Below are 72,089 nucleotides of genomic sequence, written 5' to 3'. Positions count from 1 at the left end.
AATATCAACGCCGCAAAACAAAAATATTGAATTTCATAGAGCGAGCGTTTGTATCTACGGAGTACCATGAACTCTTCTGGATTTCATGACTTGACAGCTGGGATGTATAGGTGAGGATTTTAGAATACGAAATTCTTACATATGTGTAACAAGTTCTAAATCGTAAAGGCTCAGGAAGCAATCGTTCGATCATCAGCATTCATTAAAATTGCTTTTACTGTTCTCTGGACCGTGAATGGAGCTCTTGTTTTCATTATCAAATAGAATGTTTTCATTTTGAACGAAAAATAAAGCTGCAGATTTTCAGAGAAGACCTTTACGAGTTAATAACGCTTAATCTTGATAACCTAGCCTTGAAGACTTGCATTTTGTGTGAGTGCTGAGTGATTCCAAGCAACAGCACCAAAATTTGGTAAATTTTTTAATTCATTTTTTTCTATTGAGCTGAAACTTTGCACAGTTTTCCAGTTCCATCTAAATCGTCATTTTCCGATATCAAATCTTCAAGTTGAGTCACGACTAACTTTTCAAAAGGGTGTATGTGAAAATGGTTCAAAAATATTCAAAAAGCTGCACAGCAAAAACGGTTCGTTCGATTGTTAGACAACTAAAGAAACAAAGTTAGACAACTAAATAAAGATTCCAAAAAAAATACACACAGTAAATAAATTTTTTTTTTCGCATTAAAAAACATAATTTTTGACACAAAAATTCAAATATCTCAAAACCCTATCGGAATACCAACGTAATTTTTTGAGGGAAAACGGTCCATTATATTAGCTATCTACCATAAAAATTTGGTGATGGTAAACCAATAAACAAAAAAGTTATGACATTTCAAACATGTCACAATTTTCACATTTAGTAGAAAAAAAAAAATTTTTTTTTCGGTGTAAATTATTACGGGAACCGCAGTTTGTTGCTGATTTTATTGTTAAGGGCCTTGCGTGAATTAAACAAGTCGTTTTCATGTATTCATTAGTATTATGTATATTATATGTATAAATATTATGTATATGTATAAATATTATATGAATATGTATATATGTATAAATTAAAATGAATTAACAGATTACACGAAAATATTTTTTTTACCAGGATATTTTTTTTTAGAGTATGATCGATGAGTTTCTAAATGTTATATATAAACTTTAAAAGTTTTGGATTTGGGTATGCGTTATGAGATCATGAAAACATTTTATTAATACTTATTTATTTATTTATTGTTATTCAATTTTTTTACAATATCGAACACTTTTGCATCATTATCAGTACAGTTCGAGTATAGTTTTGCTTTAATTTTATTTTCTGACAATGGAATGAAACAGTGAAAGTTTTGGGTTCCTTGGATCGTTTTCGCGTTATTATATTGCTCGCTGAGCTATGATGCCGTTAATTCGTACTCTTCAGTAGTAGTAAAACAAAATGATAATTTTGTTAAATCTCCTTCTTTTCTGCGATTCGCCCAATCAAATAGTTCTTTTGCAGTTTTAATTGGATGCTCACGTTCTTTGGCTAAACTTGCTCTTGTGGCCATGCGCTTTATGGTTCCTCCAATAGCATCACAAGGACCTTTGCCATGTGACGTAGCAAAGAAATGCCATTCTGCATCAATTCCGTACTTTGATTTAAATTGACATAGGCTCGAAAAATTCTTACGGTTTTTGAAATATATCTTTCTGATTTCTTTATCCTTATCAACGCGTAAAAGTTAATCATTTTGGCAATGAACAAATTTACAGATACTGAGTCGTGTCTTAAATCTTCGGAAATTACAATAAAACTAAAATGTTCAATTTGCGCACTTCCATTGAAATAAATAACGAACGGATGAATTGTAGCTTGTTGTACGTTCCAGTGATGGGACTGCACTTCATCTTGCAATACAAAGCTATAGTTTTCAGAAAAATCACAAATGACTAAAAATTCACCATCTTGTAATGTATTTTTCGTATTTTTTAAAAAGCGGGATTGCTCTGTTTTAATAATGTCGTGAGGAATTAAACTTTCTAATTTCAAGCAAAAAAATGACACAAACTCATCTACAGGTTTTACAATAGTTTCTAGGTCACACCTATCCGTGGTCACCCATTGCTCAAATGATAACTGATCAATACAATTTTCTTCAAACTCAGCGAATAAAGTATTTTCCAATGATGAAGAATCTGGACAATCCGAACAAGATCGTAGATAGCAATTTGATGTTGTATTTTCACACAAAAGACTACCAGTTAACATTTTAATATCCTTTGATAAATTGATTCTTTTCAAACTATGTAAGATTAGGTTAATATTTTCGTGTGTTGTGCACACACAAACATTATGTGTTCCTGAATTGGATAGAAGCTTGCATTGCCTTGGACGAAGGCGTGCAAATGAGGAAAAACTTACCTTAATATTTTCGTTAATTTCCTTGAAGCGTGTATACGCTTCTTTCAAAGTAGTCATCATTAATCGTTTTTGGATTGCTTGACGCTTTCCATCTTTTTTTACAGATACAAAATCTTTTTGGCCAGGCATAGCTCTACTTACTTCATCGTCTTCAAAATATTGAATTATTTTTTCTTTTGTCTCATCTGTTAATGAAGTACTTGACCTAGCATTTTTGGTTGCAAGACAGTTATTTTTGAATTGTTTTGCCTCTTTTGCTGTATTTCTATTGGTTTTGAACTCATCAATGGCGTCTTGAATAGACCACGAGCTTGGCTGCATCGACAAAATCAATAATTTTTCTTTCCTTGTCGTGGCTAGATTCGAGAACCTTTCCTTCATATTCATAATTACCTCATCGTAGTCTGTATTTTCCACATCCTCAGGTCCTAATTTGAAGAGGTTTCTTCGTACAGCTTCTTTGATTTCACGGTATTTTTTCTCGAGATAATTGACGTAACCCATCTTCGTCCATTTAATCGGAGTCACTTTTATTCCAGCTATCCCTTCGTTGAAGCGTTCGATGTTGACCTTCTGGATGCACTCATCTTCTGATTGATTTGTTGAAACAGATGTCGCTGATGGTACCGTGGCAAGACTATCTGCACTTGGTACTTCTGGTAACTCCTCAGTTGTTGTCGGTGCATCTAGTAATTCCTCAGTTGTTGTTGTTTTCGAACTTCCTGCAACCTGATCCACCGATGATGTACAGATTGCCCGTTTGTCAACGTTTAAACGGCAGGACGTACAAATGCGTAAATTTGTATTCAATGTGGACATTGGATCATAACCAGCCGCTTTCAGTTTATCTATGGTGCTTTCGGTGAGATTTCGTAGCTCTTTCGAACACTTTTTTTCTGCAAACGGCCTGCAACAGTTGAGAAAGCGACTACTCATGTTGCTCGTTAGATTTTAATAAACAAAATCACTTTTAAGTTTTTACTGACTAGTTTGGTGTCGTTTGCTTGACTGAAGAAAAATTTTACAATTAAATCTTTTATAACCATAGTGGTAGTATATTTTTAGCTTTTTCGTGAGTATGTTCATGGTATGTACCTATCATGTTTTTGATGTTGTTGAAGTTACTCGCTTTCTCCCAAATATGATTAACAAAGTCTATTCTCTACCAAGGCGGGTCTATACCCAGGTGTATTCAGATTTTAACTTGTGGAGAAAACCAGCGCCGAGAAAACCGACCTGCTTTACGTATACTAGATCACCTGGGTATAGACCCGCCTTGTTCTCTACGAGGTAAACTTTTTGCAGGTAAACTAGTCGTATACCTGTATAGAAAACTTTTTCTGTAGCTTTTGTCTTCAATATTAGATTTCTTATAGGTTTCTTTTATCAAAAGGTTTCAACACTATTGAGAGAATTTTTCTTCAGTTACGTACAATAAAAAATATGACACTATCAAGACTTTAGATCACAACACTGGATCGCGTCTAACTTTCTAATAGATGCTATAATAGTTATAAATAATTAAATAAAATATCATGAAAACAACTTGTTAACCTCATGTGGTACCCTTAACAAAAAATTCAGCAACAAACTGCGGTCCTAAAAAAATTAACAATGAAAAAAATTTTTTTTTTCACTAAGTGTCAAATTTGTGAAATATTTGAAATGTCATAACTTTTTTGTTTATTGGCTTACCATCACCAAATTTTTATGGTAGATAGCTAATATAATGGACCGTTTTCCCTCAAAAAATTACGTTGGTATTCCGATAGGGTTTTGAGATATATTGAGTTTTTGTGACAAAAATGATGTTTTTTTAATGCAAAAAAAAATTTTTTTTTACTGTTTGTATTTTTTTTGGAATCTTTATTTAGTTGTCTAACTTTGTTTCTTTAGTTGTCTAACAATCGAACGAACCGTTTTTGCTGTGCAGCTTTTTGAATATTTTTGAACCATTTTCACATACACCCTTTTGAAAAGTTAGTCGTGACTCAACTTGAAGATTTGATATCGGAAAATGACGATTTAGATGGAACTGAAAAACTGTGCAAAGTTTCAGATATTTTTGAAATGGTCGATCAGAATCGACTTGCATGCCTCCGTGGAATCCCTCTGCTTATTTTTCTTCAAATTTCTCCCAGATGGCCTCGAACCAGTCAACCACACAGCCATGTATATTTTTAAGTGCGTTAGATTCCAAAAATGCGCTCATCCATACTAAGTGCATTTCCTGCCAGCAGCAAGATAAAAATCTCGATCATCAATGAAAGAAATTGCATACTCAAAAATAGCTTGAGAAACCACCAGCCGACGAGCAGATTTAGATCCTAGCGACACTGATAGACCATTGCTACGCAAATATGATACTTTTGTTTGGTCTTTTCTTCTGTAGTCATTCATAGTCAGTCCAGTCAGGTAAACGAAGGAAAAAAAAAGTCGGCATCGGGATGAGAAATGAGCCGTGAATGAGTTTGCTGATTAATTCTTGGATAGCTTAAAATTTTGCACCGCGTCATGCGTTGGAGTAGAGTGGAGATTTTCCTAAGCTGATAATTGTCGACTGGTTACCAGAAGGTCTATATGGATGAGCAGCAAAATGGTCAGTGAAAGAGGATACTTTTTCTGATCTTTGGACGTTTCAGATGAGCAGTGACATAAAAATGCGCAAATAATTAGATAATTACAGTTAAGCTGCCGTATTTTGAAGTTGTTAGCAAAATTGCACAATCATAGCTACTCAGAACCCAGCTTCCTTGAAGTCGAAGTCGAAACGGATGTTGAAATTTTAACAAGATTTTTGTTTGAGTATACCGTTTTTTTTTAACTTCAGACTCATATTTCGAACCTTCTGTTTTGTGTGGAGATTTTCCATGGTGGAATTGGCTCCGAAATGCCTTATTGCGCTTGAGCTTATGTAAAATCTGTTAAAATGAAGAAAAAAAAACATGTATTAGGTATAATTGCAGTTCGTGATTCACAACGTTGAATACAGTTAATGGTAATGTAAAGCCTTATTAAGGCTAAGTAGCCCGTCATGAGTTTAGGAAGCCTTGTTGATTTTGCAGCTTGCAATTTCAATGTGATAAAACTCAGTCATCTTAAGTAATATTGACTCAGAAAAGTATCACTAATTGCGCTTACATGCAGAAAGTATGCTGATACTTTTTCAGCTATATCACTGTAACAGCGAGTGAGTTTCTTCAATTCAGCCACAATCATCGATGCCCAGTACAAATTTCAATGACGGCCTACTTCGCCTTAATCTATTTGAAATGTATGTTTTTGATGCGTCGCAGAAATGGCGTAAATCAAAACTTTATTGGTCTTCCAAAATACCTTTCAACCAATTTTTTATCATATTATATTCATGCATTGCTAATCACAAACCGCAATTTTACATAACAAAAGTTTTCATAAGCGTAAGTGCTTTAAAGCATTACAGAGTCAGTTGCATCATGTAGCTTATTTAGTTCTTGTAGCCAATTATTCTACAACTCTTGAGTATAAGTTGTGTAACAAAGCGCAAGTATAATTAAAAAAGAATATCGAAATTTTAGTTTTCGATTGTGAGCAACTAATTATCAAAATTTTTTTTTCGGTATGTTGATTCGAATTGTCCGTACGCTTTGAATCCCAAACATCGACCCTAATTGTCTTAAATATTATTATTTCGTCAAAAATCGGGGCATGGTCCGAAACCACCGTTCAAAAAGACGAGTGTCCGGCAGTCGATGCACCACGGTACAAAAACAAAATTCCGGAATTCAAGCAGCAGAGATATCAATAACATATTAAGATTTACAACATCACTGCCATAGAACTTTTCTTCTATTTGTCAGCTCGGCTGTCATGAGCCAACTTAAATCCATCCAAGCCGATTGTCCAGATTCCTTCCAATTGAGACAGTTTGTCTCACAAACGACGTGTTTCGAAGCTAACTTTATGATCTTTTTGTTCGTCACCTCTAGGATGGTCTTACCAAAATCAGACTTTCACGGGCTATCTCTATGGAACCCAAAAGACATCCAACTAAGCGTTGAGTGTGGTTACCATGGAGATAAATCTCCCAGATTTTCGAGACATGCAATCGAGGCTCACTTCGTGATGGGAAAAAAGGTGAAGAATTTATGTTTGATAATCTGTCATCTCAACAAACTACAAATAGATATAAACAACAATGTGCGAAGTAAATGCCTCATCGCATCAACGTTGGCCGGTATATGGGGATTACCCCGCGGTGTTATGGCGACACAGAGGCTGGATGGTTTCTTTGGCATGACCGATTGTCTCATCCGGACGGAGCCCACTAGAGCTCATGCCATGCCGCAATCGTGCCATGGAAACTCGATCAAACAAAGCGTCCTCGCTTAAAGCAGAGGTGAATTTGGTGACCAGAAACGTCTACGCTAGGGATGATCAATAAATTACAGTGTGTTGCATTTGAAAGCGTCCCAGTTCAAATTTTTGAACGAGATATCAAGTAGGCTTGAACATTGATTCAACAATTTGAACCCGTAGGAGCTGAAAATTGAACGCACAATGAACATTTGATATGATGGCAGGTGAGCAACATAGTTCAATGCGAAAGATTTACGAAAGTTATTATGGAACGTTTTGCGTTCAGTATATTTTGAGTGAGGTGAATTGAATACATATCGATACAGTTCGTGTTTTAAGCTTCATTGTGCATTTTAAATTGAACAGGCCGTTCATGAGCAGTGTCAGAATTTTGCACGAGATTTCAATGTTTACTGCGTTCTTATGCAAAACTGGAACGCGTTCTTTTCATTTTTAGCTCGCGTTCGGTTTGAAATGCTTCACTGGTTGCAACGACTCCTAAGATGAAATGCATGAAATTGCTGCAATGATTCCTAGAAATATATCTAAAACACCACTGCGCAAAAGTTTGGGTTCACCCCTAAAAAACGTAGAAAAGTGTTTTGTCTATTTCGACATGTCCAGTCGAAACTCTCTATGGCGCATTTTTCAAAAAACACAGTGAAAAATCATGAGCTAAATTTTGTAAAATGATTCCAAAGATTATTTTTTCGTTTTTTTTCTATTTCAATACCTACATAGTCATTTTTACAGCCATTCCATGAAAAAACTAGTGGGTAACCGAATTACGTGGAAATTTGCTATGTTGTTCCTTATCCGAAATTAAGATACACGTGTTTTTGGAATTTTTGATTAGGGTGACCATTTCCGAAATAGGGTGACCAGGAAAATCGCGATTTTGCCTAATTTTTATTTTTAAAAATATTATAACTTTTGAACCGTTCGACCAATTTTCAATCTTATTGGACGAAATGAAAGCTAAACATTTTGACTTCTCAAAAATATAAAATTCCACAAAAATTGTTTTATTTTACATGAAAAAAAAAATCAATAATTTCTGTTTTTTCGTGTTTTGAAGGCCTCGGAACCAAAGGGGCTATTGCTGTTCTCATTTTTTCTTGAAAGTTCGGTTAATTTTACGTTCACTGTCAAATTTTCAGCGACGTATGTTTTTTAGTATTTGAGATATATCTTTTGAAAATAAAAAATCAGTCATTTTTCATCGGCACATACTGTAGGTCTCAGCGCATTATTTTTTTTATTTTTAAAAAAATCATAACTTTTGAACAGCTCAACCGATTTACAATCTTTTTTTATGAAATGAAAGCTTAAGATTTCAACATTTCAGAAAAAAAATATGAATCTTTGAAAAAATATATTTTTTCATTTATAAATGAAAATTTATAAAAAAAAACTAGAAACTTTTAATTTTTTTCTTATAAAAAAAACATTTTTTTAAGGTTTAAATTTATTGCGCTGATACCGAGTCTGATTAATTACGTAAGACAATTTTCGGGGTTTTTCAACCCCTCCCCCCTCCCCCCATGGTAAGATTTTTTGTATGAAAATTAAAAATAAATTGTATGGCACGTAATAAATCTCAAACCCTCCCTCCCCCCATAAACCCTTACATAATTAATGGACAGCCCCACAGTGTGTTTTCAAAAAAATATATCTCAAAAATCGTGATTTTTCTGGTCACGCTATTCCGGAAATGGTCACCCTAATCAAAAAATCCAAAAACACGTGTATCTTTATTTCAGATAAGGAACAAAATAGCAAATTTTCATGGAATTCGGTGACCCACTAGATCGGTTTTTCATGGAATGGCTGTATAATAATATCCATGTGGATTGTTCGGAGCTCTGCTAAACCGCACCAAGTGCCATTTTTTCCCAAATTGATTTTTTTACACCCGAGCAGTGCTGGAAAAGTTCGCATCACGAAGCAGCTCACGAGTGTATACCAACGCATAACAAACATCACAGACTCGGGATCTGGCTAGGTGTGAGTAAGCCCGCACCCGTCTGCTCGGGAGAACATGTCAAAAGAAGTAGCAACAAGCTCGCGAGCGTTTACTCGCGAGTAACCGAGCAAGGTGTGATTTATTATGGTTTTGACAGACAAATTAATTGTATAACCACCATATCGATAGTAAACTACTAGTTTGTAGTCAAAAGCCCTTGAAAACCATAAATCTCGGAGGGTAAGCAGCTTTTTTCCCAAAAGCACAATATGACTCTGAGCAGCTCCGAACACGTTCGCGAATCACTTTTTGCTTCAGTTACTCGGGAGTCGACAGATGCGAGTAAGCCAGCGCTCTGACGCTCGGGAGCGTTTGGTTTTGTTTTTGTTCCAGTTCAGATGAAGCGTTCGCCACTTTCCATCACTGCACCCGAGCACTCAAATAATCATAACCTTGGTACCATCGTTGGGGGTGAGAATGGGTCAAAAAAGGATATGTACGAATTATTGATTGAGTATCTATTGCAATTTAACTCCATAATACAACTGTCCAGAAAATTGAAGAAAAATATTTATTCACTACGGCACTACAAGTAAATGAAAAATGACCCAATCTCACCCCATAGAGGGGGTGACAATGGGTCACTGTAATTGAAATAACTTGTTTTTAAGAATATAATTGCAAAACCATTCACAGCTGGAAAATATTGATGAAATACGATGCAAACAAGATGAAAAGACATCTAAGATGCTTCACAAGTTTTGTAAACCCACTTAAAAGTACAATTATACCAAAAAATTGAAGAGCTATGAGAAAAAAAACGTAAGCCCAGCATTTATCGTCAAGTTTACATATATTTTCTTTTTTTAACCTTCAAATTGTCTTCAAAGTCTCATCCTAATTGCTATGAAGCCTATTCAGTTCACCCAACTGGAACAGTGATTATTTTAAACCTTCGCAAATAGTTAAATTTTGGTGCGACATTCCACGATCAATACATTTAGGGCAGTTGGTGACGTTTTTAGCGATCCATCTCACTTGTACTACCGTGAGATGTTCCTATAATTTTCATTTTACACTAATGAATAATTTAATATGAATAAAAAATCCATTTGATAACATTTTGTTGCTGCGCACAAGAAACAGTTGCTGGTTTGAGAAGTTGTCAAAATATGTTGCATTTCTATTCAATGCATGGAATCCTCAAGTAGACTTGTTTGATGTTTAAGCGGTGCTGTATTTAGAAAAAAAAAATTCATCTTAATGTTGAAAAAGTACACGCGACACCGTAAAATGACAAAAATGTAGGTTTGTAATTTCGTTCACAATCGTTCTTGCATGACCCAATCTCACCCCTATTTTTAATGTTGAAGACACCGTACCGAAAAAAAAGAAATTTTTGTGGAAAAATCAAATAGATTCCGGATAATACGAGTGAAAGTGTATTGAAAAGGCTTTGAATCTTCTACTAATGTAACAATAGAGGTTAAAGTACATGCGAGATGCTTTGCACAGGAGAAATTTACTGTTGTATTTTTTTTCTAGTTTCAACATACAAGTTTGTTGATATATTAAACAAAAACAACTATTTCTAAAAATATATATTTTGATTAGATATGTGTAATAATATGATCTCTAACACACTAACAGGTGGACTTGGTGCGCTTTAGTTGTTCAGAAAATGATATTATCGCCATCAAACCTCGTCAGACAAAGTGCACATTACTTGATTCAAGTTTATCACCATTCCTACAAGAAGTAAAGATGACCTAGTGGTAGCTCACTACATTACCACTCAGAAGGCACGAGTTTGAATCCCGATGAAACTTTTTTTTCTGTTGTTCTATTCGATGGTAATTGAAATTAAACACACTTTTTAATTCTGTGGCTATTTTAATGTTGCAGTAAAACATCAGCAGGTACAGCTAAAATGATCGTCATTCCTGGTGAACACTTCACGCATTGAACTTTGAACTTGATCAACAAAAGTACGCCAAATGGGAGCAACTTGGTTTGCTTTGGCAGAGCGAATTCATGGTTTTCTTCGATCTTTAGAATCTATGTATGAACACGTAACGACCTTGATTCAATATTTACATACGAATCCTTCACAATCGTAGTACATAAATACTTGTGAGATGGATTCCAACATGCATGGTGATGATAAACATCATTTGTCTCCGATTTTGCTTGTGTTAGCTAAGCTAGCTTAGCTTAGACTGACTACACATATCAATGGTTGCTATTCCGTGATTGACCGAAGTCAGTGAAAATGCACAAAGAATCAACTAGAAGTTCGGCTGGGATTGGCCATAATCTTCTTCAGTGTGCATAATTCAGTGCCTCTATTTATACAGGGTCAATAACGGCGCCGGCCACGTCCTTGCAGTCAGGTGGGATAGGGGGAAGGAATGTTAGTATGTAACCTTTGCTATTTGGAGACCGTGTTTGCCTCTGCATCTCCACAAAGGTTACTGGGAGGGATGTTTGTTAATGGGAAGGATCGTTGGGTCACAGGATTCACTTTGATAAGCGATTAGACCATAATAAATAATTATTTGTGAGATATAAACATGCTTATATGTAAATATAATATTTTCATTTGATATGAACAATATCTATGTAGAGAAAAATTATGCCGACACTTGAGGTGACGAACCTTTCAAAGTTTGTTGAATAAAGTGAACCTTTCGGAAGTCTACACTTGAAGTGTCGAACCATTCAAAGTTTTATTTTTGATTACAAAAATAAAGGTAAAAAGAAGAAGGTGTATTGAATAAAAAAAATTTAGACATAAATAATTTATGAATCAGAGTTTATGTCGACACTCACAGTGACGAACCATTCATATTTTTTTGAAACATCATATTTACATCTCACCGTTGTAACGATTAACGGTTCAGTCATACATATTTTATAGAATAGGAACAGTAGCATGAAACGAGCTCACCAATTGATCCGTCATCATTGAGCAGCAACAATCCTCTTTCAGCTTCAGTCGTTTGCTCGGCTATATAAAAGCACTCAGAGAAAATAGGCGCGCGACCCGTGATGGAAAACAACTGACGACTACTCGGGCTTTCTTGAAGCACTGCCCAGGAGCAAGCGTCAATGTTGGAAGATCATAAAGAACTAATCGAAAGCGGCACTTTTTCACTTTACTCGATCGACGCGCGACATGCTTGATCCTGCCATCATCGCCGGCCCCCGCAGGAGCAAGCGTCAAGGTCGGAAGATCAAACACAACTAAGCAATCGCGGTTTTTTTTTCACTTTTACTTGACCGACGCGCGACATGTTTGATCCTGCCTCCATCGCCGGCCCCCGCAGGAGCAAGCGTCAAGGTCGGAAGATCAAACACAACTGAGCGATCGCGGTTTTTTTTCACTTTCACTCGACCGACGCACGACATGTTTTATCCTGCCCTCATCGCCGGCCCCCGCAGGAGCAAGCGTCAAGGTCGGAAGATCAAACACCTTGTCTCCGATTTTGCTTGTGTTCTTCAAAACTATGAAACACATTCAACCACACCGAACCAAGAACCATATTTTTCAATTTTTGATCAGCAGCACAGTGCGTTGCTCCATAGATAAAAATCAATTTTCAAGTTATTTTATCCGGCATTTATAAGTATCCACAAGTGTTCATAGATAGCATCCCTTAATTAAACAAGTATTTATAAGCTATACAAAGCACTTAAACAACTACAACAAGCGTCGAAAGAGACAGATGTCTGAGTAGCAGAAAAACTAAATTTTGTCGCATGTTTTCAGCATTCCTTTCAACTCGCGCGGAGAGTGTTGAAACCAATCTATTCAATCAAAATCTAAAAGAAAACATTGCTGAAGGTAGGTAAAGTAAATTTGATATAATAAAAAAATACCAATTTTAACTTTGAATATGAGAAATCGACACGTTGTCTATGAAATTTAACTTATGAAATTCTAACATGTAATTTTGAATATCGATTCAAAAAAAGTTCCACCGAGTTCCACCCCAAATCACGCACAGACATGTTTCTTAGAGTGTTCTCTATGAGGTGTGAAAGATACAGCTGCAACTCCCTACAACTCTTCGAGATAGTTAGTTGACTATTTTTAAGTATACTCCTTAACCAGCACAAGTATGAAAATGAGTTGTTTGTTATAAAAATCCAAAATTCTTACAACGATCTTGTGGTCTTGGCTCAACCAGACATTACACCAGAGCAAGTTTATGCTTAAAATAATATATTTTAAATGTGGAGTAGTGTTTGATCTTTCGAACTTGACGCTTGCTCCTGTGGGGGCGAACGATGAGGGCAGGATCAAACATGCCGCGCGTCGGTAGCTAGGAGTGAAAAAGTGCGCGGTCCGTTAGTAGTGTTGGTCTTTCGACCTTGACGCTTTGTCCTGCGGGGGCGGGCGATGAGGGCAAGATCTCGGGTCGCGCGCCTATTTTCTCTGAGTGCTTTTATATTACCGAGCAAACGAGTGGAGCTGAACGTGGAATGTTACTGCTCAGTCATGGATGACGAATCAATTGGTGAGCTCGTTTCATGCTACTATTTCTAATCTATAAAATATATGACTGCACATTTAATCGTAAATATCGATTTTTCAACAAACTATGAATGGTTCGTCACTATGAGTGTCGACATAAACTCTGATTCATGAATTATTATTGAAAATGTACCTAAAATTTTACCTTTATTTTTGTAATTTATAAAAAAAAACTTGTGTAGACTTGCGAAAGGTTTACTCTATTCAACAAACTTTGGATAGTTCGTCACTGTAAGTGTCGGCATAAGAATAAGAGTGCTAGGAATGTTACATTTAGGTATTTGTTCAACAAACTTTGAATGGTTCGTCACCTCAAGTGTCGGCCTTTTTTTTTCTCTACATAGAAATTGTTCATATCAAACGAAAATATTATATTAACATAAAAGCATGTTTATATCCCACAAATAATTATTTATCATGGTCTAATCACTTATCAAAGTGAATCCTGTGACCGAACGATCCTCTCCATTAACAAACATCCCTCCCAGTAACCTTTGTGGAGATGCAGAGGCAAACACGATCTCCAAATAGCAAAGGTTACACACTAACATTCCTTCCCCCAATCCCACCTGACTACAAGGACGTGGCCGGCGCCGTTATTGACTCTGTATAAATAGAGGCACTAAATTATGCACAATGAAGATGATTATGACCAATCCCAGCCGAACTTCTAGTTGATTCTTTGTGCATTTTTACTGACTTCGGTCAATCACGGAATAGCAACTATTGATATGTGTAGTCAGGTTAAGCTAAGCTAAAATAATATATTTTAAATGTGATTCCCTAGATTTTATTCTAATGTCGTGTTAAAAACAGGAGAATTAAAACAAAATGTTTTATTTTTTGTTTTCATAACGGCGTATACGTCACTTTTGCAGCTACGAGTGATAAGAGACATGTTTGAAAATAACTTCTTACAACATTATGAGCAATAAAAGTAGCAACTGCAAGGTTTTTCTGGGAAAATAGAAACAACTTTCCTTTCCATACCAAGGCGCTCAAAGAGCTTGATCTTCCAGTTTTGATTTTTGTCCCACATTTCCTTACACTCAACGCACAATGAGCCGGAGTGAACAAAGTGTTTCATTTTTTTTTATTAAAATCCAATAACATTAATTATTTATGATGATTTACTTGTATATTTAATCTCGGTTACTTATTGCACACTGTTAATCGAATCTATGACAAAAGGTCGAAAGACAAAAGATCGAAAGGACAGAAGGTCGAAAGACAAATGGTCGAAAGGACAAAAGGTCGAAGAACAAAAGAGAAGGGACAAAAGGTCGAAAATCTTTTTTCAAAGAAGGAAAAATTTCCCAACAAGCAAATCACTTTCGACCTTTTGTCCTTTCGACCTTTTGTCTTTCGACCTTTTGTCCTTTCGACCTTTTATCTTTCGACCTTTTGTCCATAAACCCTGTTAATCACATGTAAGCGATAAAAAATTGAAATTAATCGTCCGCGATAAACTAGTACACGATAAGACTTTAAAATAAAATATCTCGGAATAAAGTTTCTGGCACTTGATGTGGTTTAGCAGAACCCCGACCAATTGTTCTTAAGATTATTTATGGATTTGCACTCGTTTATGGAATCTTTTGAGAATAGGCTACTAGATTTACAACTATTCCTCCTGATTGTTTTTTGCTCGAAATATCTTCTTGAGATTTATACAAAAATTTTACAAGGGATCCTGAACAATCGCATCGCCATTTTGTTTCTGAATTTTGGCGAATCTCAATGATTTTCTCTTCAAGAAAACACTCCAATGATTTTAAGAATATATTTAATAATCCAATATCCATAATATCCAAGGAATTCCAGAAATATTTTTTCCGGGATTTCCTTCCAAGAATACTCCAATAAGTTTTCTAGGATCGGTTTGGAATCTAACTAAGGTCACCACCAATACTTCTAGGGATTTTTTCATGCCCTTTTTCAATCTACTTTTAAGTAGTTAGAATAATACTTGGAGCGAGGTTTCACAATTACTTGCAACATTTTACAGGGAATTTGCTACACAATTCTCTTCACAGCAATACTAGTCTCGGAAATTTGGATAAATTAAAATATATCAAATTTATATCATATTTATACAGTATGATCCATAAAAATGCGAAATTACCATGTTCTGTTCTATGCTAGTTATTATATGGAGAACCATCAATTCCATTCATTATATGTTTTGTTTAGTCTCTTTAAATCTGTTTTTGGTTCCTGTCATGATTTTTATCCGTCCATTTACCCTTACGAGAGATGATGAAGCATACCTTCTAAACTTATCATGTAGTAATCGAGTTCAAGCGAAGTTCTTTACAGGCCTTGCCTCGCATTCGCACTTGTCCAATGCTATAGAGTGTTTACCTGACACGTTGGAGACATAGTTCAGCTTAAGCTGTGTATTCTAAAGAACCGTGATATAGGTTCCATTTAAATGTAATATGTGGATTTGTATTCCCAAAAATCTCTGAGCCGAAAAGTGTTGCAAAAATTTCAAATTATAATATCTCATGCTTGAGATTTTTCATTCATTTTCATGCTTGACTCACGCTGCTCAAGAGTCAAAACATCGTGCATAAGTAGACTCATCCTTTTGACTCCTTTGCTTGTATTTTCACATTTTTTACGCAAAGCACTTATCCTTTGTTTTTGTTTTTTGCTTGAAATATAAGAATATAAAAATATTGGGTTTTTACAGATTTCCTATGGGTTTTATTAGAATGAGAATGAGCAAGTGATTTTGCATCAAACTCTCATGCGCGAAGCAGATCTCAAAAAAGTTTGCTCTAGTGGAAAACTCAATGATTGAGATTTGAGTGTAAATCTACCAACACTGGAGCCAATGTTAATTTAGGTTATTTTAGCAAAAGAAATAAATTGTACAGCATTGGAAAAAAACATTTGCAACTTTTTCGATTTTCCATACAAAATGATCAACTTTAAAGAGTTGTATCTGAGTTTTTATGGACCGATTTGAATGAAATTTACACAGTTTTTCAGAAAGAACTTGAATTTTAACATACATTTTTGATTTTTTTTCCAATCATGAGATCAAAAGCATGACGATTTTTTATAATTGACATAACTAAATATATTGAAGGCATAGCTTCATGGTATCTTCAGCAAAGTTGTAAATTTTGACGAGATGAACAAGTTTGCTTAATTCAGTTTTTGTGTAGGGCTATCGGATTTTAAAATAAATTATTTTGATTTTTTTGTCTAAAACTTCACTTTAGTTAATTCGTTATTACTTTTCAAATAGTAATTGGAAAATATATTCAAAAATATTGGCAAAATTCAAGTTAAATTTGATATTCTGTGAAAATAAATACCTGAGATCTAGTTTACCAAAGTTGGTCATTTTGTATGGAAAATTGTTATTAAATTTTGGTAAATAATAAAGACACGTTAAACTCGTAAGACAAAAATGCGTCCAAGAACCATAGCCCTAGCAAAAAAAAAATAGTTATAATGAAAAACATGTTTTCTAAGATCCATTCTCTGAGACCGAAAAAAGCTTTTATTTCAACAACTAGGTGCGATGCTTAAAGGTGTAAAGTTTTTCACCAGAGTATGAGACAATCAAAGGTCAAAATCTATGATTTTTTTTTACTTTAGTGCATGAGATAGGTTATTAAAAAAATATGATAAAAAAAAGTCCAAAATGGTGAATTTTTGTTTAAATATACCTTCTAATGTAATGAGAAATTCTGTGGGCAATACTGTAGTAGTGTACTGCTGATCAATTTGTGAGAATATCATTCGGCTAACTTTTAACTACGATTCCAATTTCTTGATCAACATATTTTGTTATTCTTGTTGTGGTAAGGAGATATAGATATATGCTTTTTTAGCTTATACAATATTCTTTCTTCCGAGAACTCCGTCCCTATTTCCTCTATCTTATCTTTCCTTTTATCACCCCATATAAAGCACATATTTTTTCAAGAAGCTCGAGGGCCACAACTCGATATTCTATAACTCAATATACTCTATAACTCGATGGATTTACATGTTTTTTAATTATGGATCGTGGTTTACGGCCAACTAGCCGAGTGGAAGTTTAACAACTACCGAAAAGCTAAACATTACATATAATTTGCAATTGGATTAGATGGACAAATTGATGTGAAGATTTGCGAAAAAGTTACACGTCTTCTCAGTCAGAATAGAACTCACGACTCCCCGATCTCTAGTTGGGGCGCGTTATCACTACGCCATGAGAGGACTCATGAACGCAGAAGTTAACCTGAATTCGATTTCAGCTCAATAATCACGTGGTCCTCTTTCGCAAAGTGCACCTCTTTCGGAAGAATTAGATGCCCATCCAAACACAATGCTTTCTATATATATCCAATGCCTAGCCCGAGACATTGTTTTTTAGATATAGGAATAGCACACTACACTAGACAGCAACTGCGCTGGCTGAGGTTTCTATTGTGTAGGCTTCCACTCGGCTGGTTGGCCGTAAACCACGATTCATAATTAAAAAACATGTATTTATCGAGCAACGGACTCATGTTCCGTAACCGGTCGTTTGGGAACGTCGCGACCCATTGGAAGCCCACACAATAGAAACCTCAGCCAGCGCAGTTGCTGTCTAGTGTAGTGTGCTATTCCTATACCTAAAAAACAATGCGCTTTCGGGCTAGGCATTGGATATATATAGAAAGCGTTGGGTTTGGATGGGCATCTAATTCTTCCGAAAGAGGTGCACTTTGCGAAAGAGGACCACGTGATTATTGAGCTGAAATCGAATTCAGGTTAACTTCTGAGTTCATGAGTCCTCTCATGGCGTAGTGGTAACGCGCCCCAACTAGAGATCGGGGAGTCGTGAGTTCGATTCTCACTGAGAAGACGTGTAACTTTTTCGCAAATCTTCACATCAATTTGTCCATCTAATCCAATTGCAAATTATATGTAATGTTTAGCTTTTCGGTCGATGGATTTGTCGGTCCCTTCATATTTCCATACATCATGCTCTCCATAAGTCGATATTTCTATAACTCGATTTCTCCATTAATCGATGTCACGTGCGAGGTAAATTTCTCTCCATAACTCGATAAAAAATATGGTCAGTAAAAACTTCGTAACTTTTTAGCTTTTTGAAGTAAAGTTGTCAAATAATAGTAAGTACAATACTATCTACAAAATAAAATTGATTTCTTACAGAAGTAATAATATATGCATTGGAAATACAGGAGTTTGTTCCTTCGATTCTGGGATTTTTTGTATCTGTGTGATCAGTCGATGGTCCCTTGAATATCGAGTTATGGAGAGTCGACTGTATCTACCAGAATTTAATCAGTGATTTCACTAATACTATCTATAGGCATTACTTCGGGGATTAATCCAAGGTCTTCTACAGAAATGTCAAGAATGTCCTCACTTGACTTCTCAAGGAATTCTTCCAGTATGAACTCGCAAAGATCCCTTTGAGAATTAGAGGAGGTATTTGCGAAAGAACTTCTAGAGGAAATCCTGAGATAATCTCTGAATATATTTTTGAAATCTTTGAAAAAGAATCTTCGACAAGAATCTCTGGGAGAACAGCTGGGCTCTGGATTAAGACTTGAAGTATTTCCGGAAGAAATCACCATCAGGAATTTACTAATTGATTCCAGAAATAACTTTCTCATCCGAGAAATTTTCTGTAGCGATTTTCAAATTTCTTTAAATTTGCAGAGAATCTGTAGATAATCTTGGGATATCATGAAACAAATCATTAGGAATTCAGAAAACATGGCTTCAAAAATTGTGAAACCCCTGTAGGAGTCTTGTGAAAACTTACTCATGGAATCGCTGAAAGTATTCTTGGAAGAACCCCTGTAGAGATTTCCAGCAGAATATCTGTAGAACTTATACTGGTATCAGCCGCGGCTATTCAATTTTGCTTTTTGTTATTCATATAGTCGTCCAACTTAAGGACGAAAGGAGTTCGCAGAAAACATTTTCCTTTCTCTAATCACCTTTTTAGTCGCAATCGATTAATCGATATCGGCCATAAGAAAAAGCAAAACCCCTCTAGAACTAACTAGAATCTGGATGAATTCATGTGAATTACTGAAGAAATTCCTTGAAGATCCAATGAAGAAAGTAATCACTGGTGAATCTACGGAAGAAATTCTTGAAATCAAGAAGAGATATCCTTGGATGGAACTGTTGTAGCTATATCTGGTTGTATTTCTGGAAAGGTGTCTGAAGGGACTTGTGGAAGAATATCTGTAGAAATACATTGTTATAAGAATGAAAAAAGGAATCCCTGGTGGGATTCCTGAAATTCTATCTCGTAGAATTTATTCAGGAATTTAGGTAGGAATATCTGGGGCCTCTAAGAATTGAACAAGATAGATTTCCTTCAAGTATTGATACATTACCGTATGGATTTCTTAACAATTTGTCCATAGCTAACTCGAGATATCCTTTCAAGCACAAATCTGAGAGATGTGTTATATCATGAATCACAATACCAAGAAAGGGCGAATCGCTGATCCATGACAAATGTGGACATGCAGAGAAGTCTCTATCAACAATGGTTTTCATCTCCTTGATGTCCGTTAGTATGAAGGCAACTCAGTTACTGATTTTAAAATTTGGAACTCTCGTTGAATGTGCATAACATTGTGAATGGTTAGCTCATCCCAATTCTTATTGATTTGATAATCGCTGTGCAATTTCGATTATTCTACGTAACGCTTTTCAAATAATATCAGAATATAACAAGGAAAAAGGATCCCAGATAGACGTAGCAGTAAACGCGCTGCTATTCAGCAAAACCCAGCAGAGTGCCATGGATTCAAATCCCACCGGTCGAAGATCTTTTTTGGGTTGAAATTTTTTTCGACTTCTCAGGGCATATCTTCATCTTCATGAATATAAAAATGATCCATCGGTAATGACAGATCTCAGTTTAAACTGGGAAAGTATTCATAAAAAAACATTATGCTGAGAAGCAGGCTTTGTCCTAGTTGGAAGATAACACCAGAAAAGAAAAAGAAAACTAAAGTATAGTAAATTGACGAATTCCACAGAAATTCGATGTATATCGAAACATACAGGCGTAACTGTAATGATCGACATCTCCACCAAATTCCGCACTCTGACTCTATTTTTTTTTTATTTAATTTTCACGCATCCCTAAAAGTACAGCTCTGATTTCAGCAAAAATAAAAACATGTATCCATGCGACCAGACTCAGTTCCAGATGAGATATGATTGACCCATCAACTCTGTCAATGCGTGGCCGTCAAGAATCGGTGAAAACAAATAAGAAAACAGACGACGCAACGACGACGTCGGTGACGAGCAAACCCAAGATCCACAGGTCTTCTCCCAATACGGCCGGAGGAATATTGAAACGAAAACATCGTATATTATGACATGTTCCTATTGTTAATTTTAATATTTATGATGTGTAATTTATCTTTTTCTCGCTTGATCTCCGAAGGGGCTGCTGGCTGCCCCGAAACGGTCATGTATGGGCTTCGCTTTTGTGTCTCCCGTGACGAGACGGTTCTTCATTCTGGGATACCAGAGACGCTGCCCTGCTGAAGAATATTATAAAAATATGATAGGTTTTACAGTAACAATATAATATTTTCCAGCAGGTGAGTAATTCTCGCAGAAGTCAGGCCGCCATCGGCACACATTGTTAGAATCCCGATTTCATGTTCCTGATTGCTAGTATATGCTAAAACTAGAAGAGAGTTGCTTCGGTTTATTGTAATTGGTGGACCCCTCGTTAGCCATCTAGCTGAACAGTTTGCAAAAATGCCCGATAAATCTTAGGTATTTCTTAACGTAATATATCTCACAATTCCCGTGTAACACGTAGAAAATTTAATGGCATGTTTAGAGGAAGTTTTTTATTTTTATTTATTTATTAACGACACTTTACCCTCGTCAGGGCAGAGGAAGTTGTATCTTACATTTGATATTAAAACATTTTGGTGGTCATTTTGAATTGACCCGCCATCTTGAGTTTCATCAGAAAACCCGTTTATTTATTCGTAAGTATTGTTAAACATTCTGTTAAAAAAAGACAATAACAAAACGTTAACATGTAATTCTCAATATTATAATCTTATTCGTTGCATTGGAATAAACCACCATTACTTATTTTATTATTATCAACTAATATTTTTGGAAATTACTAATTTTTTTGGAATTCAGGAAATAGTAAAAAAAAATTAGCAAACCCTGAAGGTAAAGTTGAAGATCAAATCGAAGATTGATTGTGGCTCCATCCAACAATAAAACAAATCTGCAAAATAGTGAATAACAGTAGAAAACAGACTCTATTATGCACCAAAGGTTATATGATGTTCGAAGAAGGTCAACTAATGTAATGTAAATTTTTACTCGGGTGGACGGTTGGTCGGTGCCCAGGTCTGTCCCTTGGTTTCGGGTGATAAACTTGTTGTCCGCTGTTGACGAAATATAAATTAAATCTTCAATAGCGGATCCGGTGCGTGGCTTTGAATGCCATGCTGCAAGTCCCATTCGGATGAGTTATGAGAGAGGAAGATAATAGATTTATAAAAGTTGATGCCGAGAAGCAACAGGTCGTCAAATTGGTCGTTTCCATAGGTCAATCCGATTTTTTTTCCTTTTCGAACAGTGAGGAACACTGATTGGCATTGTTGGATTGGAAGTGATTGACGATACGGGACGATATAAAAATTCCGGGAGCTTTTGAGAAGTTTGGGAATAGATTTTTGATGATGCCGATTCGGGAAGGTTGACTGATTTGTCGTCGTTAAATCTTGATCTGATTAGATGTATGATATATGGTAGGAGGAAGATTTAAGATGGACGGAATAATGGGTACTGAATGAATGTTTAACAATTATTGAAATAATGGAGTCACTACATATCTAACTCATATAGACAGATTCCTAAGTTATACACAGATATCATCAAAAGCTTCCTGACAATGCTCCCGAAATTTTAACCAATTTCTTTGATGAAGCAAGGATGACTTCAATACCAAAATTACTGAATTGAGAAGCAAGAATTTTGAAAATCATATGTCCCATATGGCAATCACTTAAATTTTGAGAAAGTTTCAAACGCCAAGCACGGTGCTGAAAAAGAAAAGCAAACTATATTAACTGATTCCAATAAACCTCTAAACTTGCTAAGCTGATTGTATGCGCTCACAATTTCAATAATAAAATTATTTAGACATTTCGACCTACGAAAATTTCGCACGATATTCTAACGCCGGCCATTTTCCTTCCATCAACCGAAATTCCACTCTTCCAAATGACTGCGACATCCGCACTCATCGTATAACATAGGTTCGAGTCAAACAGAGCCAAACTAGACATAAATCAAGTGCCATAATTTGATTAAGCTATACACGAACCCTACAAAATGGGACAACACAATCTGTTCGATTCCGAGCCGAACGAAATCACCTTTTCCCCTTCTATCTGTCTTTATTCCTTGCCACGAAATTCAGACAGCGGCGCACCAAATCCGCACGGCAAACATTTAATTGACGGCAGAGTAACATAAAATTAGGTAAAATTTCATCTTTTCTCACCCCAAAATAAAGATTACACATTTAACCGAACCCAGCAAAAGGGACACTCCCCTATTTTACACCATTTAGTCAGAGGTACTGTCGCTCTATACTGCGCCGCTTCAAAGCCGATACATAGTCCATAAAAGCATAACCGTCCCATATTTTAACTTATGTTTTATGTTTACTTTACTTCACATTCAAAAACCAATCAACCTGGTTTGAAAATGTCGTAAAAAAATATGAGCATGTGACAGACCCATTTAAGTAAGATAGGAAATGTCAAAAAAATAATACATCAAAAGCGCAAAGCGTCAAAAAGAACCAAATGGAATTGAAAAGATAATCTGACGTTTTGTCCTTTCGACGTATTGGGTATCGACGCAATAATCCAATGTTATATCTTTCCACATTTTGAATCTAAACTCAGTCTCTAGTTGAACTTTAAACACTCATATAATTTGAAATAATTTGAAATGCAAATGAGTACGAGAAAATTCTGAATATTTGTATGAGAAGACAAACTTCTAAACTTGGGGCGCCATTTTTTCAATGCCAAATTTTCCATATGGGACAGTTATACTTCTACCGTCAGTACAGTTCGCCTGTAAAAACAGAGTATTGAAAGGGTTCTAGCCCTGTCACCGAACGAACAACAGACGTTATGATTGTCCCAACAAATCCCGACGATTCGATAAAATATTTACATTGCTACGATTTGATCGGGTTGACAAGCTCTTTCCCAACTTTATCGGGTAGTTTCCCACCCACTGATTTCTGCTTTTCTTTCCTTGCTCACGGAGACCAAATTTTTCAAATGGCATTACATTTCGACTTGAAGGCTTCATACGGAAGCGACATAATTGCATAGTGGAAACGGACCGGTGGTACAATCCTTTAAGTGTGCCTAAAACAACACAGTCAAGAACAAAATATCTAGGTGAAAACGTAATCCATTTGACTCCGTTCTATCTGGCGTTCGATCATCAAATTTTTCCAATGAGATGAAGGACTTGAAAAATTGTGTTGTTTTAGGCGGCAAATACAGTTGCCGCAAATCCGATAATTTGCAGCTTCTGCAGAAGGTAAAGATGCTAAATTATAAGTAGAGAAGGAATCGGGATTTTGGATTGTCTTCACAGCTTCCAGCGCACGGTAAGTAGAATTTGAAGTTTGAAAACGTGGCAAAATAAATACTCGCTTTGCTTTCCTAAGATTGAAAAATATATCCTTCAGTTCTGACCCATTTTGCCTTGAAGATAGCCACTCTTTCAAGAAGAAGCCCGATTTGTGTAACTATATTATAGAGAGTGTTTATTAATTTATAGATCTGGAACACACGTTTGCCCTTTCTTGAAAGATTCCCTAACTAAATTTATTTAGAGTCTTTTAACGGGATATTCCGTCCCATTTGGCCTAATTTTTCTAAGCTTCTATTATTATTTGAAAGTTATATAATGTTCCTTTACACTACTTGTTCTAATGCACTTTCAGTTTGTTTTATCGATCAGTATTAGTAACTCATGTTTATTACATAGGCTTTGTAAACAGAAGGTCGTCCCTCATTTCAGCTCTTTTGTTTTACTTTATGCATTGCCAGCTTGATTTGGCTACACGATACCGTTCGATTTGGCAACTTTCTTTTGTTTAGTTTTGACATTTTTTGTCAATAATTACTACAAAAAATATTCTTAAAGGAAAAACTATGCAGCAATGTTAGCCGATTTCATTAAGCATTTTCACATTGAGCATCGTTGTCAAATACCGTAAAATGGGGTGAAGTTATCACTTTTGAGTAAATCTGTTCAATAAGAACTGATGGTGAGTAATGTTTGAATCTGTTGCATGCTCCTTTGTGGGCAAGCGACAGAATCCCGATCAATAGGGTCCTAAAATGTTTAATAAACTCTTGTTTTTATTTAATAACCCGAAAACATGATACAATAACTACTTTAGCAATTTTTCCCGCTCCAATAACGACTGTATCATATTTAAACTTTAATTTAAAAATTGGATCGATAAATGAACCTTCACACTTTTGATCATGCTTGACGTTCGCCTAGTTGACAAAAACACCACAGGGGTCTTAGTTTAAACACTGGGGTTGTTCCTATCTGACATTTCGGAAGAGACACGGAAAACAAAATACACCCAAAATTTGAGTTTAAACCAAGGGATGTGACAAAATTTCAAAAAATATAAACAAATGTTTTTTGAACTTAAACAAACGAGAAACATTAAAAAATTGAGTAAACATGTGGTTTTGGACTAAAGTTAAGCATTTGGGACAGGGCTTTAGAACCCTATTGTGTCCGGTTCGCGTTGCGCGGATGAAAAAACGAAGTGTGCTGATGAAAAGCGAAAACAAATCGCGTCAGAAGAGCTAAGAAATCACGATCCGCGTAGTAACAGCTCTATCAGTATCGGTCATCCATGTATATGGTCAGGTATTCATTTCAAGTTATGTACCGTTTTGTCTCAAATTCCGAACAGACTCATATTCCAAACACTTGGTTTTTGTATGGCGATTTGGTTGAAATGTTTCGCTGAAATAAGTCATCAAATTACCACGAAATGGCAGTCAATTGCAATTTAATTTAAACATATTCCAATCTATTTAAGACCTCAGGAGTAGTGATGATTCTCTAGTTCGAGGTCAGTAGAACTAGCTCAGATAAATTTATTTGCAAAATTATTCATTTGAATACAATTTATTCGTGCTGTTCGGAATTTGAATCATGGTGTTCGGAATATGAGACAGAATGAAAACAGTGTTCGGCATTTGAATCAAAATGTTGTTCCATACTTCTGCGTTAAAACAATACTAAATAAGTTAAAATAAACATTATTAACGGCACACTCAACAGCTAACAGTTAGGCTTTGCGAAGAAATTAAAATTTTCACAAATTTCGACTAATTTGTGCCCCTCAGATGCATTTGAAGACACAGCTGGCCTTAAGTGTTCAGAATATGAGTCAAAACGGTATATCTTTATCGTTTACCAAAACGAATCCTCTCCCATATCGATGCTCCCAGTGCACTATGGTCCAGGAATCAGTTTTACGCGGAAAGATGTATTTTGAGCTTTAGAATGAAACATTAGACAAAAACGGTCTTATACAAAGTTGTTTGTATTAGTAAGGACCTCACTTTGGTTGGTTTGGTGTTTTTGAAAATTAGGGTGGACCACATTTTCATAGACATTGTGTAACTAACTTTCCTATTTGTAGAAATTATATTATACATGCTTCCGAACAAAACTTGTTTTCTGGCTCTAGAGTTTTCAATTCCAATTTCTCATCAAAGTAGTCTATGAAACATTTTTAGAGTTTTAAAAAATGCGTAATTTGGTGAGTGAAGAAACTTGCTATCTCCTTCCGTTTGGGAGTTATTGTTGTTTCTCTCTCAAAAACATTCCTACTTTGATTGAAAATATTTCTGATTGGGGCAAATCTAGCTATCGTCCAATCAGTTTGCTTTCCTCCATCAGTAAACTTTTTGAAAAGGTTATTTTGAACAGAATGATGGTCCACATCAACGAAAATTCAATTTTTGCCAATGAACAGTTCGGATTCCGCCATGGACATTCGACCACTCATCATCTTTTACGTGTAACAAATTTGATCCGTTCCAACAAATCTGAAGGCTATTCTACTGGTCTTGCTCTTCTAGAAGAGAAACACATAGAAAAAGTATTCGACAGTGTTTGGCATGAAGGTTTGATTAAAAAATTAAAAAAAAACTTAAATTTTCCAACATACATTGTTAGAATAATTCAAAGTTATCTGTCAAATCGTACACTTCATTCGTACACTACACATCTGAACTCCAGATCTGAAAGACTTCCTGTAAGAGCTGGTGTTCCTCAAGACAGCATTTTGGGACCAATATTATACAATATGTTCACATCTGACTTACCTGAGTTACCTCAGGGATGTCAAAAATCCTTGTTTGTGGATGACACAGGCCTCTCCGCCAAAGAACGTGTCATCTGTAGATTAATTCTAATGTTAATTCTAATGCTTCCAAAACTCAACTCATAATATTCCCACCTAAACCAAAAGCTCTTTATTTGAAACCTTCAAGTAGACATGTTGTCACAATGAGAGGTCTTTCAATAGATTGGTCAGATGAAGTTAAGTATCTAGGGCTCATGCTAGATAAAAATTTAGCTTTCAAAAATCACATTCAGGGTATTCAAGCCAAATGTAACAAAAATGTAAAATGTCTGTATCCACTTATTAACACAAAATCGAAACTTTATCTTAGGAACAAGCTTTTGATATTCAAACAAAGCCAGCCATGTTGTATGCTGTACCAATATGGACTAGCTGTTATAATAGCAGAAAGAAAGCTCTGCAGAGAATTCAAAATAAAATTTTGAAAATGATTCTATAGCTTCCTCCCTGGTATAGTACTAATGAGTTACATAGAATATCCAATGTTGAAACATTGAAATAAATGTCAAATAAAATAATTAATAGTTTCAGGCAAAAACCGTTACAATCTTCTATTGAGATATATATATTTAGGTTAATTTAGGTTAAGTAAATTGAAAACGTGTTTTTTTCCCTTATAAGCAGGTGAAATCAACTCACCTGTAAAAAATCTGAACTGCTACGGCAAATGAAATGTAATATGTTGTTAACAAAATCTTAATAAAATCTTAAATTTGTTTTACCAAATTATGATGATAGTGTTGTCTACTAACACAGAACACCTAGATATAAGAAATGAATGTAATGTTTGGAATAATAATAATAAAGAATTAAAAAAAACTTTTCAACTTTTTCTACAGTCAAAAATTTTCCACTCAACTTCCAAAATTCAAAAATATAAAAACTTTAATCAAATTCTCATTGATTACACAATTGCACATAGTAAGCTGATGTTATAGCGCAGTTCTCCATAAATTTGTGATTACGTTATAAATGTTAAAGCAGTTATGTTTTTTTAACTTGAGGTAAAATTCAAGATACACTTCAAATATATAAAGTTTATTTGCAGATTCAAAGACCATCTTGAACAAACATCTATCAAGATTTAAAACATTCCCATGGATTTTCTTTCCTACGAACCAATTGCAACTCATGCACTGCAGGGCACCTTCTTCAGTCAACCACTTTCGAACCAATTGACTTCCCAACTTTCATCGATGCATCCCTGGCGCATTGTATTTAAATCGATAAAATCAGCACTCCATCAATGAGTTTACTCGGCATGATATCTGCAACCTTGAAGGGATCTTATCCAAAGGAGAACAAATTCGTTCTCTCGAGGAACACTCCACAAAACGATTGCAATCATCAATCAATGTGACTGTTGGGAAAAAAATGAAGCAAATATATTCATTCTTTGGAAGACGCTCTCTTGACGGGTTCTCCTGCTGCTTTTTCCACTCAGCCTAGTTTCACGATTTTTTCTTTCTTTTCTTTCCCAAGCCGGTTGACAGCCATAAGGTAGAACCGCTCCTCCAAGGGATCCAAATTGGTGTGAATTGGTAACAAACGTTTCGCCATCATAAGAAAACAAATTCACACCTTTTTTCGGGTGACTGCGGTGCGGGAATTAAAAACTGTTTCTATGCAAAAGAAACCGAAAGGGGACGCAAATTTTGGTAACAAAGACCAAAACGATTCGTGGACTGGATATCGATAGCATAGCGTTTGTAGGGTGTCTGTACCAGTGATAGTGATAGTAATAATGGGTTGAGGAAGAAACAATCGTCAGAATATAACGATAGCTAATTTTTTGTAACTTTTTGTTTTCATCATACGACATTTTATAAGCTGTTGCAGTTCAGAATGAGTGAATTCAACCTTTCTATCCACTTATCCGCGAGCGGGAATGGCGGCTAGTGGGTGCTGCTTGATGGTGGGTGGGATTCAAAATTTGACGTTTGTTGGAGGTCGTCAAAGCAAGTATCACCTACCGGAGACAGCAGTCTTGTCACCCAGAGGAGAAAAACAAGCATCTATCGGAGAGTATACTATATTTATAAATTTGGCAATTGTCTTAAACCATGATAGGTGATGATAGTTTTGGACAAAAAAATGTAAATCTAAATGTGTAAATATATTTTAAAATGAATCCCGGAAACAGTGTCCATCCACAGATTCCCATCCCATTCAAATTCTAAGCAAACAGAGCGATGCCGGTGGTACAAAAAAGCTAGGATCACCCATGAAAATGAATGAACTCCCCAACTAACAATTCAGAGCCACAAACAAGCATGCATGTTTAATTATTGTTCAATAATGGTAATGGCAGCTGAATAAAAAATTTGCTCTATAAAGAGCTGAGAAGGTGCTTTTTTAGCACAAACTTAGATCAATGTTCAACGTTATGCATTAGAATGAACAAAAGTTGAATCGCTACTTATTAAACGTTTCCAAAGATTCTCATTCGACTAGTCAAGATTGTTCTACAAATGAACTGAACAAGACATGTTTCCCCCAATTAAAAAGCCAATATTCCACTAAACAAATGTATATGTATAAAAGGATATTCAGAAGACGAACTAACGTTTTACTTGCGTCGCACTTCAGCTATTCCCACATGTTTAACATGAGCATGAATAAGAGCTGAATAAGTATCTTATAAAATCCTAATTCAGCTTCAGTATATTATAAGAACAGTTGATCCAATAGAGGCCAAAATGACGATTAACAAACACATTGTTCAGCAATAAATAAGCCTTGTAAAAGCGCTCACACTATAGCTAAATTTCATAAAATGGACAAAATATCCGAAATTCGTGTTGAGTTTCAAATGCATTTCAAAGCTCATAAATTATGCTTTCTTAAAACTTTTGAAATAGCTGTTCAGAAAATAAACATGGTCAGTCTCCAGAAATGCAGAATTATTGTGAAAAACAAAAATAAACATTTAAGCTAAGTATTCCGAGTAGGAGAAAAGTACTGACAAACAAAGCGTGATATTGACTTGATTGACATAAGAGATAAAATATCTGAAGACAATATCAAAATTTTGTTCCTGGAACTTCTAAACCTATGAAAAATTTGATGTACGCAGATCTAATGAATAGCTCGCAGCTATTGGTAAAATCTTGCAGAATCTAAATAGGACATGCCAATTTTGTTCTAGTAGTTTATTTTAGACATCATTTCCAGATATTTTATATCATATATCTATCAAGTTAATATCACTTTTAGCTAACCATATTATATTTTCTATTGCTTAGCTTTTTTCGCCTGCTCGGGATGTTTTTCCGTACAAGAAAAATGGAAATTTCTTTGACAGAATTGATTAAATAAGTTTCTATAGCCAGCTACATTTGAAATGACATTTCTTCACAACTGAATAAATACTGCGCTCTAAGAAAAATGATTTACTTGGCCATTTCCTAAAATAAAAATCGCATCAAGATATTCGAATATTTTTCTATTCAGGTGGGTTCTGAGGACTAAAATGATTCAAATATATTCATACTTTTACTTCAATGCATATGTAATAGGTTTATGAAAAATACAAATAAAAAAATAATCAAACTATAATTTATAAAATTATTTAAGTTAATTAATCATGTTTGAACAAAATAAAACTTATTATAAAATAAGATTAATTATTTCAGACTGTTTTTATTTTGTGTAAATAAACATTATTTTGACCAACATCGACATAAACTTTCTCACTGTGCGCTAAAAATAGCCGACTGAACTCAGCTTGGATCAGCACTAAACAGCAGCTGAATAATATGCTTGTTCAGTTGTAGATTAGCGTACCATGTGTCGATTAGACGTTGTCGAATAGAAGCTCGAACATGGTCAATATTCAGCTATGAGAAGTTTATATTTTGCACTGGACGGTATAATCATCAATTCTAGGATGGCGCAGATGGCAAGGCATACCGCTGACGATTGGAAGGTCTCGAGTTCGAATCCAGTATACAGGCGATTTTTAAATAAGATTGTTATACTATCGTAATAATAGTGCACACTACATTTATAAAGTGCCTAGAAAAATATTTTTTTGTTTTTATTAGTCTTTAATTATTTTTAGACCAGCCGTATAAAAGCTGAACTAAATGCTTGTAAAACGTTTTTAAAGCTGAAAAATAAAGTTGGTATTAAACGACATGCTTTAAAGTTTCTCCAAATTTGTGTGAACAATGCTTTAACAAAGGTTGGCCATGGAAATTATTAAAATGTTATAAAACATGATGCTGGATAAAACTGCCATTATGGTGTTTGTTAAATGAGTGAATGTTAGTTGGGTCTCGAGCTATCCCGATGCTACGTTCCTGCCTAACACATATTTCTGAGGAACAGGATGTTCAGATAGCGTAGGTTCCGGATATGCTACAAGAAGAGTGTTTTGTTTTACGAGAGGAGCTTGATGAGAAAGTTGTTGTTATAGCTTCTGAAAGCTTAAATTCTTACGAAATTGATGTTGGCTTGGTAGGGCGAATTCCTGGTTAAATATAAAAATAAACTTTCTTCGGACAGTGTGCTCAATCTAGCAGTTGGTATTTCAACAACTTTTCTACAACGGAATTCGAATTGTTAAGGTTAAACTTTTATCAAAACGTACCGCTCTTTCACATTGATATTTTGCAAACATCAAACCCAGCGTGGACAAAATTTTCACTGGTGGGTGCCCTTGCTTTGACGACCTCCAACAAACGTCAAACTTTGAATCCCACCCACCATCAAGCAGCACCCACAAGACGCCATTCCCGCTCGCGGATAAGTGGATAGGATACAGAAACAAATCGCTTTTGATAAAAATAACCTAAATGTATGAACCACATATACTGCCCATAACTGCATATTTGTAACATTCGAAAAAAGTACGGCGGCGACTCTGATTGCCACTTAGTCCTTTTGTTGATGGTCGGCAGATTTACGGCTACTCAGCGAACCCAGAGCTGCTCAGCTGTATGCTGTGACCACTTGGAGCAATCCCGAAGTGCCTCGCTTTCGCTGGCTCGATTACACTGACACCACGAACGAAGTGGCTCGGCGTCAACGCTTCTTCCGCTCCTGGTTCTGGGCCGACGTACGTCAGGCCTCCGCGATCGTCGTCACCAACACGTCGTCGGTTATCGTCCGACTGTCGTTCAGCACGGTGAGTGCTGCCTTCACTGAGCGAATCATGTTCATTCAGGCATAATTGGCACAGGCTCCACTTGTGTACAGCTTCCCAACGTTGAACTTCTCGTTGTTCCGGACAGGGCTGGCATCAACTCGCACAATGCGCGCAAAGAGCAGAATTTAACCACTGCACAAAGAGGAGACAGACGCGCGCAAAGTGTAACAACACGAACACAATGAGGGAACGCAGTAGGAAAGAGAGTGTAAGCGATTACGCAAAGAGTAATGCTGACGGAGTGTGTTGGCAAAACATGCTCGAAGTGTACACAATTTGGCTCTTTTTACCTTATAACATGGGTATTTTTAAAACGAGACCAACGAATAGATGTCGGATATCGATGTCCGTAGTTGTTTTGGAATTAAAGATGGCGACTTCCGGTTTGTGAAAATCACTTTTATCCCATGCAATATGGGTATTTTTGGAACGGGGCCGATGAATACATGACGGAAATCGATGTCCGGTGTCGTTTTGGAATCCAAGATGGTGACTTCCGGTTTGTGAAAATCACTTTGAACCCATGCAATATGGGTATTTTTGGAACGGGGCCGACGACTGGATGACGGAAATCGATGTCTGACGTCATTTTGGAATCCAAGATGGCGACTTCCGGTTTGTGAAAAGCGCTTCAAACCCATTCAATATGGATATTTTTGGAACGGGGCCGACGAGTAGATGACGGAAATCGATGTCCGACGTCATTTTGGAATCCAAGATGGCGACTTCCGGTTTGTGAAAATCACTTTTATCCCATGCAATATGGGTATTTTTGGAACGGGGCCGACGAGTAGATGACGGAAATCGATGTCTGACGCCATTTTGGAATCCATGATGGCGACTTCCGGTTTGTGAAAAGTGCTTCAAACCCATGCAATATGGGTATTTTTGGAACGGGGCCGACGAGTAGTTGACGGAAATCGATGTCCGGTGTCGTTTTGGAATCCAAGATGGCCACTTCCGGTTTGTGGAAATCACTTTGAACCCATGCGATATGGGTATTTTTGGAAAGGGGCCGATAAGTAGATGACGGAAATCGATGTCCGACGCCATTTTGGAATCCAAGATGGCGACTTCCGGTTTGTGAAAAGCGCTTCTAGCCCATGCAATATGGGTATTTTTGGAACGGGGCCGACGAGTAGATGACGGAAATCGATGTCTGACGCCATTTTGGAATCCAAGATGGCGACTTCCGGTTTGTGAAAAGCGCTTCAAGCCCATGCAATATGGGTATTTTTGGAACGGGGCCGACGAGTAGTTGACGGAAATCGATGTCTGACGCCATTTTGGAATCCAAGATGGCGACTTCCGGTTTGTGAAAAGTGTTTCAAACCCATGCAATATGGGTATTTTTGGAACGAGGCCGACGAGTAGTTGACGGAAATCGATGTCCGGTGTCGTTTTGGAATCCAAGATGGCCACTTCCGGTTTGTGGAAATCACTTTGACCCCATGCGATATGGGTATTTTTGGAAAGGGGCCGATAAGTAGATGACGGAAATCGATGTCCGACGCCATTTTGGAATCCAAGATGGCGACTTCCGGTTTGTTAAAAGCGCTTCAAGCCCATGCAATATGGGTATTTTTGGAACGGGGCCGACGAGTAGATGACGGAAATCGATGTCCGGTGTCGTTTTGGAATCCAAGATTTGTGAAAATCACTTTAAACTGGATTTCGCCATCTTGGTTTTCAAAATGGTGGCAGACATTGATTTCCACCATCTACTCGTCGGTCCAATTCCAAAAATACCCATATTGCATGGGTTTGAAGAAATTTTCGCAAACCGGAAGTCGCCATCTTGGATTCCAAAATGGCATCGGACATCGATTTCCGCCATCTACTCGTCGGCCCCGTTCCAAAAATACCCATATTGCATGGGCTCAAAGTGATTTTCACAAACCGGAAGTCGCCATCTTGGATTCCAAAATGGTGTCAGACATCGATTTCCGTCATCTACTCGTCGGCCCCGTTCCAAAAATACCCATATTGCATGGGTTTGAAGAGATTTTTGCAAACCGGATGTCGCCATCTTGGATTCCAAAACGACAACGGACATCGATTTCCGGCATCTACTCGTCGGTCCCGCTCCAAAAATACCAATATTGCATGGGTTTGAAGGGATTTTTGCAAACCGGAAGTCGCCATCTTGGATTCCAAAATGGCGTCAGACATCGATTTCCGTCATCTACTCGTCGGCCCGTTCCAAAAATACCCATATTGCATTGGTTTAAAGTGATTTTCACAAACCGGAAGTCGCCATCTTGGATTCCAAAACGACAACGGACATCGATTTCCGGCATCTACTCGTCGGTCCCGTTCCAAAAATACCCATAATGCAGGGGTTTGAAGGGATTTCTGTAAACCGGAAGTCGCCATCTTGGATTCCAAAATGACATCGGACATCGATTTCCGTTACCTACTCGGCGGTCCCGTTCCAACAATTCTCCCATATATTCCAATAGAAGCTCCTATAGAAGCATTCGGTAGGTACTCAATGAGCCACACAAAGAGTGTGTGTTCACCATTTTCCATCAACACTTTGTGTCGAAGGATGCATTACAGCGAGAGCAGAAACACAAAGAGGCGTCAAAGAGATAAGAACCAGTGAGAAAGTGTAGCTGTCGCACTGCACTCAAATTCATGATCAACACAAAGTGCGCGCTCTTTGTGTTTTTCTGTTTTCACTGAGGAGATGCCAGCCCTGGTTCCGGATTCGGTGTCCACTTTATCGCAAATCCTGCACGGCGTCGTCTGCTTCACCGGTGGACTCGATCTTCGGTTTTCAGCCGCATCGTGTGCATCGCCTTCGTTCGCTCTGCTTCGGGTTTGCCTTTTCTTCGACGGTTGCTCAGTGAAACGAGATGCTTCGATGTACGCCGCTACTTTGCTTGCATCCTTCACGATGCTGGATAGGAAGTTTGATAGTGTCCTCAAGATCACCAGTTTGCTCTTACTCCCGTACCGCACCTATTGAAGCTGTGTTCCAGCGGGCAACTTCTCGATCAACTCCTGGATCAGCATCCGGTTCACAAAATATACATATGCTTAAAGGTGATCGGCAAGCTGCTGAGCTAATTCACCGAAACTGATGAAACTAGCCAGCCGATCTGCTTTCGGTGGCGCTGCGCTGCGGACTTTCGATTGCAGCATGTTCAGCAGACGCTCTGGCCAGCCGTACAGCATGCGCAGCGTCTCGATGATTTTCGGGACTGATTTCGGCAGAAGAAGCCGTACCGTTTCCAGCGCCTCTCCCTTCAGGCATTCTTGAAGTCGCGCTAGATTCTCCACTTCGGGAAAGCCACGCGCCTTCGTCAACGTCTCGTAGCTGCTGATGAGCATTGGCCACTCCTCCAGGTTGCCGAAAATCGTAGGCAGCTTCGTGGACCAAAAACTCGTGGATGAACACGTCGATATTCGTCCGCTTCTGCGGGTTTCCACGGGTTTCTTCTATCTTCTTCTTCGAAGCTCGACATTGGCAAAAACTTCCTCTTCCTCGGAGCTCTATTCCTTGCCAAGACCTACTTCTTCTTCGAGGCTTTCATCCTCTCTGGATTACTATTCTTCTTCATCATCATCGAAACTCTCTTCACTTTCCAATTCGCTAACTTCTACCAACTTCTGCATCGTCTTACCGTGCTTCTTCATTTCCTTCTTGGGGATCTCCGGATGTCCGAAAGGCGTTTCATCCACATCGCGACCGATTAGGAAACTTTCCAGCAGACTTGATGGACCTCCAACTCCAAACGACTTCTTTGCGAGCTTCTGGGCGACATTCTGCGTCGACTGTTTGCGGTAGGCTCCTCTACGATCACTTAGACTTACTTTTGCCGGATCTGCTTTCCCAGGCTGTAATTTTCCCGACTTTCCTTACACGAGCATTTTCCCTCGGGTTACTTTCTCCTGTTTCATCGTCTCCAGCGATCGCTTCTTCGAACTCTCCGCTTCGTTGCCTCCAACTGCACCTTCCAACTCTTTTTCATCCTCCGTTGGCACTTCACTCCGCTTCAGCTTCAGTTGCTTCGGCCTTTCTTCCATCTCTGTCCGCATTTCAGCAAGCTTCTTCTGATGGGCGTGCTCTTCGGCGATCTTCTTTTTCATTTGCGCCCTTTCGAACTACAGTTCCATCTCTGGTTTTCCTTGCCTAGCTGTTCGCGCATTTCGTTCAACTCCTGCTCCATCTCAAGTCGCTTCCGGTGCAAGATTTTCTTCTTGTCCATCTTTCGCTTCTGCTTCTTCTTCTCCGCTTAGAGTTTCTTAAACTCCTTTTGCATTTCCGATGAACTGGAGTCACCACTTGCACCTTCATTGCACTTTTGACAGGACTACGAAACATCCTTTATATCCTATGTGACGCCAACACAGCCGAATGATATCACTGCTGGCAGTGGTCACAAAATACCATTTGCGACTCATGCTCATCGGGATGGTCACAAGCCACAACTGAAACCTGATTTTTCAGGATTTCAAATTTCGAAATTTTCTCCAAACATTATAAAATTTTCTAGTTTGTTAGTAGTTTTACTGAATAAAATAATTTGAATATTTAAAATATTTAAAAACATTTTGTTTATTTTTCACTTCCCGACCTGTGCACATTGGTCCCAAAGCCATATCTAGGAAAACAAAAATGATTGCGCCTAAACCGTCAATTTTAGATATATGGTGTCTTCGGCTAAGTTTCTCCATATTTTTCAGACTTTTTTTCAGAGATGTGAAATTAGGGTGGCCCACATGATTTACGAGATCAGCACATAAACTTTTTTGCTGACGCATTTAGGATTACACAGTGTTCTACAATGTTTTAGAACATCCGATTTGGAGCAACTTTGCCGAAGAACTCAAATTTTTATCTCTTATGGTTCACGAGTTATGATTTTTTTTTAACAAAAAAGTAAGGGTGGTACTGAAAAAACAGTTTTTTCTTGATAACTTTTTATACGATAATTTCTCGCAAAAACTTTGTTCCAAGCACTTTTAGAACTTTTGATTGCGCAACTTTTTGCCGAAAAAACTACTGTTCTATCTCTTATGGTTACAGAGTTATCAGAAATTTTCTTCGAAAAAATGGTTATTTTCAAATGCCGATATCTCCGAAAGGCGCAAACGGATTTTCAATCTTTTGTCGGCATTAGAAAGATGATTTCTTTCTCTGTTTATGGTGAAAAAACTGTGAGGACGTTTTTTGTTTGAAAAAATTGCCAAAATTTTGAAAATGATATGTTTTTCAACCGAAAATTGTTCATAACTTGATAAATATTCTTTGGTGCCTTAAGCAAAAATGTGCAAAATTGAAAGTTTTGAAAGTGCTTCATACAAAGTATTCATAAAAAATCATTGCTTTAAGATATATTCACCATAAACCGAATTTTGTATGGTAAAGAAAGCGAAAAAAAGAGATATTTGCTGGAACAACCGGTATAACTGTATGTAAAGTCATTTAAAATTGAAAATATATGAGTTAAGATCGAACCCTTACCGATCCTCAACAATCATCCATACACCAATCGCTTTATTGGTGTATCATCATTTTCATCATTCCCGGCAACAACAACAACAACGACGACGTCCACCACACCGACGACGATAGCCCAGCTAGTAGAACGGAAACAGTAGTCTAGCATCAGCATTTCATCACCTGACAACATAGGTAACATTTACGTGGACAACCACCGAACGAGACCACTAAACGAAGCCACAGCCCTTTGGACCCGCGGCATCAGCAGTTCTTCCACAGCAACAGCATAAGCATTGCAGTAGGTAGTGAGGTTTGATCGTAATTAATAATTGAATAAAGGTTCAGTTCGTTTTAGGCAGTAGATCGAATAAGTTCTTTTTTTTTAAAACTTAGTCTGGGTGACACCCTTCTTCACTGGCGCAGTCGGCAGTTCTAGCGTGGAGTAGTTAAAGTGTAGTGAAAAGTGTTCTTATCCGAAATCATCGGCGGCTTACCGAAGAGCAAAGGAGGAAACACCTAAACTACAGATTCTAGTGCACCGGCGGTTTACCGAGACACCAAAATCATCTTTAACGAAGCTTCACACCTGCTAGAAGACATCGAACCATCCGAGGGAACATCGGACAATCGAACCATCCGAGGGAATATCGGACAATCGAACCATCCGAGGGAATATCGGACAATCGAACCATCCGAGGGAATATCGGACAATTTAACCATCCGAGGGAACATCGGATAAAACCGTAAGTAGAATTAAGCTTTTTTATATAAGTGATTATCAGAGTGATTTAAGTGAATGATCAAAATAACAAAATATAAGAAAAAATATCTATTACAGTGACAGAAAAATAATTAATTTAGCTTTTTTATTTAAAACAAAAATCCTAGAAAACATAAATTCTCTTCACCTGTATTTTTTTTTTTACCATTTTTTGAAAGGATTTTTTTTTTCAATTTTGACTTCAAGTGTGAAAAATGGCAAAGTTTGACGAGAACCGCGACTTGATCACTATCCAAGTCGGAGAGTTAGAAACCTAAATCAGAGAATTAATGGGCATAATGCAACAACGCGACTCTAGAATAGCAGAGTTGGAAGCGTTCGCTACGCACCAACAATCAATTTCAAACGAGGCCGCTGTTGTGCAGCAACAAAATTCGGTAGAAGGCGCCTTGCGAGCCCTTCAGACCCCACAAATTATCAGGATGTTGCCACCATTTGATGGTAACCCCATTAAGTTACACTCATTCATAAGATCTATTGATGATCTTATGCCTGAAATTTCAAAGGTCAAGAACACTCCAGCTTACACTGTATGGCTTCTTGCCATCAGATCCAAAATTATAGGAGACGCTGACAATGTTCTAGAATTTTATTTTTCTAGAATTTTACACACTACAGCGACAAAAGAGATGAAGTATCTCTCACAAAGGACCTGTTTAAAATTACACAAGCGGATAAGGAGATTGAAGATTTCTATAAGGAAATAACTTTTATGTTGTCCCTTATGGTAAATCAATTAAATTTAAACGAACACAACAGTGACGTAAGAGCCGCGAAAAATCTATTTTACCAGGAAATAGGCCTAAAAGTGTTTCTTGCAGGGCTCAATGAACCGGTAGGCACTGTCATCCGTGCTCAATGTCCCACATCGTTGAAAGACGCTTTTAGACGATGTATTGAAGAAAGAAACTTTTATTATCACAAACAAAAATCTTATACCCCACCCCCACCTGAACAAATTTCAAAACAAATTTTCAAACCCATTTTCAAGATTTCAGCAAACTCCGGTAACACAAAATTCGTTTCCAAGTTACCCAATCCAAACTAATCCATTCCAACGCGTTGCACCAATCCAACGTCCACAACAACTACAGCACACCCCTCAACAGTTCTCTCCATTCCAACCTCAAGTACCATTTCAACGTACATTTTCTCCCAGTCAACCAAATCATTCTCAAAGACCACAACAACCTGGCCCATCCAATCCATTCAACCGAAATCCTAACCAATTTAGTAAACCTCCTTCCGGAACCTATCGTCCTCCAAAACCCACTCCAATGGAAATCGACCAGTCATTGAGAAGTTTAAAAGTAAATTATATGAATAGACCAAATTTTCATGAAGTAAATTGGACAGAACCAATCGATTACTACGGTCAATATAGTGAGCCATCTAACTGTTACCAATATGATGCAACTAATTATGAACAAGTTAATATCAATAATAGTTCCGAAGAACAACCCGTTACTGAACCAGAGGGTGATACCTTAAATTTTCAGAAGGAATTGCCCGAAACACCAGAAACATGAACATTTGAAATTTGGCGAACTAAAGTTTTTAGTTGACACTGGTGCCAACAAGAACTACGTGGATCCTGACAAAATTAGTACATGTTTTCTGAAAAACTGTACACCTACAGGAGTCAAAAATATCAATGGGAAACACAACATTAACAAATGTGTTGAAATCGAAATGTTTAACCAACCACTAACCTTTTACGCTTTGAAATTCCATCCATACTTCGACGGACTGATTGGATACGAATCACTCAGAAATCTAAAAGCAGAAATTTTAACCTCATCTAATACTCTCAAACTTCCTACTACATCAGTTAACATGCTTCGAAAATACCCCGATTCATTTAGTCGCAATCTAAATGCATATGAAGAAATTCCATTACCTCTAAAAACGAATGTACCGAATGGCGACTTTTTCGTCGAACATCCACTTCCTCTAACAGACGAAGTAATGATTCTACCAGGACTCTACACAGCAAAAGACAACAAAGCTACAGTTCTTTTGAAAAATTGCTGTGAAGTTCCAGTGAAAATCAGCCCTAATCGACTCATTTTCTCCGAATTGAATAATTTTGAAGTAGTGCAAAAAGTTGAAAATTATGAACCTGGATACGTATTTGATAACACATCAATAGATCCTAGATTGAAAAATCAGCTTCGAATCGACCATTTAAACATAGAAGAGAAGCGAAAATTGATCAATTTGATTTCGAAATTTCCAAGTGTTTTCTATTTGGAAGGTGACAATCTAAGCTTTACGAACGTCATTAAACATAGAATAGAAACCAAAGACGATCTACCCGTTCATGCAAAAAGCTACAGGTACCCCTATTGTCATAAAGAGGAGGTACAAAAACAAGTTTCTAAGATGCTGTCTCAAGGCATCATACGTCCCAGCACGTCTCCTTGGTGCTCTCCAATTTGGATCGTACCAAAGAAATTAGATGCATCTGGACAACAGAAGTGGAGATTAGTAGTCGACTATAGAAAACTTAATGAAAAGACTATAGATGACAAATACCCACTACCCAACATAACCGAAATATTAGACAAACTAGGAAAATGCCAATATTTCACAACATTGGACCTAGCATCTGGCTTTCACCAGATCGAAGTTCACCCAGATGATATCCAGAAAACAGCCTTTTCCGTAGAACATGGATTATACGAATACTTAAGAATGCCATTTGGACTGAAAAATGCTCCAGCAACTTTTCAGCGTGTCATGGATCACGTACTCCGTGACCTAATTGGAAAATGTTGTCTTGTTTATATGGATGACATTATTATTTTTTCTGTTTCTCTTCAGGAACATATCGAAAATTTGACAAAAATATTTATGGCATTGGAAAAAGTAAACCTCAAAATACAGCTAGATAAAAGTGAATTCCTTAAGAAAGAAGTGGCATTTCTAGGCCATATTGTGACAGATAATGGCGTTAAACCAAATCCAAGCAAAATCGAAGCAATTCAAAATTGGCCTACCCCCAAAAACCAGAAAGAACTAAGAGGCTTTCTAGGAATTTTAGGATATTATCGTAGATTCGTTCGCGATTTCGCCAGAATAACAAAACCTCTCACTGCTCAACTGAGGAAAGGCGAACACGTAGAGCACACAGATATTTTTTTAAAAACATTCGTTGCATGCAAAAAACTTTTAACTCAAAGCGATATCCTTCAATATCCAGATTTCGAAAAACCATTCGTGTTAACCACAGATGCTAGTAATTTTGCTCTAGGTGCCGTTCTATCCCAAGGTGCTATTGGACAAGACAGACCCGTAGCATATGCGTCTAGAACATTGACGAAAACCGAAGAAAGATATTCAGCAATAGAAAAAGAATTATTAGCGATCGTATGGGCAACTCAATACTTTAGACCCTACCTTTTTGGTAGAAAATTTACATTATACACGGATCACCAACCTTTAACATACGCACTAAACCTCAAAACACCCAATACAAAACTAGTTAAATGGCGTCTACAGTTATTAGAATATGATTTTGAAATAAAACACCGACCCGGTAAGCAAAACGTTGTCGCTGATGCTCTATCGAGGATAACACATGATATCAACGTGAACGAAGATGATTCCGACTCAGACGACTGTTCAGTGCATTCCGCTGATACAGATGACTCTGAATTCATCAAATGTACAGAAAAACCAATAAATTTTTTTCACAACCAAATTATTTTAAAAATTGACCCTAACGAATCTGTGACATACGAAGAAATTTTCCCTCGTGTGTACCGAAGAACTATTACGAAAATAACATTTGGTGTACCACTTTTAATTCGAATTTTGAAAGAATACATGGATCCCAGACGATCAAACTGCATAATGTGTCCTGAAAACGTGATACAATCCTTACAAATTGTATACAAAAACTATTTTAGTAGATGCAAAACTTTCAAACTCTGCATATCACAAAAAATTCTCATTGATCTACCAAACTTAGAAGATCAAAACTCAATTATCGAGGATACCCACGAAACAGCTCACAGAGGTATTCGTGAAAATCTGGAGGAGATAAAAAGGAGATTCTTTTTTCCTAATATGAAAAGGAAAGTTAGGAAGTACATCATCCTGTGTGATACTTGTAATAAAGCAAAATACGAGAGAAAACCTTACAAAATTAAATTTGGTGAAACCCCTATACCGAAACAACCCATTGAAATTATTCACATGGATATCTACATCGCTCAACCAAATTTGTTTTTATCTGTAGTAGACAAGTTCACAAGGTATGGAACATTAATCCCAATAAAATCAAGATCAATTGCGGATATACGAAAGGCGATAATAAAATACATAACACTGTACGGCACTCCAAGCTTGATTGTCTCGGATAACGAACCAGCAATTAAGTCCATCGAAATTCGAGGACTACTCTCAGATCTCAATATACAACAATATTTTACTCCTTCGAACCACAGTCAAACAAACGGAATAGTCGAAAGATTTCATTCGACAATAACCGAAATTTTTAACGCTAATAAACACAAATACGGTGAAGTGTCAAACAAAGAAAAATTTTTAATCGCATGTTCTTTATACAATAACAGCATCCATACAGCTACCAACATGAAACCACGTGAAATTTTATATGCAGCCAAAAATGGACAGGAGAGACCGATAGAAATGGAACGCCTTGTTGAACTTCGTGACAAGTTGTACGACGAAGTTCAAGTACAACTAACCAAGACACAAAACTCACAGAATCTGTACCACAACAGGAAGCGAGAGGATCCGCCAAAACTAAAACAAAACGAATTGGCATACAACCGCATCCAAGGAGTGAAGTCGAAAATTAAGGACCGCTACCAACAAGTGCGAGTACGATCTAACCGGAAACACACGTACAAAGATATCCTAAGTCGAAAATTACATAAAGAAAAACTGCGACGAATCCGAAAGTAACACCACAGAATCTCTAATGTGTTTTTTTCATTTGTTTTCTCTTTTTAGATGACGTTTATTTAGAATATCCTGATAACAACCACATTCCTTACTCAGCTATCCCAACCACAATCCATCCACGTCATTAATCTCAAACAAAACCCCGGTCTTTTAACCATAGAAACTGGCAACAGTTTTATAAAAATAGGCAATCACAGATTGTTTCATATCCTAGAACTGGATAATTACGAACCTATTTTTAGAAAATTGCTTGCTAATATCCAAGGAATACGGACATTCTCAAATTTTACTGATATGTTTGAAATCTTAGAATCGAAATATGGAACCGTTCACAGTTTATTCAATAATCTTCGGCCAAAGCAAAGAAATAAAAGAGGATTATTTAATTTTCTCGGAACTGGAATAAAAAGAATTACAGGAAATATGGACCATAACGACTATGAACAAATTTCGAAAAATATTTTTGAACTGCAGATCAAGAACAAAAGACTTATTAACGAAAACAACGAACAGCTTAAAATTAATCTACAACTCCAAAATAGAATCAATTCCATTATCAACCGTTTAAATCAACAACAGAGTGAAATAACTAAAAACATTATATCAGCTAGATTTGAAAACGAAACCAACAAAAACTTTAAATTATTTAGAGAAATTTTGAAAATCAATTACAACTTAGACAACCTTAAATCACATTTAGAAGACATTTTTGAATCAATTCAGTTAGCAAGAACTAACATTATTCCCAAACAAATACTTTCAATTGAAGAGTTAGGATTTGTTTCAGATATATTAGAAGAACAAAACATTAGGACGAACAGTTTAGATCAAATTTATGAATATTTAGAATTGTCAGCATTTTATAACCATTCAAAACTAATATTTGTTGTGTCAATTCCAAAAATAGAAAAAGCTATGTACACACATTTTTTCCTAGAACCTCTTCCAGTAGTAGATAAAATTTTAAAACTTCCTGCTAATGCTGTTTTGCAAAGCGACAACAGAACATATTTCATCAAGAAGGATTGCCTGCGAATCGAAAGGACAGGGCTGTGCAATCTAAGCAGCCTAGAGGACATAACCGGCGACCTATGCTACTCAAACCTACTAAGAGGACTATCAGGAAACTGTACTTTCGTAAAATGCTATCAATCAACGGAGATCAAAGCGATCATGGACAATTACCTTGTCGCTAAAAACATCAATAACACAGAAATCGAATCGAATTGTGGTCTTTCAAAACGAAACTTATCTGGAACGTATTTGATAGAGTTCCACAATTGCTCCGTCATAATAAATGGCACCAAGTTCTCAAATGTCGAAGCAAACAAATCAGAACCGACATTTGTTATGCCATTAGATGGTTTACATATCAATGAACAGACCCTGGAAATCCAGAATAATATGGAAGAAATTCACATCCATAATAGACATCGGATTGAAGCATTAACTAAGGAACACAAAATTCAGACATACACATCTCTAAGTATGTCGACCGTATGTTTTCTTCTAAGTATCGTTGCAGGTCTTTCATGGATTTCGAGAAAACGCAGACAGATATCTCTTCATATTGGAGCATCCATGGAGTCTAAAAGCAAACCAGAAATTAAACCTGAGACCAGTACAATTCGGGACGAATCGTCTCCAAAAGGGGGAGTAGTTAAGATCGAACCCTTACCGATCCTCAACAATCATCCATACACCAATCGCTTTATTGGTGTATCATCATTTTCATCATTCCCGGCAACAACAACAACAACGACGACGTCCACCACACCGACGACGATAGCCCAGCTAGTAGAACGGAAACAGTAGTCTAGCATCAGCATTTCATCACCTGACAACATAGGTAACATTTACGTGGACAACCACCGAACGAGACCACTAAACGAAGCCACAGCCCTTTGGACCCGCGGCATCAGCAGTTCTTCCACAGCAACAGCATAAGCATTGCAGTAGGTAGTGAGGTTTGATCGTAATTAATAATTGAATAAAGGTTCAGTTCGTTTTAGGCAGTAGATCGAATAAGTTCTTTTTTGTAAAACTTAGTCTGGGTGACACCCTTCTTCACTTATGTAATGAAATAAGATTGATCACAGTAAGCGAAATGTTTGGAGTTAGGGAAAGTTAGTTGCTGAAGCAGTCTTAACAGTGATCCATGGAACATTAATCCATAAACGGTGTCATGTTATTTCACGCGACATAATGTTTGTCCAGCTAACCTATTCCGGTTGGTTATAAAATGCTACCGCTTCGGCTTACTAAGGAGAAGGTCATGCGTTTAATACCGGTTCCGTTTATTATATTACCAACCCCAAACGATAACAAAACGTATACTTTGAAGAATTCCTTCAAATTACCAAAACCTTACTTCCCGTGATATCCTCCCATAGAAATATAGAAGTATCTACAATTATTCTATCAGGGCATCTAACTTATCCCATTCAATTCAATCAAATCCAATAAATCTGCCACAAAGAATTAGTCAGGGCAGCATTCGCCTGTTGAAGAATGCATGAATCTTGAACAAGAGCCAGATATAAATCCCAAATATCTGTCTAAGGTAACGAACCAGAAGGGCCTTGATCACTTGAAAACTGCTTAAGCAAATAATTTTCCTTTTTTCAACTCCTTCGATTCCGCTTACTATGATCAATATCGATACATGTGTATTCAATTTTAAATGACTGTACATACAGTTATTTCGATTGTTCTAGCAAATATCTCTTTTTTTTGCTTTCTTTACCATATAAAATTTTGTTTATGGTGAATATATGTATAAGCGTTGATTTTTTATGAATACCTTGTATGAAGCACTATCAGAACTTTCAATTTTGCACATTTTTGCTTAAGGCACTAAAGAGATATCTCGAACATTTTTCAAGTTATAGACAATTTTCGGTTAAAAACATATTATTTTCAAAATTTTGTCAATCTTTTCAAACAAAAAACGTCCTCACAGTTTTTTCACCATAAACAGAGAAAGAAATCATCTTTCTAATGCCGACAAAAGATTGAAAATCCGTTTGCGCCTTTCGGAGATATCGGAATTTGAAAACAACCATTTTTTCAAAGAAAATTTCTGATAACTCTGTAACCATAAGAGATAGAACAGTAGTTTTTTCGGCAAAAAGTTGCGCAATCAAAAGTTCTAAAAGTGCTCGGAACAAAGTTTTTGCGAGAAATTATCGTATAAAAAGTTATCAAGAAAAAACTGATTTTTCAGTACCACCCTAACTTTTTTGTTCAAATAAAATCATAAATCGCGAACCATAAGAGATAGAAATTTGGGTTCTTCGGCAAAGTTGCTCCAAATCGGTTGTTCTAAAACATTTTAGAACATTGTGTAGTCCTAAATGCGTTAGCAAAAAAGTTTATGTGCTGATCTCGTAAACCATGTGGGCCACCCGAATTTCACATCTCTGAAAAAATGTCTAAAAAATATGGAGAAACTTAGCCGAAGACACTATATATCTTAAGTTGACGGTTTAGGCGCAATCATTTTTGTCTTCCTAGATATGGCTTTGGGACCAATGTGCAGTGAAATACAACTAAATTGTATCACAATAATATCATGATTTGTTACAAATAACAAATTTTGTTTCATTTTTGTTGGAAACACTTTGAGTTGATGGAGGACATTATAACCAAATTTAAACAAAATCAGTTATAATAACAAAAGCTGTTTCAAATTGGTTTCAATTTATAGTAAATTATAACAAATTTTGTTGTAATTCTGTTATGAAAAATAATAAAATGAGTTATATTTTTGTTTGATTTGAAACATAATGTGAATATTTTTGTTTAAATAATAGCATAATTTATTTTAAATATGTTTAGTGCTGAGGAAATTGTGTTATAATTTTCGTAATTTTAACTATTAGGGTCGATGTACCAATAGCCGCATAGCTAAGAACAAAAATTTGTTAAAAATCGAAAAAAAACGCAAGCGTAATTATTTTTACATCATCTGAAAGCTTTCTATCTTGGTTTTGTGGAAAAAATATGAAAACTACGAAAACTTAAACGTTTGTATTTATTATCGCGTGTGCCACTATAGGAATACATGTGCCTATAGTAGCACTATTTCTAATTTCTGTTCCTATAGTAGCACTAGCATCACGGCGTTGGCAAAATACTTTTCAAACCCGTATTTTTACAAAACTTTTATATTTTTCCTACAAAGTGTGGATCGAAAGCTTTCGTTTGATGTAAAAAAGTTCTTAATTCATCAATTATTTCGTATAATAAAAAATAGTTTCTCTCAGTAGTGCTACTATAGGAACAATAGGTTTACTGTAGGCGCAAGGGAGCTCAAATTTTAAGCAAAACTAATTATTTCGATCATTTTTTGATCAAAATCAAGCTGTGTAACAATGGTACTTAGATAAATAGCTCCTGACCTTCATGTCTAAAATTTTTTTGAAAAGATTTATAGCAAAACGGCCGTAAAAAGCATCTAGTGCGACTATAGGGGACTGTCCACTAAGGGAACACCGACCCTAACCAGTCAAAATTGAAACATATTTTGTTAGAAAAAATGCGCAAACTGAGTAACAAAACCTGTTACAACTCTGTTGTAATCCACTGATCGGGTTCAGTTACTCCTTGAACAATTTTACTCACATTTAAGGACTGTTCATTTTGTAAAGTGAACACTTTGTTTATGGTATATCTTTTTTATTTATTTATAAAATCGTAATCGATTTTCTGTGCGATGTTCAACTATTATTCTACAATGCAATGAAAATATAAGATCTTATAAAATGCTTTTGGTTAAATAACTAAATAGTTTTTCCAAAAACTCTTAAGATAATATGATTGTCAAAGTTTAACATTATTTTTTGTAAAACAAAAATTCTAATTTTTATGAAAAAAATATATGTTTGAATCCTTTACTATTGTACTAAAGGTGTAGCTTTAAAAAGATGAATTATATTCCACCATTCACTGACATTAGGTAACATTAAGGATTTATCCATTTATGCCCAAATTTGTTGATACACCATCCTTTCACTTCCAGCAAAAGAGAAAAGTGAAAAGCGTGTTCAAAACTAGTTTAGCATATTTATCGATCTACAACAAATTGTAAACGTTTTTTCTCCGAATATTTCAATTGGTAGTCTCAGAATAACGTATTATGAAAATAATATGTAGAAAATAAAATCGATTTTATTACAGCAGTGTTGCCAATTTGTGCTTTGAAAGGTCTTCTAAAAATAAATCAATTGTTCTTCGATTGTGCTTTAAATGTGACGTGGGGACTAATTAAGTAACTCTATGAAGGCGTAAATTATGTTTAATATTAATACTGTATTAGCACTTCCGTCAGGAAGTACTTTAAACCAAAAAAAATCTACTCATATCAGTTCCCTTCAAATTTAAAATATTCTTCTCCAAAAATATCGGGGAAAAATGATTTTATTATATCTGTTAAGTTGTTGCACCAAAAATAACTTGATTTTTCCCATCAGGCTTCTGATTGATGTTGCTTTTGGAAAACAAGATTTTTTTGCAAATAAAAAAACATAGATTGTTGAATTTTCCAGCCAATTTCTAACAATTATTCATTTTGATAATCTCAAAAAATCGACCGTTCTTAGCGTTGTTCCATATTCGTGTGCAATTAAATTATTTCGGATTTGATAAATTAAAAAGATACAACATGCGCAAGGTGTCCACTTTATAAAATGTACAGTCCTTAATGGTTTTTCAGAATAGTTCTCCTTACTTTCCAGGTATTACAATTGGCGTTTATTTAATTTGCCATGTTGAAGGACACGAAAACGATGGAACTGTGATCGAAATGTCCCGAATCAGATACAAACGTATTTAAAATTCGAAAATTAAAGTTTGTAGCCAGCCTGCTAACCAAAAGGCAAAGCTCTCTGCCATGTCTTTCCCCGAACCCATACACTCCCGTATGAACTGGCGTGGATGCAATTTGGATATTTGTCTTCATACCTACTTGCAAATATGAATTAAATGCATTTTTGCAAATTAAGAAATATATCCTAACTTTTTTTGTAATCTTTTACAGATGACACGCAGGCTTCAACTTCTGACGGAAAAGCTGTGTTATCAGGTGTCATCCACAAACAAAGATGTTTGATATCCCTGAGATAACTCAGGTAAGTCAGATGTGAAAATATTGTACATGATTGGCCCCAAAATGCTGCCTTGAGTAACACTGACCAGCAATTAATACTGGTACACCCACTTCCACTGGGTCAGCCACCCTATATGCAATTAAAGTGGCTCTTCCTTCGTCGACGGTTCAGCCAGCCTTCGTGCAATGGGTGCTCTTTTAATTAAGCCGGTTGAATGTTTCGGATAACCGGTGGTGGCGTGGCAGTGCTGTAGACTAGCGTTGAACTAGCAAGCGCGGCTGCGACGTCACACGGTGAAAGCACAAGTTAAACTGTATAATTTGTACCGGTAGTTTGGTAGCATAATTTTTTTTTCGCACCTGAAACGGTAGCAGCCATGTTTTGGTCTATTTGTTCACGCTGCTGGAGCGGGAGCTGTTCCGAGTTCGTTCCTTCCTGGTAGGGGTGCTGACTTGGCTGGTTTCATTTTCTGATCGAAACGACTGATAAGCAATGATTCATTATCTGGAATTGGGTTTGTGAGGTTGTTTGTTTGATGGATTGTAGCTGGATTTTTGAATGTAAAGCGAAATTTGAGCGCATTGTGTTGGCATATGCTACAAACAGAAGTTTTGGAAGTTGTTTGCATTAGCATATGTTCGATTAAGTTAGATGAAATGGAAGTTTGCATTGAGTATTGTCTGATTACTCCCTGTTACGCTATTGATCGCTTTCAAATCAACATGATTCATCAACATCAGCATCCCTTAGACGTAAACTATTCATGAACGTAACATTACTTTTAGTATTTTCAGAGTTTGTAATAGTTATTTATGCAACAAGTTGCAAAATGATGATTTTTTCAGCGCTAGTTGTACATTTATCCAACGAGGCTCGCCGAGTTGGATAAATACAACGAGTGCTGAAAAAATCGAGTTTTGCAACGAGTTGCATACAACATTTTTTGCTGTTTCGAAAAATTCCATTTCAGCTGGATGAACTCTAAAAGCACAAACAAACATTTCAAGAGAACCCACATGGACATAAAGCCATGCGTGAAACTATGCATTCAGTATTTTTCAATCACGTAGGCTGTGATACAGTAGGTTGTACCCATGAATGTCACAAAATTTCTCGCCCCCATCGGTATCATGCAGTTTTATCCCTATTGGAGGGAAGAACAGGTAAGACAGCACATACAGTAGCTGACTACAAATGCTGGACGATCCGATCCCACATCAGAATCGCCAGCCTGAGTCGGAACTAGATCACACAGCGGATATAGACTCGAATGAAGTGACCCGCCGTGCAAACCAAATGGAAAGTCACTTCGTTCGAGTCGAGAATTTTTACCTCACTGTACGACACCGACAATTCTCACCTCACGCCAATCGTACAAGATACCCAAGAATCTGATGCAATTATGCTTATGCTGTGCAGCATGCAAGGCGAGACAAGTTGGTGAGGTATCGACTCGCTCCCATTTGATTATTCTCCTCACGTCACCCGTGGTGAGAACGACTCGTCTCGACTCACTCGCGCAGAATAAGCACAAATGGCATGGAGAGACTGGTTGACGCCTACCAAAACAGTACTGAAAAGTGCTACTTTTCAGCACCGAAAAGAGTGCTTAAAAGTAGCACTTTTCAGCACTGTTTATTTCGGCAGGAAAAGTAGGCCGTTATGTTGATCAACTTCTCAATGAAAAGTTGATTGATTTGCAACGGAATTGCAAAAACAATATTATTAGAGTTTGCATTAGCATATGTTAGAATCAAGTTGGTTAAAATTGAACTTTTCATTGCACACTTATCGAGTAAATACAACCGGAAAGGTTTTACAACAAGGTCCATTGCAAAACTCCAAGGTCACCGTCATTCTACACTCGATCCTGCTTAAAACTAATCCAATCCTCCAGTAGTAGCTTCCAGAAATTAGAAACTGCTATCGGCTACTTAGAAATTTCCCGATGCCTGTTATTAAGTTCTTCAGCATCTTTCAAACTAGTTTAGACAGTTTTGCGAAATTCTCGAACACATAATAGGTATATTGCGAAAAACGAAACCTCACTCCCGTGCGGAAAAATCGCACCGAGTCATGGTGTTTAATTCTCAGCTGTATTTATTTAGGTTCTCCTCGGCTCTGGGTTCTACCTCTCACCTACTTACATAATTATCATCATTAAATCATTATCCGCCACATCGGAGGCGCTGCTGCTGCCAAAGCGGCGTATAATTACTGAACGGGGCTCCGTCTCTAGAGACCGGTATACCGAAGTTGTGCAAGAACAACAAGACTGTTCCCGCCGGGCCAGAGGGCGTGTACTTGGAAGCACAGTAGTGGAGAATCCAGCCAGCGGCCTGTTTGTGGTTGTCTGACGGTTTGATGTTTGTGGGTACATACCTACATATACCGCTAGTGTTTGTGGAAATGTTTGAACACGCCAAAGACCAACGGACAGCCACCATTGCCATCGAAGCCGCGGCCACAACCGCCAAAGGCTGCAAACAAAGGCCGGTTGATGGGTGGAAATCATAACGTGTCAGATCGGTTCTATTGGAACGAGGTAGCTTGATGGAGGCGGTCACAATGTTAGGGTTACCAGCTTCAATAATCAGAACAAAATAACTTACAAAATAATAAAATATAATGCTGAACAATTACAGAACTTTCCGGTGCTTCCTCCAGGGAGTGTGAACTAACCGTCCAATTATTCCGGAAATTTTACCTCGAGGAACCATTGGAGTACTCTCTGAAAAAAAACACCCTTAAAATAAATCTTGAAGAGATTTCTTGAGGAGAAACTTCGGTAGGATCTTCGAAGGGCCTCCTATCGTGGGTCATCTCTGGTAAAATTCATGGAAGTAGGGGTAAGCGGGGCATAATGCAAGCATTTGGTAACGAATGTCAGTTGCGTAAGCAGTATTAATATATTTTTTCATCGGAATCTTCTTGTATGATATTCAATTGTTGCATACCATCGTTTGAAATTGTAAGAAATTTTATTCAACAATATTAAATCTAACATTTGGAACTGTTAGAAGCCAAACTTCGAGTACCAAAACTTCGAAAGGACAAATCGCATAGAGAAAATAAGAATAAAACGATTTTTTTGCTAAGACAGATTCTCTATTGAAAGAATAAATAATTCACTATGTGCCATACAAAGCTTCCATGTGAAAAGTGGAATGTGGAAAACAATTCTTAATCGCTGTTGAAGTTTTATGCTTTCGACCTTTTCGTCTCTTCGACATTTAATCCCTTTCGACGTTCTGGGATTCGAAATTTTGGCATTCGACGTTTTGTATTTCAACATTTTGGCCCTAAACCGTCCATTCTGGTTGTCTGTGAAGTGGGCATAATAGACATGTCAAGATTTAAAAAGCTGCATAATTTGCTTTATTTTTCTTCAAAGCCGATTCGCTAATAAATATGTACAAGAATGTAAACAGGTTTCAAATATCATTCAAATACATGAAATCATTCAGAATTCTAGATAGTTTTTTTAAGAATGGATTTTTATAGCGTACAGCCAAATATGATCAACGAACATTTTTTCATTTTTGTACAAAGTGAACAAACGAAAGATGTTTAAATTTGTACCATTAATTATAAGTATTTATTATAATGCACAAATAGTAAATCAATTCAAATTTAATTAAACAGGATATACGGTAGCAATGCAGGGTGCTACTTCTGCTTAGAAAAGTTCCCGGGAATCTTTGGAATTCATTGGAGAAAACGTTAGAGAAATCCTCGAATTGATGGTGTTCTTGGCACTTTGCTTGAAGACCATAATAAGAAGCTGAAATTTTGGTTTTATCAGGGTTGTACGGAATTCTAATAGTATTCAATAAAACTAACATGGACAACATTGACCATTGCTATAACACAACATGATTAAAAATTCAATTAGCTTTGGAAATTTTAGAAACTTTACATTTTACAAGCTTAATTTTCCGGCAAGGCAGTCTTCATCTAGGTAAAACAAGGTGATTATTTGCCCGACGTTTCGACCCGGGTATTGTGTCTTCCTCAAGGGGTACTGTAATTTAATTTCTGCACTATTTGTGTTATGCAATTTAGTCGATGTATAATATGGTTTACATTTTTGTCTTATGTTTGGCTAACTTTGACTGTCTGGGGTGGGTTTTAGTTTTGTACATACTAAAACTTAAGGATTGTTAAATTTAAAAAGTTTTGATGAAATTGAACTATTAAATCTTATGCTACGAAAATCACAACTAGTTCTGACAATGGGGATTTTTTTAATTATCGGACATTTTCGGCCGGAGGTTCAGCTCGTCGATACATGACCAAAAGTGAAATTAAAAAAATATATAGTGGCCTATTTTCCCGGAAAACTCTAGATGAATTTTTACGATTTCCCTATATGCCTCAAACTTTAAAAAATCATATCTCCTAAACTATGCATAGTAGAACAAAAGTCTTTTAGTGAAAGCGAAAGGAAATTTCCTCAGCAATCTATTGAAAGTATATAAAGAAAAACACTTCCCGGAAAAATTTTCACCATGGAGAAAATTGTCGGAAAAATAGCAGAAAAACTATCGTCTGTATCATGAAAAATTTTCGAAAAAATATTTTTTGTTTCATCAATCCATACTCTAACTTTCGTCCATAGACGCCAAAGTGGTATCTTGTACCGTTTAGGCGATAGAACTGAAAAACCGATGACCACCAGCACGCTAACCATAGGAAAATGTATTCTATTGTGGGCCCTATAACCGTACGCTGACGGCGGCAGTAATTTACACGCATTGTAAGTGTAACGCAACAATCCATCCTTCACTTTCCAACCAGAAGAAGCTTTCCGTCAATCAGAGCACTCTCCATTGGTATGTTGCGTGTTTTGTGTGCCCTCTATCAGCAACATTATTTAGTATTAAAGCTAAAATTTCCAACATTTTTTCCGTTGGACTAATTTTTAGTCCAGAAAGGATGGGCAGAGCATAGAAACTTGAAACTCATACGCTATTTGTTTGCGATTGTCTCAAATTACAGAAACCATCTCTACGAAGCATAAAATCATACCAAGTGTTGTAACGTTTCTTCCCGGTGGGACCACAAAACCCTCCAGCAAAACAACGAATGCCCGAAACAATAAAAATCTCGTTGGAAAAATATCAGCTTAAGCGCCAATCCAAAAGTTGGATTGCCGAAATTTCGCTTTAGGATGCCCGCTAGCTGTCGGCCAGTCGTAGGTCCGACCACACTCGATTCTATAGAGAAATTTGCTCAAAACACCGTCGCACATAAATATCAAAATCCAATCACTCCTTGAGAAAAACTACTGTATTAACCGAAAGTGTTCTCACCCACATTAACTATTGCTTATATTGGCCAATTTTAACGAAAAATAACTGTAATGCTAATTCACAATTTTGATCTTATCATACTAGGTGATACTGATACTACGCGCAAACCATTTGCCATGAAAATCAAGAGTTCGTGCACAAATACTGGCTTTTCATTTCTTCATGCATGCATTTTCACTTATCTGTTTCACCGACCACCTATCCGCCCTGGGCAGGAACCGTCAGCAACCACATCCAACGATGCTCTGCTCTGGTCAGCCGCTTAGAAGTCGGATCGTAAATCGTGCAATAAAACCGACTGCGATTAGGCACTGTTTAAAGAGGTCACAATTACTACACATTTTTGGTCCTTTTTCCAGCTTGACTTACGTCGGTTGTCGACACGTGTACAAAATCACTTCTCCCTCCACATGCAATACAGCTGAGCAAATCCGATGCAGTCGAAATGCGCCCAAATATCGGTGGACACCGGTGGGGTGGCAACTGTATAAGAATATTTTTTTCAGTAACTCTTCTTCTGGTTTCATTGCAATGAAAATTACAGATTGAAAACCAGGCCCTTAGCGAATTAATCCACCTCGGTGCCGTCGGCTTGATTGTGCTCTGCTCCGCAGGCTGGTTGGCGTTCGACTGGACGAACTGCGTCTCTGGTCAGCTTGCGCACGGTTGCTGGACACACAACCACTTCGGCTTCGCAGGTAGGGTTTTCTGCTCTGGTTGGAGACTTCTGAATCGAACTGATCTTCGTCACGGGTTTGCACAAAATACTCATGGTTTGCGTATTTGCAGCCTCTATTTATATTAATTGCGCGGAGGCTTTTCTAGCTTAATAGTTTCTGGTTGGTAGGAACACTTGTAAGCAACGAGCCAATCAGAGTCAAGCAAATGTTGCGCACAGTGCTAGGAACAATTATCGTTACAGTGTTTATCAATTTGGACCATTCAAAATCATGAAAAGCTCCACAGTGCGACGCGTCTATCGTGTGTACACAATCATCGCGATCGTTGAGCGCAGTGATGTCAGAGTTGCTATCTGTAAAACCATAGTACTTAATGTGAATTGATCACAGAAATCATTGAAATTTTGTAAAATAAGTGATCTTGTGATAAAAAACTATTTGCAAAATGATAAGTTTTTATAATATGCAGCAAATGCTCAGAAAACAAGCATATAACAATTGGTAGAAAAATCTGTCATCAGCCACCTGGCAACACCGTCATCTCTAGCAAACATAAACCGTGCTGGTGCATAATCCGATAAATCCAATTAAAAACATAGAAATCCCGTTGCCCTTCATTAAATCATAGTGTTTTCTTTTAATATGTACGATTTGAAAGTAGATTTTGATTTCCAAAACTCGTCCTCTTCTTGGCATTAACGTCCCCACTGGGACAGAGCCTGCTTCTCAGCTTAGTGTTTTTATGAGCTCTTCCACAGTTATCAACTGATAGCTTTCTATGCCAAAGTTGCCATTTTCGCATTCGTATATCGTGTGGCAGGTACGATTATACTATATGCCCAGGGAAGTTAAGGAAATTTCCATTACGAAAAGATCCTGGACCGACCGGGAATTGAACCCAGACACCTTCAGCATGGCTTTGCTTTGTAGTCGCGGACTCTAACCACTCGGCTAAGAAAGGCCCCTACTCCAATACTCGTCAATCTACTAAATTTTCCATGTGTTTAAATAAATATATGCTTAACACAAATGTTAAATTTTTTGTTTGTTTGTTTTGAAAATGTACATGGAAAGTCATGCTGACTCTCTCTGTATCTGTACGTTTATCATCTGTATGGTTAGTGTTGGTGGTTGGTATTCATTTTCAGAAATGAAAGTGTGGATTGTTTATAGCTCTGTTCTAAATCGAATCTGTGATCGTGTTCAACGCAGTGTTGTTTTCACGCTGTTGTAGGTTCTATCAGTGTTACTTTCGCTATTTCTGTGTTTGTGTTCTTATTGTTCATTACAGTATCCCCTGAGAAAGGCACAATACCCGTGTTGAAACGTTGGGGAAATAAGCACCTCGTTTAATCCAAACAAAGACTACGTTGCCGCAAAATTGAGATTAAACTATAGAGTCGACACATCACAAATATATTCACAAGCTAGTTAGATTTGCCGGCACATACAAAACATAAACACATTTCTAAGGCAAAAAGTGTTCACGATCTCTAAAAAAGGAGTTGAAACAGTGAATTTTAGTGCAATTAAACTTGTTTGTTATTTATAGTCGAAAGAATTCAATTACTATCTTTTATAAAGTAATTTGGTGTTCAGAACATATAAAAACGACAGCGTTCAACATCTTTTGAAGGAAAATTATACTTATTCAAAACAAAATCATAATCGGTTTAGTCTTAATTAACAACGAAAAAAAGAAATGAACTTATTTTTTTGCTAAACTGATTTTCAAATTAGTTTTTAAGTTTATAATGTACTATTATTTAAATGTTTTAAAATTAAATTTAATATGTACTGTTTGTACTATACTATTTGAAATATGAACGAACTACAAATTTGTTCATACAAATTAAATTAATGATGCCCATTCAAATTTTTAGTCCAACATTTGCGTTTCTGGCTATTTAATAAAATTAGTGCTCTTTGTTTTTTCAACTGGATATATGAAACAATTCTACGCATGTCCATCAAATTGTCCCGAAAGCGTTCAATTATGACAATTCTAATTCTCACAACGTTTTAAAATTCCTCTCTTTGAATAAAACGAAGCTAGAAAAGCTTGTAAATACTGAAAAATTTACATATGCGTGCATTATATAATATTGTAAAAATTCCTTATTGATTTACTGAAAGAAATAAACTTCCTATCCCTAGTTTACAAATGTATTGTTTGTTTCTAGGGCTCATCACTTAGACGTGGTAACTTTGATAGTTTTTTTTTTAAAGAAAACTTGAATATTTATGCATGATGTTTCAAAGAATTATAATTTATATTTTTAAAACAAGTACTGCTACCCTAGCTATCGATGGCAGTTGATAGATTGCCTAAAGATTTATTTTGAATGTTTATTTAATTTTTCATACAATCGAAAGTCGGTTTTCTGTTTTAGGGTAACTTTGGTAATGGAGTATAAATCGAACAAAATTGAATGACTGACTTAACATTTATAGTGCATAGCATACCTCTAGGCGTTTAGCGTTATATGTAAATTTCTAACTTAGATTACAAAAATGGTCCCAGTTTATGAATATACTTTTCGCTAAGAGATTTGAGACCATATTCAAGTTCTATGAAAATCAGGCTGTCAAAGATAAGTGACCAACTATTCAAAACTACATCAAATAGTGATCGTAGAACAGATTGTTTGTCGTAGAACAGATTGATTGTTTGATTGTTGTTTTGCGTTTCGAAAATGCTATCATATCAATTTTTAATATTCGTTCATAAAGCCTCAATTGATCTCAATTCAAATGTAAACAGCTCTTACATGAAGTGTCATACTAATATTCTTTAGTTTCGCATTCGTTTTGCTTGCCCGATTAACATAAATTATGATATTTCGTTTAGTATGTGCTGCGTAACGCACTATCAAATTTACCCGCATTATCAAAGATAACCCGTTTTTCGGTACATACCGAACTCGGTAAGAAAACTTTAAAAAATACTTTTAACTCCCGACCGATTGTTTTTGGTTTGGTTGTATATAAAAGGGGATCATCTTGACTTTCATGTGTCAAAATTTTAGACATGCCGATTTTTTTGTTCATAAATTGTACTACGCAACACACCGGGATTTTGCTACTAGCGGCACGTACATAGTCAGAGCCAAATTTAATCTACAGGGGGTTAAGGGACAAAATGTCGAAACACAAAACGTCTAAAGTAGAAAAATTCAACAGCGATTAGGAATTGTTTTCCACATTTCATTTTTCAAATGAAAGGTGCGTTTGGCACATAGTGAATTATTTATTATTTCAGACTCAAAAATCGTGTTATATTTCTTTCGACGTTTTGTCCCTTTCATCTTTATTTGTCTAGTTTAATAACAATATGGTTGTTTGAGATTTCTATTTTATTTTTGTTAACAAGTATTTTTGTCTCAAAAAAGTAACATTACTGAAGACATCCTGAAAAAAAAAATGTTGGTTAAAATGTTGAAGGATTTTTTCCAAAGCGTTTTTAAGTGATGAGGTGAACGAACCTCTTAGTACATCAAAAGCAGAATGTTTTTTTTTTTTTTTTTCAAAACTATCTGAAACTCTTTGGAAAATATGGACTCAGTGGTTTAAAAAAACCCTGCCGTAGTAGACAGTGCTGGATTCGGGCTTCGGGGACTCATACAAAAAGCGTGACAAAAGAAGGAAGAGGTCGAAAAAGTTCGAACTTGGAGTAACATAATTTGTGTACCATCCCTGAGCGGGAAAAGTTAAACATAGAAAAAATTAATATCACAAAAATAAAATATGCCGCTCTCCGCTTGTATTTGACTAGAACAACCTTGGCTGTTTTATATTTTTCTGTGGTGCTATGGTATGGTTACTCACCATAATGAAAACAGAAATGCCATGCAATTTTTCGTCCTTCAAACTGCTCAAAATGATGAACTAAGTCCAACGTAGGCATTTTGGACCATTATAGTCCTCCCGGAAAAGGACACCAGTGAATCTGGGTTTACAATGGAGTGTTCGTGTGAAAACGGCAGTATTTCAGCCATAAATGGATAAAATCTAATTGTGTAGCCGAGCGGTTCCACAGAAAATGACGACTTTTTTCCCAAATTTCATTTTTATATTTTTTTATTTGGATGAAATTTTGCACATGCTTTCTACATGCCCAAAAATGCCTTTTTGCATCATCTGTTCACCATTTTGACTCTAGCCTTACCCTTGAGAAGGGCCTAAGAAAAAAAATCCTTAATAATTTTCAAAAAAATTATAACATAGAAACGGTTTGTCCGATCAGTTTGGTGTCTTCCACAAAGTTTGAGGTTATTGTTGGGACTATCTGGAAAAAATATACACTGTAAAAAAATGTTGTATTTTTTTATATTTCGAAAGTAAAGCTTAAAAATCAATTTTCTCAAAAATCGCTGTATCTCGAAAACGGTAGCAATAAGCATAATTTTCTCGTAAACCTTTTTTGATGCAAATTTTGCGTACTTTCATAAAATCTGGTCGAAAAGCATTCAAAAATTTTATTTAGACCATATTGAAAAATCAACCTTTTTTAAAAAATCATAACTTTTTGTCCATGATTTCCCCATCTTGACCAACTGTGCAAAAGACTCCATTTTTTGTCTACTATAAAATAAAAAAAATCAAAAAACCGATTTTTGAGAAAATAGATTTTTAAGCTTTATTTTCGAAGTAAAAAAAAATACAACATTTTTTACAGTGTATATTGTTTTCCAGATAGTTCCAACAATAACCTAAAACTTTGCTGAAGACACCAAACCGATCAGACAAATAGTTTCTGAGTTTTGATTTTTTGAAAATTGTTAAAGCTTTTTTTCTTAGGCCCTTCTCAAAAGTAACGCTAGGGTAAAAATGGCGAACCGATGATGCAAATAGACATTTTTGGGTATAAAGAAAGCATATGCCAAATTTCAGCCAAATCAAAAAATACAGAAGTAAACCGACATTCGAATTCAAATGGAACGCTAACATTCGGCAGGAAACCCTTAGGCTTATGTTTTTGGTAACGGTGGAAGTTACCCTCCAACCCAGCGGTTTTCATATCGTGCTCCGCGAAGCCTTGGCAGGTGCGCCGCGACAGTTATGAAAATTTGTACCAATACCTTTAAATATCTCAACTTTTTGCTTTGAAATACGCTTTTAATTATACCAAACCAAACCATATTTAGAATTTTCAAGAGTATAAATTTAAAAACATACCCGGATGGATAAAAATTTCATTTAAGACCACTGTTTTGTTCTCTATATGTGCGCTCTTGAAATTTAAGTGCTGATTAGGTTTTGATTTATTTTCATCGTATGATGATTTCGACGTTATGATGGATGACGAAACACAGTTTTTACGAATCCTACATAGTGTCATAATCTTGATCATTATTGAACTTTCATGTACCTCGGATATATCACGGAAACGTCCAGCGTTTGGGGCAAGATTTTGTAATTTTAAGTTTAAGAATCTTTGTTTTTTTCATACATTTTGTACGTGACAGTTTAGCTGCAAAATTTGCTACATTGAGTTTTTTTAAATTTAATATAAAAAAAAAAATCCTTAAATACATTTTTTCCATTCAGATTATTTTGAAACTTTCAGAGTGCGACAATTTTTTGGGATTATTATCCTCATCGTCAAAAATCTGAGATACATGCAACTTCGATAGCAATCAAAATTTTGACGTGATGCAAAATAAGGAATATTTCAAGAGTTTGATCAATATTCCAAAAAAGCTGATGTTGTGGTTAATCCATTCAAACACTTTATTAATAATTTAAAAAGAAATATTTCACTACAGAAACTTGCTCAGTTGTTCGAATTAATTACAAAAAAAAACAAGGAAAATTTTCTAACCAAAGCAATTCTGACCTTTTTGTGCAATGAATTTCTAAATATTTGACAAAGAATCAAATATAGTTTCATGTGGATGCCTTATTGTCATAGTTTAATCTTGAAATAAAAAAACGTTAAAAATAAATAAAAAAGAATGTAAGATTGACCACGATTTTCGTAGAAATTATTGGGTCGATTGAGGCGTGTAACTATATATAGATTTCAAACGGAGTGATGATTGAGAATAGGTGCTCCGCGCAACAATCTTGTTTCAAAAAGTGCTCGGCGAGCCAAAAAGGCTGAAAACTCCTGCTCGAACCTACTCCTGTCCCCTCCATGTTTAAGCTGCGTTTGCTGTTCTGCTCAAGAAAAGTGAAAATTTCTGCACAAGAAATGGTCAAGAAATTTTCTACGGTGAGCTCCATTTGAATTGACATTTCTTTTCAACTGCGTACTGCGTTCAAAGAAAAATGCTTATCTTGAGCATTTATTGCAAGAAGTTTCCCACGCATCGAGATGGGAGTTTACTTTTCTAGAGAAACTTAAAAGTAGATGGAGTACCGTGTACCTTTTAATTCCGCTCCTAAATGCTTATCCTTGACAGATTTTCAGAAGTTTCTCTATTGGGATTCTGCTCAGAGGATTCGAACATTAATAAGAGTTTGCTTTTCCTTTGTAGTGCATACTTTCCATTAGTTTGGAATTTTACTATTTTTATGCTAAACTATAGAAATTTCGGTTATCATCCTGGCTTACAATGACTTATCCTTCTGAAACTGATCTGGGAAGCAGCGAATACAGTTTTTTTAAGAGTGCAGATATATATCATAAGTCAAAAGCATTCGACAGGAGCAACATAAATCTACGTTTGTGCGAGGCAATAGGAAGAAGTATTGCATCCATTGGGGGTTCTGTGAGAAAAATGCTTATGTTAGTAGTAGTAAATGAGTTTCGAAAAACAACTGAGAATGACAATCGTTTTTTCGCTAATTTTCTTGGATACAAAAATCACTAATTCCTCAAAAAAATAAAACTTTATTTGCATTTTTTGAATTTTTAAGTTTGAAACTAACGGTGTCAGACGCATACGTATTTTGTCAAAAATATTTATATATTCCTAAACAATCCGCCACTCTGATGAAAAATCATGATCAGGCCTCAGACATTGTAGAATTCGTTCTCAATTAATTTCGCAGCACGATCAAAGCTAGCGAAGAAAAACAGCGCATCTGTATCGGTCCAGGATCGGAAATGTTTCGCAATTTGATATACAGCAAACTCTACCTTACTCGATATTCCGTATCTCGATATCGAGTTAGAGAACCATAGTAAAAGTTGGTTTTCATGGCTAACTCGATGGTCCCTTAGATCGCAGTTGCACTGGTTTTGTGTTCTGTAACTCGATACCTCCCAAACTCGATGGTCCCTTCAATATCGAGTATGGGAGAGTTGACTGTATATTAAAAATAAGAAATACTCTCAATTTTCTCAGAATTCAAGCTCTGTCTGGCCCGCAATCAGTTTGAGCACCACTACTGGCTAAACGTGTTAAAGTTACTACTTTGAATATTTTCATGCAAAATAATAAAAAAGTTATAAATTTGAAAAACATGTTTTCTGTATCTCTTTATTTCTTAAACTCGATGGTCTTTCCATTTTTTTAGTTAGAAAAAATTGATTTTATCTATTGAAAAGCCTTTCGAAATTTTAGATCAAAAATCTCTCTTGGACTCAAGTAAATCCATCAAAATGTCTCCAAGATTTCTGTCTGCAATCCCCTATCTGGTAACACTAGCCAGCGGCAGCGATCGCCAAACGGCAAATCACTGGATAATTAGAGGGATGAAACATTGTGATCGGGTCGAATCGGCTGCGATTCGTAAACTTTTCCACCACCTCCCGGTGCCGCCTTGCGCTTGTGTCGGAGGATATCAGCGTGAGATGGCGCTCCGTCACGTCATTGTTTCCATCGGTTTGCTGCTGCTGCTTCTGCTGTTGCTGCCGCCGTTGTTGTTGATAAAGAAGTTGTCGGTGTCCGTTTTGTACCCCCGGTCACGGATTGGTGATGGTTTTGCTGAATCAGCGATCGAGTTGCGGAGATTATGCCGTGTGTAATTATAATTTTCGACCGTGCAGTTCAAGTTTTCTCCGAGTTTGTTTAGGAAATTATTGAAATCTCCGAGCCCCAATATTTAGCAACCATGAGTCGGTGAAATGGATTTGTTCGGCTTTTGTGTTGTCCCGTTGTCAGAGGCTGGTGTGAAAATCTTGCAGCTCTGCACAGTGACCGCATTCTATACAAAAGTTGTCCAAAAGTTCAAATCTTAATCAAATTGTTTAAAAAGCCTAAATCAGCGAATTTTAAAAGTAGTTTAATGGAAATCAATGCTGAAAATATGATTCGACATTTCCGGTACCGTAATTTCTGGTAAAATTGATTATCTTTCTCAATTGCCTGATTTTTAAATAGGTTAATCTTCAAAATTCACAACTTGAACGAGACAGTTTTTAAATTTCAAAAAGGTGTAATTTTTCCTGAAACCTTTGCAGTTTACAAGATGTGTAAACTTGAAATTTACACCAATAGGGTCCTATAGTTCACTACAGGAAAAATATCAGTGATAGAAACTGCTTACTTCATTTGTTTTGGCCATCTTTAGGCCGTAGTGCACCACTGGCGAAGGGACGGGAAAAAATAGGCAGCAGTTGGTGCCCGACCTGATTTTGTCGGGGTTTGGTGGCGGCCAGTGCAGGGCAGCCAGCAGTGGTGGGAAAAGTCATAATTAATCTGGAACCGAAAGTGAACACAACACAATTGAAAAGTTCATTCATAAGTTTCTTGAATGGAGCTCTGATTTTGTTGTTCGGAAGATCACAGAGCATCCGAAATCCGGAGGGCCGTCAGAGGAATAATAATACGTTGGAACGGAACCCATGGCATCTACCTACGCTTACACTACTATCTCCTCGACGCGGTGTGTTGTGTAGCGAATTCGTAGAACTAGGGCTATCATTTTAACTCTTTCTTTCGGCTTTGACTGAGTTCTCTTGTTTCGAAACTTTTTGTTTGATTTGACGCTTTTCTTTCATCCGTAAAGTGACGGGCCGTGAAGTACGTGTCCGTTCCGGTTGACACTTTAAAAAGGATCAATTCTGGGCCTTCCATGAGGTTGGTCAAAGAAACATGAGAGCAAATGATGGGAAATCTTTGTGTGTGCATGTGTTGGTTCATGAGTTGGTTAAATTCAAGACCAATCACAGTTTTGTCTCCAATTCCGAACATGACTCATATTTCAAACAGTTTCAAAGTTTCACAACTTTTAAATGCAGAGAACTTGAATCACAGGTGAAGAAAATTGAGTGATTTTCTTGAGAAATCTTATAAAAAGTTGTCACATGAGTCATACTCGCAATTTGAGACAAAACGGTAAATTGGGAATTGTTTTTGCTAACGATTCATTCTTTATAAATTTTAGCTAACAGTGACCAGTGTGTGGTCTTTCAACACCTAATAAATAATACGCCCTCACCTAAGCATCACATACACAGTAGGAAGCGTTATGTTTAGATGGCCGTCTAATTCTTCCCAAAGAGATTCGCTTCTCGAAAGAGGATCACGTAATTATTGAAATGAAATCGAATCCAGGTTAACGTTCTGCCATCATGCGTCCTTTCGTGGCGTATGGGGTAAAGCGCCCTTTGAGACAAAATCGTGTATGGAACAAAAAATGTAATTTTACATGCTTAAGGACACGGAAACGATCAAACTGTGACAATTCCCGAACCAGGTACTAACGTATTTAAAATTCGATACAAGTATACGTTATTCGACTTCCTTTTTTTATGTGCATCCAAAAGACGTAAAATCGCATGATTTTTTGAGAGTTTGACGTTGTGTAATTAAAAAGTTAACTGTGATAATTAACTTAGTCAAATTGAATTTAAAAGCAACTGAGTGGGTTATGTAGCCCACATACGCTCAGACGATTTGACCAACATTGACGTATCGGTTGGCCAAAATCAAACGAGTTTGATTTTGCTCAAACCACCGGTGGGCGGAGCCAAAAGTTCGACGAACTGATCGTACTGTTTGTAGGGATGTTGCACGAACATCGACGTCAGCATGTCAAATTGAAGTTTCGACGTCCCATAACTGCCGATGCAGATGCGTGGCAAGTCAAAATGCGTGAACTTACGCAGCGTCGATCAATCAAAAGTCATTAAGGATTTCTTAAAAAAAATCCAGGGATTCCATCAGGAGAACTTCAAAAGTTTCCATCAGAAGCAATTGTGAGGATTCCGTCAGGAGTTCCTTCAGAGATTCCACCAGGAACTCCATCAAAATTTTCTCCAAGGATTCCATCAGGAGTTCCTACTCCATCCTCTTGGGATCAGGATCATTCTAGGGAATTAAAAACTAGTTCATCCAGGCATTCCATCAGGAGTACTTCTAAAGAGGAGAGGGATTCCATCGGAATTTTCTCTAGTGATTCCATCAAGAGTTCTTCTGGGAATATCATCAAATGTTCGTCTAGGGATTCCATCAAGAATACCATCTGGGATTCCATCTTGAATTCCTTCAGAGATTCCATCAGCAGCTTCTTCAAGGATTGCACCTGAAACTCATCCAGGGATTCCATCAGAAGTTTCTCCATGGATTCAGAAGTTATTTCAGAGATTCCACTTGGAATTCCTCCATGAATTCTATTAGGAGTTTCTCCAGGGATTCCATCAGGAGCTCTTCTAGGGATTTCATCGTAAGTTCCTCCAATGATTCCGTCAGGAGTACCTTCAAGAATAATTTTAGAAATTCCTCAATGGATCCCATCAGGAGTTCATCCTGGGATACCATCAAAGGTTTCTACAGAGAATCCATCAAGAGTTTCTTCTGTGATTTCACCTCTATCAGAAGTTCCTCGATTAATTTCATAATTATTTCTTTTAGGAATATCATAAGCAGTTCCTCTAGGGATACTATCAGGAGTTCCATCAGGAAACTTATCGAGAATTCCTCCAGCGATTTCACTAGGAGTTCGTAAAGGGATGCCATCAGGAGTTCATCTAGGGATTTCATCCAGAGTCCCTCCAACGATTAAATCTGGAGTTCCTTCACGAATATCTCTAGAAATTCTTCCAAGGAATCCATCAGGAGTTTCTCCAGGGATTCCGTCAGGAGTTCCTTCTTAATCTGGGCATAACGTCCCCACTGGGAGATAACCTGCTTCTCAACTATTCTTTTGAGCACTTCCACAGTTATTAACTAATAGCTTTCTTTGCCAAAGTTGCCATTTTTGCATTCGTATATCGTCTGGCAGGTACGATGACACTCTATGAGACTAATTTGACAGTTTGTGAAACCGATTGAATCAAACGAGTTTGAGTTTGCTCAAACCACCGGTGGGCGTAGCCAAATGTTTGACAAACTGATTGTACTGTTTTTAGGGATGCTACACGAACATCGACGTCAGCATGTCAAAGGATTCCATCAGGAATTCCTTCAGAGATTCCTCCAGGAACTCTATCAAAATTCCCTCCAAGGATTCCATCAGGAATTCCTACGGGAATTCGATCAGTTGTTCCGCTAGGGATCAGGAGTTGTTCTAGGGAATTAAAAACGAGTTCATCCAGGCATTCCATCAGGAGTTCTTCTAAAGATTCAACCATGAATACCACGATAGATTCGCTCAGGAGTTCCTTCAGGGTTCCTATAAGGAGTCCCTCTAATGATTCCATCGGAAGTTTCTTTATGGATTCCATCAGATGTTTTTTGGGGATTCCAACGGAATTTCCACTAGGGATTCCATCAAGAGCTCTTCTGGGGATTTCAGCAAATGTTCGTCTAGGGCTTCCATCAGGAATTCTTTCTGGGATTCCATCTGGAATTCCTTCAGAGATTCCATCAGGAATTTCTTCAGGGATTGTGTCTGGAACTCATCTAGGGATTCCATCAGGAGTTCCTCTAGCAATTCCATCAGAAGCTTCTCCAGGGATTCTATCAAGAGTTATTTAAGAGATTCCACCAGGAATTCCTACTAGATTTTATCAGGAGTTCCTCTACGAATACCATCGGATCCTTCAAGAATAACTTTCGAAATCCTCCAAGATCCCATCAGGAGTTCCTCCAGGGATTCCATCAAAACTTCCTATAGGGATTCTATCAGGAGTACCTTTAGGGCTTCCATCAGAAGTTACTCTAGGGGTTTTATCAGGAGTTCTATAAGGAAACTTGTCAAGAAATCCTCCAGGGATTTCGTCAGGAGTCTCTCCAATGATTACATCTGAAGTTCTTTCACGAATATCTTTAGAAATTCCTCCAAGGATTCCATCAGGAGTTCCTAAGTTCTTCTTAAGAAGTATCTGAAATAATAATAAGTTATAACAGTTTCAAAATTGATTGTCTTATTCGAACTTTTGCCCCACCGGTGGGGCAAGAGTTCGAATCTAGTGTGGGGCAAAAGTTCGCTGGCTAAAACACAAAATATCGATCCTTTTATGACAGGCATACTTTACACCAGCCGTATACTTAAGTTTGACGAAAAATACACACTAAATTTTCATCAAAAAATTGCCCAAAACCAGAATAATTATAATATACTCAAAAATAGAAGTTTTTCGCAAAACTAAGTAGAAATGTAAATTTTTGGTGACAGATTTCGCACGATCAGACAAATTTAACTGAATTAGAAGATAATATGTGGATTTTAGGCAATTTGCAAATTTTTCCGTGATTTTATACATGGGTCGAACTTTTGCCCCGCTGATTCGAACTTTTGCCCCACTATGGGCCAAAAATTGTTTTCAAGCATTTATGCAAAAACTAATACACCTCAAAGCAACCAAACTCAATGATAGGCCTAGAAACGCCCTTACATAAAATATTGAAAAAGATTTTATCTTCAATTGGTTCCATGCAACGAAAGTTTGACCAAAAATTACAATATTCACGTCGAAAAACAACAAATAGCCATAACTTTTCCAAATCCTAATCAATTTTTATGATATTTGGATTGAAAGTCTCTTACATGAATAGCATTCGAACCACCATGACATTTATAAGATTTGTTTTGAATTGAGCTAGAAATCTTAAAAAGAAACTCTTACCCCACTCGAACTTTTGCCCCACTTTACTCTAATGTCGCCAGGAAATGGTTCGACTGTGGATTCGATTTCCACTTCAGCCATTGAAACTTTTCGTAAGGAATGTTCCTCGGCTGTTTCATTGAAGCATGCTTGTCCATTGTCTAGTGTTAAGTTACAGTCCATGTCTTATTAAATTATAGAGATGATTCTACAGATTTCTTAGAAAATTCCTTTCACTAAAGATTTCAGCCAAAAATGAAATTAAGAATATTTTCCTAAATTACTCCAGGAATTGATTTTAAGATTATTTATCCAAAAAATAATAAGTATTTATCCAGAAATATCTCTATCAATTTTTCAAAAATAAATTACTTAAAAATTTCTGAAAAAGACGGGCAATATTTCACAAGGAAAACCTCAAGTAATCTCAAATGACATAATGTCCGAAAATGTAGATAATTTATAAAGATAAGCATTATAAACACAGTTATTAAAATTCCTAGAAGATATCGTGCAGCTTCTTTTAACAGAGTTTCTTAAAAACATCGTACATCCCTGAATAAATTTGTGTAGGAATGATCGGGGTATCTACTAAAATATTTGTTATATTGTTTGCTGTTGTTAACCTTCAGGTATCAGGTATCAAAAGGCCGGCTCCCAAGGCACGTTCCCCACCAGTTAATAATTGGAATCGCATTTGCGCAAAAACTGGACAGTTACATGTCAGGTGATACGGAGTTCCATAATAATAGTCATAACTATCACACACAAATGAGTCAGCACATCGAAATTGAAATAGCAGGCTCAGGGCCAATGAAGTCATGTGATGCTCCATCGCGAGCTAGCTCATCAGCCAATTCATTTCCAGCGATAGCCAGGCCAGGCCAATGGCCAGGTACCCATACAAGATTTACAGAGTTGACTGAATTCAGTTCCTCAATTTGAGTTCGACATGCGATTACAAGCTTCGACCTTGAGTTGGCCGAAGCAAGAGCTTTTATAGCAGCCTGACTATCTGAACAGAAGTATAATCGGGTGTAATTGATCAGAAGGGTGAAATTGATCATCGTATCACACGATTTTATTTATTCGTAATAGAGCACAAATATCGGATTCGAGGAGCTTAAATTTATCATATAGAGTTGTTTTGGAAACTAACAATAAGGTACCGCGGGGCAAGTGGGAACGAAAAAACGATAGTTCAAACAAATTGTTCAATAAATTTTTCAAATGTCAATATTTTTCAAATCCAACAACACAATCACGTTTTGGCAACATATTTGCTGGTGTGTGCATGAAACTAATCGAATAATTTCGAAATTGTGGAAACCTTGGAAGAAAGTTTTAGAATGAGCCAATGGACGCAGTTACCTCGCTAAGCGGGGCAAGTGGGACACATCCAGTTTCATGCGTCAATCCACATGAGTAAGTCAACTATTACAATAATAGGATTGATAAGTCATAGATTTTTAATTTTAAGTAGATATTTGATGTACATAAGGGACCCACCATAAAATACGTTACGTTTTAGGAAGAAACCCTTTATTTAATAGTATATCACCTCACATTTAATATTAACTGAAAATTCCTCAATAAAAGCGTAAGGAGGAACTAATCATGTTCAAAATATATCATTTATAAGTTGTTAATTAAAATGTAGCACATAAACAATCAATAATTGACGAAATTATAAAGATGTTTTGTTATTATTAACATGCATGACAGAAAACCACCTTATGGGATGGAATTGTTTTCCACCACTACTTAATTTGGTAGAAATAACAAATAAAGTTCAAATAACATAGAAAAGTAATCGTTCTCATGATGCATTTCAAATTTCAGCTGTGTGTTTGTTCAATTTTGCAGTCGTATTTCGAAAATAAAAAAACAATTAAAAAATAAAGAATAATAACATTTTTCTTCTCCCTCTTATGCAATTACGTAATTTTAGGTTGATCTTTTTTGATAAAAATCATTTGTTTGAATGTTTTAGTGCTACTCTCTAGCAAAATGTATAAAACTTGTACGAAAAGTTTTGATTCTGGTTTTTGTTTTGATAGGTCCCACTTACCCCAGGTACAAATATATTTTGGGGTAAGATAGACCATCGAAAATTTCATATGAAATAAAAACAAAATACTGGTTTATCGTTAGTAGCTTGTAATAATACTAAAAATTATAGCTTACTGATGGAAATTAGATATAAAACACATTTATTTTTTTCGAATCAATGCAAGACGTGAAACGTGTCACAATTTGTCATGCAAGTTGAAAATGGGGCTGAACTGACAACTGTTACATGAACCACATGGTAATAAAAATAACAATATGTTTAGTACTAAATACATTCCTTGTCATTGTATCTTCAACTTTCTAGAAGAATACCCCATGAAAAACTTTTCCTAGTTGAGCTATGACGAAACGCCCCACTTACTCCGGATTCTCACTTGCCCCGGGGTACCTTAATGGCATTGACAAGTGATCAATTTCACCCCGAAATGAGATCCTCTGATTTTTTATTTTTGAGGTATTTGTTAAAACTAAAATGACATTTGTTAGAAAATTTCGGTACATAAGTCGATGAGGCTCACCTTCGCACTTGTTTTCCTGCATTTAGTTGTTTGGCATTGTTAACATTATAGAAAACAGACTAGAAAAACCGTGAAAAATGATCAATGTCACTCGAAATTACGGTATATGACTTTACCCATTACGCGATGTTGAAGTGCTGATTGCGCTCCACATATGCGAGCAAATATTTCCGCCTAAAAAACTGTGCAGTTTCTACCAAGCGAGTAAAACTGATTCAGCCTTAGCTCACGAGAATATAACGATAACCCTCCCCTTGGGGGCATCCGCAATTATTCAATTTTCGTTGTTGATGTTGATTCACATGAAGAGGCATATTTGCCAAATAAACATCAGGGATGTGATGATCGATAATGCGTTCCAGACATTTCAGAAGAAAAGAGACCAGACTGATTGAACTAAAACTCTTCGCTTCCTCAAACGACGCACGTCCTCCTTTTGGGATAAACTTTACAGAAATATCACGCCAGGATCTGGGAATATACCCGGTAGCAAAACTGCTTACAAGTAGCTTTTCCAAAACATGTTTGATAAACTCAAGTCCCTTCTGGAGCAGAACAGGATAAATCCCATCTGTTCCTGGAGATTTGAAAGCAGCAAAACTTTTAAGTGCCCATTGAATCGATTCAGTAGTTACGATACTGCGAGCCGAACCCAGAGACTCATAACTACATGAAAAGACAATTGGTTCATCCATAGAAGCTAAGTCCACACATCCGGGGAAGTGTGTATTGAATAAACATTCTAGAACTTCTTCTTCAGAAGAAGTGAAGTCACCATTAGGGAAGCGAATTTCGTTCACTTGGAAATCCTTAGATTTTACAAGGATTTTGTTCAGCCGACTAACTTCACTCAAACTAAAAACATTTGTACAAAGGTTTTTCCAACCGGATCGTTCAGCAGAACGAAGATCCTTCTTGTAATCCTTACGAGCCAGCTTGAACGACTCCGATCCAGCTGAACGGCGTCTGTTCCAACTCCTTCTTCACTGTTTCCTGAGTTTCCAATTAATAAAGATAAGCATTATAAACACAGTTATTAAAATTCCTAGAAGACATCCCGCAGCTTCTTTTAACAGCGTTTCTTGAAAACATCGTACATCCCTGAATTTGTGTAGAAATGATCGGGGTATCTACTTAAATATTTGATATATTATTTGCTGTTGTTAACCTTACACGCTTAGATTATTTCACGTAGTTCGTAATTCGAATCTCAACAGCTCGACAGGGTGTTTGAATGGAAATTAACGTAGTACGGTATTTTTTTACGGTTTTCGATAAAAAAAATCACAGGAGTCTGTAATACTTTTCCACGGTATAACTGTGTCTTAAGGTGTAGATAAATCGAAGTCAAACCTCAAATTTTTTAGAGCACTAATTTGGAGGAACTGAACTGAAAACCAAATCAATTGGTCACCTGCTGGTGGTGATCAATCGATTAAGTTTTCAGCTCAAATAGATGT

At 36.6% G+C, this 72,089-nt stretch overlaps 1 long non-coding RNA gene across 1 annotated transcript; it reads left to right on the top strand.

Moving 5' to 3' along the window:
- Positions 1-37,950: 37,950 nt before the first annotated feature.
- LOC110676957 lies at positions 37,951-43,796 on the top strand. The gene is made up of 2 exons (XR_002500849.1): positions 37,951-38,074; positions 42,696-43,796. It is a non-coding gene; the product is annotated as an uncharacterized LOC110676957 (long non-coding RNA).
- The last annotated feature ends 28,293 nt before the right edge of the window (positions 43,797-72,089 follow it).

This window comes from Aedes aegypti, chromosome 2 (genome assembly GCF_002204515.2).
Source record: "Aedes aegypti strain LVP_AGWG chromosome 2, AaegL5.0 Primary Assembly, whole genome shotgun sequence".
NCBI classification, from domain to species: Eukaryota; Metazoa; Arthropoda; class Insecta; order Diptera; family Culicidae; genus Aedes; species Aedes aegypti.
Note: the sequence above shows the minus strand (reverse complement) of the source record. Positions and strands in the feature narration are given on the sequence as shown.